Source organism: Bubalus bubalis, chromosome 3, assembly GCF_019923935.1.
Source record: "Bubalus bubalis isolate 160015118507 breed Murrah chromosome 3, NDDB_SH_1, whole genome shotgun sequence".
NCBI lineage: Eukaryota > Metazoa > Chordata > Mammalia > Artiodactyla > Bovidae > Bubalus > Bubalus bubalis.
Window position 1 is genome coordinate 110,773,884 of NC_059159.1, and position 72,089 is coordinate 110,845,972.

A 72,089-nucleotide genomic window follows, 5' to 3' on the forward strand; every position below is an offset into this window, starting at 1 on the left:
CGTGAATAGGTCAGGGCCAACTGAATAATATCCCTTTTGATTAACCAAAGTCAGCTGGTTAGTAATCTTAGTTATTGTTGTTCAGTTGCTAAGCCGCGTCTGACCCTTTGCAACTGCATGGACTTTATGGGGTTCTTGAGGTAAGAATACTGGAGTGATTTGCCATTCTCTTCTCTCTTCTGCCATTCTCTTCTCTTAGTTATGTTGATGAAATTCCTTTTTCTATGTAATGTAACATAATCATGGGTATAACAGTAGGGACAGAGATCCTGGGAGACATCTTAGAATTTTGCCTGCCATCTTAGGTAGAAAAAAACGTTGTTTTTATATGAAATTGTACAATCTTTATTCTTATGCAAACTTCTCTTTCATGAAAGCTGTGAAGATATTTCTCAGTAAATATAACCTAAATAGTATTCTTTTTAAAGGATTTATCATAATTAAATAATTTCTTTATTGGATGTTTAGATTGTTTCCAGCTTTTTTATTATAAATATTGTTGTCATATAAACACTAATGATGGGTCTTGACTGATTATCTCTTTAAAATAAATTACTAGTTGCAAACTGTTGATTAAAGAATATACAAATTTAAACTATTGATATACATTTCCAGTTTGCCTTCTGGAAAAGTTGCATCAGTTCATATTCCCATTAACATTAATGTTTTAAATTTATGGTTTCTCTACACATTTGCCAACACTGGATTCTCACAATTCTTTTATAATTGATAATCTAATGAAAAAGCATAGTTTATTCTCTTTATTTACTCTTCCTTGATTATTAGTGAAGTTGAACATCTTTATGTTTATTTTTCACATGTGTTGCTTTATTAGTAAATTGTCAATTCATTTCTTCTATCAACTAAGGCTCTTAGTTATAAGCACCAATAGTCACTTCTGGTTAATCTAGGTAGAAAGAGCTTTTGTTAGAAGGATATGGGTTAGCATATGGAATCAGTTAGATGGTTGGAGAAATAGGCTTGTTAAAGGAGGGCTGGACAGTGGGGAATGCAGTGTTCTAATATCATAAAACAGAACAGTTAATATGCTGTCACTGGCATCTTCTACACAACCCACAGTCATTATCTTGGGACTCTCAATATTACTGTGAGGAAATTCTCAATTGCCACTCTGTCTTTGCATCATTCTGAAGATTCAGAGTCCCAAGTGGGAGCACTTGATTGACTGGGCCTAGGTCACATGCCTGAACTATAGTAATCAGTGGGGTAAGAGCGGAGTTTGTTGAACCCTTTGGTTTCCACAGTAAAAAGTAGGGGCTTATTCTCCACCAGTAGTAACCCACATTAGATGGACTTTCAGTCCCTGGGTAGCTCCCCCAAAAAACAAAGGCTCTTTTTTAATTTATGCAATGGCAATTTTTCTTCTTCTTAGTGCATTTTTTACATTATAGTTATTAATACTTCACCACATGTATTACATGTATCTTTTATTTTTTTTCTTCTTCTGTCATTGTGGCAAAGTATCTTTTAGACAAAATGACCCTAACTAGTTCTTTCCAGCAGAATCAGATACAGTTGATGCTTATTGCTTCTTAATCAAACACCTTGCTGTCCTCAGTTCAGTTCAGTTCAGTCGCTCAGTCGTGTTCAACTCTTTGCGACGCCATGAATCACAGCACACCAGGCCTCCCTGTCCATCACCAACTCCCGGAGTTCACTCAAACTCACGTCCATCGAGTCAGTGATGCCATCCAGCTATCTCATCCTCTGTCGTCCCCTTCTCTTCCTGCCCCCAACCCCTCCCAGCATCAGAGTCTTTTCCAATGAGTCAACTCTTCGCATAAGGTGGCCAAAGTACTGGAGTTTCAGCTTTAGCATCATTCCTTCCAAAGAAATCCCAGGGCTGATCCCCTTCAGAATGGACTGGTTGGATCTTGCAGTCCAAGGGACTCTCAAGAGTCTTCTCCAACACCATAGTTCAAAAGCATCAATTCTTCAGCGTTCAGCCTTCTTCCCAGTCCAACTCTCACATCCATACATGACCACAGGAAAAACCATAGCCTTGACTAGATGGACCTTTGTTGGCAAAGTAATGTCTCTGCTTTTCAATATGTTATCTAGGTTGGTCATAACTTTTCTTCCAAGGAGTAAGCGTCTTTTAATTTCATGGCTGCAGTCACCATCTGCAGTGATTTTGGAGCCCAAAAAAATAAATTCTGAGACTGTTTCCACTGTTTCTCCATCTAATTCCCATAAAGTGATGGGACTGGATGCCATGATCTTCATTTTCTGAATGCTGAGCTTTAAGCCAACTTTTCCACTCTCCACTTTCACTTTCATCAAGAGGCTTTTGAGATCCTCTTCACTTTCTGCCATAAGGGTGGTGTCATCTGCATATCTGAGGTTTTTGATATTTCTCCTGGCAATCTTGATTCCAGCTTGTGCTTCTTCCAGTCCAGTGTTTCTCATGATGTACTCTGCATATAAGTTAAATAAGCATGGTGACAATATACAGCCTTGACGTACTCCTTTTCCTATTTGGAACCAGTCTGTTGTTCCATGTCCAGTTCTAACTGTTGCTTCCTGACCTGCATACAGATTTCTCAAGAAGCAGGTCTGGTGTTCCCATCTCTTTCAGAATTTTCCACAGTTTATTGTGATCCACACAGTTAAAGGCTTTGGCATAGTCAATGAAGCAGAAATAGATGTTTTTCTGGAACGCTCTTGCTTTTTCCGTGATCCAGCAGATGTTGGCAATTTGATCTCTGGTTCCTCTGCCTTTTCTAAATCCAGCTTGAACATCAGGAAGTTCACGGTTTTCGTATTGCTGAAACCTGGCTTGGAGAATTTTGAGCATTATTTTACTAGCGTGTGAGATGAGTGCAATTGTGCAGTAGTTTGAACATTCTGTGGCATTGTCTTTCTTTAGGATTGGAATGAAAACTGACCGTTTCCAGTCCTGTGGCCACTGCTGAGTTTTCCAAATTTGCTGAATATTGAGTGCAGCACTTTCACAGCATCATCTGTCAGGATTTGAAAGAGCTCCACTGGAATTCCATCACCTCCACTAGCTTTGTTCATAGTGATGCTTTCTAAGGCCCACTTGACTTCATATTCCAGGATATCCTAGCCATAGTCAATTTAACTAGGAGGTCTATTTATGGAGAAAGGTGATTTGCTATACTGAGACATCCTGCCCTATTCTCTATTTCAAATCAAGTGATAGAAAATTCACCCAAATTTCTTTTTGGGAAGTAAAAAATGTTAATTGAACAGAAGAAGGTGAGTCTTTCAAGTCTGGGGTATTGTCTTACCTGTTGAATTGCTCTTAAAGTCCTGAAGCCTGCAATCTCCCCATAATCAGAAGAGCTGGGAGCTAGGGTGGTCATGAGAGTGAATGAGAGATTTCTTGCTGCAGCCTACAATAAAGCTCTATAACACAGATGGTTTGTGAGTGTGGATTTTTATCTTTGTGTACTTTAGGACTGTCATCATTCATAAACCGCTTACTACTTAAATAATTCAAAACAGATCTGTGGATAATCCTTTTAAACATCTTCTATAATAGGTATTCCTTGATAGTCAGTTTCAGAATTTGTTAGACATTGTATCTGCCAAAAAAAAAAAAAAATTCCTTTTTGCTTAACTAGTTCCCTCTTGCTCCAAGGGAAATCCTCTATTTCTTGCTAAAGGGACCAACGGTGCTTCTAACTATCCAGCCTTTCCCATGTGGAGTTAAAGTTCTTCCTTCCCTGAAAGCCTAAGTATGGGTATTTGCAAAATTCTAGAGAGATGTAGTTGAATCTTACGTATGCATTAGATGAAGAAATAGGTACAATGCCAAAAGAAATTAACTTCCATGTGGAGTTAAGAGGATAGGCTGGGATCATAAAGAGAACCAGAATATGTTTTCCAAAAGACTCAGTGGGCAAATAAATCCATATTTCCAAATCAATACTTTCTCAAGTTCATGAAGAAAAATAAATAATGGTTTCAAGGTAACATGGTTTTCCAGATTTACTACTTACAATGAAAGTCTATAAGTAGTCCCCATTGGTGCTTCAAAAAATTCCTGAGTGTGTTGTCATCAGATTTATTCTAAACTCCTAGGCAAAGTAATATTTTCTTCTCTGTTTTTGTTAGAAGATACACATGAGTAGAAAATTCCCCTTCTGATTTTTTTTTTTTTTTTCTGAATTGGAAAGATAAACTTCTGCATGCTGGGTGAACAATTTGAATAAATCTTTTCCTCACCAGTGAGTTGATCTCTAAAATACTAAGCTACAATTCCGTGTTGGGCTGTATATTTATGAAATACACAGGGAAGGACCCTCAATGTGTATCCAACAAACAATTTGAAAAGTGTCCTTATCTAAGCTAAAATTGCCTTTTTAGTGGATTGTTGGTGAAACACTATGTTTAAGATCAAGGATCCCAGAGGTAGTGTGTATGAGTGTGTGTATGTGTACAGTTTTTCATGCTATGAATTCTGAAATGATTTCTCAGGTTTACTGTAGTCCCTTTCTCTTACACATGGAGAATAATTGGACTTTTTGTACAATTGACTGTTTCCCCAGAGAATATGAGGGGGACGGGGAGGTAGAGGAATAATTTCAGAAGGAATTCACAAAAGCAGTGAGTTTTAGTTGTGAAGACGAGCAGAGCTCATCTGCCCTCTATGTTAACAAGTTAGGAAAGGTTATTCCTGGCATAGTTACAAGTGTGTTTTCTGCTGGAGCAGCTGTGCCAAATGCTGTGTGTTAGCTGGAAGAAGTTGTATAAAAAAGACAGCAGAGGAGTGGCACATTTGCTTGGTCTTTGGCTGGTCGTTTAAAATTTTTTTATGACCAAACAAAGTCCCAATGATTCTCTATGGACCAAATATGGTATTATCCATGCTTTACTGTCTTGTCTTCCTGTCTTCCTTTCCCCTTTTCAATACATATTTTAACATACATTTCCCATAAAATTTTCCATTTAAATGATCCAAGTTTTGGCATTTCATTTCTGTGCTCACTTGTCCAAATTCCTTCTCTTCCTTTTAGCCCAATCACTCCTTTCTTCACTTATTGTCTTTATTAGCTCCCTTTTCCCCGGCCTCTTTTCTCACCTGATGGTTTTTTTTTCCCCTCCATTGTTTCTACTTTTCTACTCTTAAGTGTTAATATGTTTTTTAAATCAAAATGAAAAATTTGGAACTTATTTAATCCAAATATTATCTCTCTGGGATGATTATCAGCTTAATAGTTACCAGAGTGCTTAGATAAAAGGTTGAAGCACCAAAGTAGAATTTCAGGGGGAGCTGGGCTGGAATTTCTGGGGGACTTCCATGTGTCTTCCTGTCCTGCTTCTTTTGTCCTGCATATAATTTCTTGAACTAGTAGGAATATAGCTTTGAGAAGCACTTTAGTTCCCTTTTCAGGGCCTTGAAGTGCTCAGGAAGGAAGTATCTGAATGACAAATATTGGAACTGGGATTCTGGAAACAGCAAAACTGAACCATGCACACCCAGGGAACCAGGCTGGTTGCTAGAGCAGGGTTCTTATTTAGCTCTATGGTTATCTATGTACAGGGATGGTGGCCTCTTCATCTTAGGAATTCTTTTTGTCTACCATTCTAAAGGACATCATTCCTGTATTCATTCATTCAACAAGTATTTGCTGTGTATACACTCTGTGCCATGGATGCGCTCAGCACAGTGGTCACAGTTTAATGTGCATCTGTTCCCTCATCTTGAGAATGGCCTAGAGAGAAAGTCAGATGAAAAGGCCACAATAAGGCAGCGTCAGACCCCAGAACAAACTGAAATGGAAAAATGCGCCTTTGAATTCAAATCGTGTTTGAAGTTCTTCTCAGCTTTAAAGGGAGTCAACAAGGTTGTAGAGCTACAATAGAAGTGGATGGGAAACAAAGGAGGAGGGCAATGTTGACTCATTCTCTTGAGCTGGCAAAGTATACAATACACACCGGGCTATGGAGGGAAACCATCCGTCCGCCCATGGAAATCAGTGAAACAAAGAGGGGCTGTAGACACCCTCTCCTCCCGCCTGTGCCTATTCTGGATCTCAGCCTGTTTGTATTCACCAGGGCTCTGTATGTTGGGACCTTTCTGGTCAGCCCCTCCCACTCTTTCTGAGATAATAAAACCAGGGGAGAAATAATGGAACGGGTCCCAGCTTGTTTTGTTCCATGAAAGCTGTGGGAGTACAGGGGGCATTTGGAAATTTACAAAGTGGAGTACAAAGTGTGGAGAATTGGATTTGGAAAGGAGGTGGGGTGGGGCAGGCTACTGCTGCTTTTTCTTATAAGCCCTTCTGTATTATATGAATTTCTAAAATTATCTATGTGGAATATGTTTCTAAACTAATAAAAATGCTTTTTTTTTTTTTTCATAACAAGTATGAGTAGGATGGAGATAGTCTTGGGGCATGCAGGGCAGTAGGAGGGAATGTGTGAGTAATAATCACACTGTGGAGAAAGGTTGGTTTCATGCCTGGTTTGGCTCCTTTATGATGCTGCTGCTACTCTGGCAAGATGACATGGGCAGTGCATAAAAGGTATGATTGCTCACTATTCCCAGGTTTGGTTCTACACAGTCCAATCTCTGCTCTGTACTTCAGTCACTTCTTCAGTCTCTCAGCTCTATTAGCTACCAACTTTATTGCTCATTTACTGTTTTCATTATTTGTGTGCTTAACTTCTGTCCCCAGTTGCCTTTCCAGTAACATTCAATTTTTTCCCTAGGTCCTAAAATATATATGGTCTCCCTCTCAAGTAATAGCTTTTCTGACTTAGCTTTCAGGCTGTCCATTCCAGATGCTTTCCTATGAGGAGTTTCTCTTCTGGTTTGTCTCAAGCCTTCTGCAGTGCCTAACAGCCCAAAGGGAGGCCTGAGAACAGTTAATGACAGGGAGTAGAACAAAAGGGCTCAATCCCTACAGACCAACCTGCCTCCTTCTACTTCCTAGCTGTGTGACCTTGTGCAAGTTACATAAACTTTCTGAGTCTTCATTTCCTTATCTGCATATGGAAGATGAAGTGGTAACAATCGTTAACCACTTACTAAATGCTCAATATCAGCTTTGCAGCAGAAGGGTAAAATTATACCCATTTCTCTTAAATGTGCAACAACAACAACAAAGTATGGTTCCTTTCCCCTATAATTGGTTCATCTTCATGAAAGAGCCTCCTCACCCATCTTCCTTTGCCCCAGGTAGCTAAGTTTGTGGGATAGGGTCAGTTTCAGTCCCACCAGACAAATTTTGTTCAATTCGATGAAAAAAAATATTTTCCTTAGGTAAATTCTTATCTCTGTTAGATAAAGAACTCAGCTTTTCAGATTTCTGCTGTCTCTTGTTGCTTTCCAAGATGGGATCTGAATGTGAGATTTGAGTGATTGAACCGTGGTAGAGGAAGGTGGGGGTTCTTGGTGTCCTTTGGATCCTTGCTGGTCTCTGCTGTGTCATAACTTCTTCCTGGGCTGGTGACCACTGATGAGGGCTGCTGTCATCCTCGGGTGCTTTGCTGATGTCTGAGGCTGGTATAATTCACACACCATTCCCAACCTTGCTGACTTAGCTTTTGCTGTGGGCACTACAGAGTTCCAGTGTGTCCCCTAGGTTTCGGCCTGCTCCGTGAACCATAGGCAGTAGATACTTGGCAGTTATCTTTGGGCAGGAGAAGCGCTGCCCAAAGATACTGATTTGTAGTATTTGAAGACTTCTGTGGTGTTAAGAGTCCCACCCTGGCATTTCAAACTACCAATATACTGCCACCAAATGCAGAGTTGGGAAGAGATGCACCATACAGATCCAACAGATGTAAATAATCTCAAGAGCAAAGATAATAGTAAAATGTAATAAATAATGGAGTAATTATCTTTATTAAATGGATAGTTTTGAGCAACTATCTTTATTTTTAATAGAATTTATTGAATCTTAAGTTTAAGTAATTTAATTTTGAATAATTGCCATGCTAAACAACTAGCTTGCAAAATTTTTGACTATTTAGCAGTGAGTTCTCTGAGCTGGTAAGCCAGTTTTGGTCCACTCTTGGAAGGTTACCTCATCTGCTTTGTCAAGACAGCTTCTGATAAGCTCCTATTCAGATCTTCAACTAAGTTCAATGTTCGCTTTCAGGGGCAGGTCAAGAGAGCTAAATTTAGGCCCACTCTTTGCTATCCACAAGTTGATGCAAAGGCAACCAGTGATGCAATATCCTCCGAAATACTAAAAAGGAAGCAGGGCAGAAGCTTCTCTACCCCTGGCATTAACCTTGACCCACATAACTCACTTCCCCCTAGTAAAATTGGTCAAATAAGCAAAATGTCAAATTCTCTTAGACTTTCAAAGCAAATTCATTCAACAACCAATTCATGGAAACTCATTTCATCAAATGGGAAATTCATCAAATTTGTATCTATTTTGTTTTAGTTGACTAGCTTTCCTAATAGCATTTTAAGGGAAAATGTTAAATTTTGTCTCTTGCAAGAGCTAGAGGAAAGGGACCCAAAGAGAGGAAGTTGTATTAAATGTTTTTGGACGCCCACATCAAAATATCCTTCCTGCTGCTCATCTTCTAGAACTGCTTACTCTGATCTTGATGGTCCTGTCTTTCTTCAGCATCTCAGTCACTTCCTTCTCCATGTTGCAGCTGCCAAAGCCCAACTTACATCTTAAGACGTCTTAGTGGTCATAGAGGAGAAACTAGTTTTTCCATTGGTTAAACAAAACAAACTGAAACAGAGATTGACGGGCAAAAATAACAAACCCAAGAGTTCTGGAGATTTGAGTCAGCACAAAGTATTCTGCACAGCACTGTGGCTGTTTATATAGTGATCTCAAAGTTACTTCTTATGAGGCTCAAGGATTAGAGCTTGAGAAATGACTAGAGGCTTAAGTAGGGGAATGACAAAGTTTGATCTGCTTCAGAAACTCAACAATAGTAGCAATACGTGAGAAGGACCAAAAGGTGGAATTGGGAAGCAGGGAACTCGTTTAAGAGTTTCTTGGAACCTAGGTGAAAAATGACAGCCTAAAATCTAGTAATGGAAACGGTGGAAAAATAAGGGCCTTTTCCTGGCTACCTTAACTTAGTGGACCTCCCTTTTATTTTTTTATCACTGTGTCCTATTTGCTTCCTTCCTGGGATTTGTGGCAAATTTAAAATTTACACTTAATACTTATCATCTGCTCCTCCATTAGGCTGTAAGCTCCACTGGGGACAGGCCTGCTTCATTTCCCAGAGCATTCTCATCTTTCAGTACAATGCTGGGCACGTAACAGGTGCTCACAAATGTCTGTGGAAGAAAGAATGTAACTGAGAAGAAACAAAGGATGTTCCTCAGTGGGAGAAGTTTAGCTGTGTTTTAGGGTAAGGGAAAGGTGCCATGGAGAAGGAGGAATAGAAAGCACGGAGAAGAGACAATAAGAGATGGTGAGATTAGAGCACACAGGAGGAAAATTTCGACTAGAGGATCTAGGCTTTGCCTGTGGGAAGGGCTTTACTTCTGACACAGGAGGAAAGAAGAATGGATGAGGATTGAAGTTGATTGGATTTATAAGTTATAAGACTGATGGTCTCTGTTTCTTAGAGAAATCATAGGCATAGTTATCACAGAGAGGCACAAAGAAAGACAGACAGAGACAGAGAGAGAGAAAGAAATGAAGAAGAGGAAGGAGGAGAAAGTGGGGGAGAAGCGGAGGTGGAGGAAGGAAAATAAAGAAGGGGAATTGAGAGTTTAAGGACGTGGTGGAAATTTAACAAAATTATTCCAAGGAAAGGAATAAGTTGGTGGCCAAAAATACCAACACAGATTTCTGAGGGAGGGCCTGCTGCTGAGGAGTAATATGACCAAATTAGTCTAGTCCTAAATTTCATAGGTGAGTGACAGAGAAGCGGAATGAGAAGATTGGAGGTCAGTTGTGGTGGGGATTTTCGGGAAGCCATCTCTCCTCCTGGTTATTGTAATGTCTCAGTGCAATAAAGAGAACAGTTTTAGGACTCCTGGGATAGGTTCAGATGAATCACTCATCTTTCCAGCTGTTAAAAGCTGTGGATATATTGGATAGGACACAGACATCAAAAGTGGGCCCTCAGCAATCTGCTCTCTGGAGAAGGCCTCACGAAGGGGCTGGAGCCTGCCTTGTTTTGCTGTGTCTGAGACCTGTATGATAACTAGGAAGTAGGAAGGCAGCTTCTATCTTAGAAATCTTACTGATATCCAAATAACTTTTGTGCTTAGTGATTGCCTTCTATAAGAGAGAGTACATGATTTTAAACTTTGATAGACCTGGATTTGATTCCTAGCTCTGGTACATAGGAACTGTGTGATCTTGAATAAACTGCCTCCCTTTTCAAGCCTCCATTGTTCAAAGTAAAATGGGGAAAATCACCAAAAGGCAGAAACTTGAAATGGAATGGTGTATGTAAATCAGCCAGAAAAATGCACTGCACAAGGTAGACACTTGTGCAGTGTGTCTGCACAGTGTAGATATTTTGTTACCTCCTTCCTTCCTTTTCTTTTTCCCTTCCTCCTTTTTTTGCCTCCTTTCTTCCCTCCCTTCCTCACATTTTAGTTATCAGTTTTCTGTACTTGATTGTAAGACTCCTCAGAGCAGGAATGACATCTTGTCATTAAAAATTAACTCATTTTTATCTTTATTAAAGTAATACATGTACTTGCTAGCTAAAAACTTCAAATAATACAAGAGCAACCACCTCATCCTTCCCTACCCCCCAATCTTATTTGCCGAAGGAAAGCATATCTAGTTCATATCAGTTTGGTATTTTTATTATTCTGGTGTCATCTCAGTTTGCCTAAAAGTCTATTTATACCATTATTTCCTGATTTAGTTGAATCAGTTTTAAAGATTATTTATATATGTTCTTATTGAACAGAAAATGATTTAGCTTATTTATACTGCCGTCTCGCCTCTGCTTCCCAAATAATTGTCTCTTTGTCCTCTATTGGTGTACTTTAGATGTACCTTTCCATTATACATAGCATCTCTTGATTTTCTACACTGTAAACCTGGGACATTATCACACCAACTCTTCTCTTCAGTTCCCTTCACTCCTTTTACTTTCTATCTTCTTTACACTTTTATATGGTTAAGGTTGTTAACATTTGCTTTCTCTTCTGTAACTATTATTAAGTCTATGTGTTGATAGATAGGTTCTAAGGAGAGTAAATAGTGCTTGCATAATTATGGTTAATATTGTTCACAATCGAGTTAAGCATATTTACTTTCTTGTTTAGATTTTTGCCTTTCCTGGGGTTTGTAATTGCCTTTTTTTTTTTTTCTTTCATTCTGCCCTTATCATATCTTTAATCCTTCCAGCATCTCAGGGATCCCCAAAATGGATTTATCTCTTTTTTGGAATACTGTCTTCCTGGACTGCTCCTGTTTCAACACAGTCTAGTTATTATCTAGAATGGCTATAAATCTATTGTCCTGTGACTTTTATTAATTTTTCTTTTGCGTTGAATCTACACTCTCAAAGATCCATCTGTTTTCCTCCTTTTTGACTGATTAATTCATTTTACAGAAAAAAAGAATCCAAAAGTTAGTATCTGAGAAAGAGTACATGTGAGGTAAACTTTCTAAGTCCTTGCATGTCTAAAAGTATTTGTCCTTATATTGATTAGTAGTTTGATTTGGTTAAAAAAAATTCTAAAATCAAAAATTTCTACTTGACAATTTTTCTTCTAGTATTCAGTGAAGCTGAAGCAATCCAATTGTCTTTCCATTAGAAGTGACCTATTTTATTTATCTATCTCTTTATGAAAGCTTTTCAAACCTTACATTTTAAGTTCCAATATCTCAAAATTATGTGACTGAATGTAAGGTTTATTTCCCTCCATATGTTTTGTTACATACCCAATAGGCCTTTGCAGTTTGAAGTCTCATTAGTACTAGAAAATTCTCTTCTAATTTTAGTTTGGTAACTGTTTCCCCTCTATTATTCTCTTCCCTCCTTCTGAATATGTTTTGTAACACTGTACATTTTGTCAAGAACTTCTATGGCTCTTGTTACTATTTTTCTCTCATATTTTCTATCTTTGCAATTTTTTTCCTAATTTTTGAAATATTTTATTACCTTGCTCTTCCCATTTAAAACATGTTTTAATAGACTTTGAACTTAAAAATCATTTTAGATTTACAGAAAAATTGCAAAGATAGTATTGAGTATCCATGTGCTGTACACCTAGTTGCTCTTATTAACATCTTACATTAATGTGGTGTATTTATGGTCTATGTCACAATTAATGAACCAATATTGATACATTCTTGATAACCAAAGTCTGTATTTTTTCAGATTTTTTTAGTTTTTACCTAATGTCATTTTTTCTTTTTTTTTTTTTAGGATCCTATCTAGACATCATATTGAATTTAGTAATCATGTCTTTTTGGCTCCTCTTTAGCTATAATAGTTTCTCAGACTTTTCTTGTTTTTCTTAACCTTGACTTTTGAAGAACTCAAATCAGATATTTTCTATAATATCCCTCAGATTTTAAAAATGCCAGGGATTTTTCTGTTTTCTCATCATCTAGCTGAGGTAGTGTTTCTCAGGGTTTTGCAGTATAATATTACTATTCTCTTTCCATACTGTACTCTTTGGATAAGTGTCATTATGGTAGCTCATACTTAGTTGGGGAGTTATGCTCCACTTCCTAGAGGGCAGAATATCTACATGAATTATTTGGAATTCTCCTACATGGGAGATTTTTCTCTTTATCCTTCATTTATTTATTTATTCAGTTACTTAATTATGGCACTGTGGAATAACAAATGCTTATTTTTTTAAATTTTATTTTATTTTTAAACTTTACATAATTGTATTAATTTTGCCAAATATCAAAATGAATCCGCCACAGGTATACGTGTGTTCCCCATCCTGTACCCTCCTCCCTCCTCCCTACTCTGGATTACAATCAAATATTTACTTCATCTATTTTGTTTCTCAGATTCTTCCAACTTTGGCCATTGTGAGATATTGGTTGGCTCCTGTGTCCATACCACCAACGTTGTGAATTTACTTATTTATTTTTTAACATTTCCTAACTTTCTGTCACTGTAAGATGCTCCAGGCTTATCTTGAATATTTCTACCTAAACCCTAGAATAGACATTTCTCCAAGGAGATCTGATTCCTTCTATTGTGTGCTAGTTGCTAGGCCCTCCCAGTAGAAAGAACAAAAACTTGTGTATATACCAAGGCAAATTTGGCCTTGGAGTACAGAATGAAGTGGGGCAAAGGCTAACAGAGTTTTGCCAAGAGAACGCACTGGTCATAGGAAACACCCTCTTCCAACAACACAAGAGACGACCCTACACATGGACATCACCAGATGGTCAACACCGAAATCAGATTGATTATATTCTTTCCAGCCAAAAATGGAGAAGCTCTATACAGTCAGCAAAAAGAAGACTTGGAGCTGACTGTGGCTCAGATCATGAACTCCTTATTTCCAAATTCAGACTTCAATTGAAGAAAGTAGGGAAAACCACTGGATCATTCAGGTATGACCTAAATCAAATCCCTTACGATTATGCAGTGAGAGTGACAAATAGATTCAGGGGATTAGATCTGATAGACAGAATGCCTGAAAAACTATGGACAGAGGTTCATGACATTGTACAGGTGGCAGGGATCAATACAATCCTCAAGAAAAAGAAATGCAAAAAGGCCTCCCTGTCCATCACCAACTCCCAGAGTTTGCTCAAACTCATGTCCATTAAGTCGGTGATGCCATCCAACCATCTTATCCTCTGTTGTCCCCTTCTCCACCCACCTTCTATCTTTCCCAGTATCAGGGTCTTTTCAAATGAGTCAGCTCTTCACATCAGGTGGCCAAACTATTGGAGTTTCAGCTTCAGCATCAGTCATTCCAATGAATATTCAGGACTGATTTCCTTTAGCATGGACTGGTTGGATCTCCTTGCAGTCCAAGGGACTCTCAAGAGTCTTCTCCAACACCACAGTTCAAAAGCATCAAACTTTGACACTTGGCTTTCTTTATAGTCCAACTGTCACATCCATACATGACTACTGGAAAAACCATAGGTTTCCCAGCATCAGGGTCTTTTCAAATGAGACAGTTTTTCCCATCAGGTGGCCAAAATATTGGAGCTCCAGCTTCAGCATCAGTACTTTCAGTGAATATTCAGGACTGATTTTCTTTAGGATGGACTGGTTGGATCTCTTTTCAGTCCAAGGTACTCTCAAGAGTCTTCTCCAATAGGGTTAAATTGTTTTGTCACATTCTGCATTCATTCTGGGATCTGTTGACCTTTTAATTTTTTTGAAGATTTCCATAACAGTCCTTTTTCAAAACTTCTGTATATGTTTCCCTCCCTGCTATCAAATTTTATTTTCCAAGAGTTCTTTTTACTCTGAATTTTTCAAATACCATCTTATTCTTTTTTCATAGATGCTAGGAGAAGGCAATGACACCCAATTCTAGTACTCTTGCCTGGAAAATCCCATGGATGGAGGACCCTGGTGGGCTGCAGTCCATGGGGTTGCTAAAAGTCAGACACGACTGAGCGACTTCACTTTCACTTCCCACTTTAATGCATTGGAGAAGTAAATGGCAACCCACTCCAGTGTTCTTGCCTGTAGAATCCCAGGGACAGGGGAGCCTGGTGGGCTACCGTCAATGGGGTTGCACAGAGTCGGACACTACTGAAGCAACTTAGCAGTTAGCTGTTAGCAATCTGCATCTATGGAAATCCTCTTTCTGAAGATATTAATGAGAACTTTTTGAAGTTTTCTTCTGTTTAGCTTGTTTTCTCCAAGTGTTTTATTCAGTTTATTCTCATCTCTGTTTTGCATATGAGATGTTTTCCTTTGATCTCTGGTAACCTTTGCTTGACGGTTTATGATTCAGAGTGGGAGAATATGATCTCCTGAGTAGAATCTCTGTAATCTCGGAGGGCGTGGGAGGGTTTGTCAGTGCTGAGTTTCCCTGCGAGGTAATTTGGTTGAGCTAGTGTTGGAGGAGCCCTGATATTCATGTCTTTCCACTTGGGCTGATACCTTAAAGAAGTAACTTCTCATCTGTGACCTGAAGTGTAAGGCCTATCTGCTAGCAGTCTGATAGTCAAATAATTATCCATTTGATTCACACATTTTCAGATAAGTACTCATACCCTCGACTATACATGGCTTCCTCCAGAGTGGAGACTCTGTTTTAATCGTTCTGATCTTCTATTATTGAGGGGTAAGGGGTAAGGAACAGCCAGAAGAATGCAGAAATGAATTCAGTTGTTTTTCATTAAAGCTTCAAGTCAATCCTCCTTATTTTAGCTCCCCAACTCCCTTAATTCCCATTTTCAGACAGGTCTGGTGCTATCAGTTTCTGAGACTTGAAGAATTTCAAGTGAAGACAAGATCAGTTTTCAGCCTTCATCAGTGCTAGTTATATTTGGCCTTTTTAGGTCTAAAAGGCCCTTTGGTTAATATTCATCTGTCTGCTTTCCTGCCTTCCTAAATTTTGTGCTATTGTATTATCTCTATTTATTCTTGAATATATACCTTTAAAAACATTATCTATTCACCCATCCATCTCTTTACTGTGGTTTTATAGGGGTTTCTAGAGGGAGGAAAGTTAAATTCAAGTGTTTAACTCATTGTCCATCTTTCCCCAAAACCGGTTTATAATTTTTATTCACTTTATATAATACATTATGGACACTAACTGCTCAGTGAATATTAGTTATATTAAAACATATAGAACCTTCAGACTTCCCTGTTGATCCAGTGGCTAAGATTCCCTGCTGCCAATGCAGGGACTCAGATTTGACCGACCCCTGGTCAGAGCACTAAATCCCACATTCCACAACTAAGACCTGGTACAGCCGAATAAGGGAATATTAAAACAACAACAACAACAACAAACTAAACAAGTAAACACACACACACACAAAACAAAACAAAAACATACAGAACAGAAAATCTTCATTGCATTTTGCTTTAAAGTTGATTGGTACACTAATAGTATACCAAAGATACACTTTATGCCTCAAACGTAACTGTTTTTCTAGTGTTTTTCAACTAAATTCAGAACAAAGAGCCTCTTTATGACTAGTTCCTTTGTTTTCACATCTAAATAAGCCTCCAGGGTAGAGCATCCAAACAAATTTATTATGGCTTGTAAATCAGCAATATTAAAACCATATTAGCTGTTGTCACTTGAAGTGTTAGGAGTGCAGGGTTTGATGGGAGTCTCTGCTTTCCCAGTATGGTCCTCTGTTAAAATAAATGAATATAGTAATAATAAACTTTATCAATGGGCAGTCATTCATACAGCATTGCTCCTCCATTCCAAACACTTTTAGCTGAATATTGATTATGTGACTGAAATTCTTAGACAAATGCTTTTGCTTTGGTATATAATGAGTTAAATTGGATTAAAACTGCCTACTTGCCTCTTATAAAATGTAGCTTCCTTTGTTATTTAAATATAATTTGTTTATGTGGTAACGTAATTCTGGATCATCAGAGAACTGGGTCTTAGTCCTGGCTCTACTGCTTTCAAAGTATGACTCTTGCCTTATCTTCTCAGTCCCCACAATGCTCTGACTCCCCATTTACGAAACTGAGTTGCTGTCACTCATCCTGGCTGATTAATAATTGGGATAATACTCATGTTGAGGGGAGGATAAAATGAATTAATGATGAATAAATTCTGCTAGACCTCTTTAGTATTAAAAATATAAAGGAATATTATTTAAAAATTTTAAACACTATGCTAAAGAAAGACCTATTGGACTAAAAGATTTAGTGAGGCCAATGTATTTTTAACAAACTAGCAGAAGCAAGGACTCCTGAGTCCCTTGCTTCTTGAGTAGTTTGTAGATTAGAAGCAGCACACTGATTAGATCTTTTGTACACACCAGTTCTCTTTCTTAATTGTCTGGCTTTGCTTGTACTCTCAGCTGAAGAACAGAGAATGGCTATGATCTTGACCTAATGTAGGCTCTAATCTTTCAAAGCTCCCTGTATGTTACTTGACCTCTCTCCTGACCCTGAAGTTAGATGTAAATTCCAAGATCTCACTGCATATCTTTTAAAATTATTTTGTAAACAATAAGTAAGATCACATTTAGGAGGTTTGTCTACATTTATCTGTCTAAACTTTCAAAATGCTCAATGGTGCCAACATTTTTTATCTTATAGAATTCTCTGGCCAAAGGGTCTTGGTTGTCTTAGCCAAATGCCACTCACTGCTTTTCAGGAGAAAACCTGAGTTTACACTTTGGATGTCTCCTCTGGATTTGGATTCCTGACACTGAAAAGGTTTAACATGCACAATCAGTGACAATCGTGTGGAAGACAGACAGACACAAAACCATTCTCAAGGATTTCTTCCTTTAATTTCTAAAATACCTTTTGACCACTGGAAAAAGGGTTGATCCTTCCCTTTTGTTTCTTTTGGTATGCTCACAGTGATATAGAGAAGGAGAGAAAGCATTGCATTCAGAGTTTTCTTTTTTCTTTTTTTTCTTCTATATGAAAGACTTCATTGTTCCACCTCCACAGTTGACTGCAGGCCCTGGAGAAAGTAGCAAAAGATCAAGAAACAGAGAAGAATGATTAGTGAGACATATTTTCAGAGTGGCAGGCTCTGGCTAAATGGAAATACACTGATTTGAGAAAAGAGGACCCCTTTTATATTTTAATAGTCTAATGGGGCTTGCTTTATCATTAGTGCCTTCAGTACTGCTTGTACTTGATTTAATCAGAAAGAAACCTTTAGACTGACATTGCAAATTCACAACACAGTAGTCAGTTGTGAGCTTTGATTAGATTTAATTAGGGTAAGTAGAAAATGTATCAGTATTTTTTTATCTCTTTCCCTACCCAATCCCCTCCCTACCTTTTTATTTCTGGAACTTTTTTCTCAAGGAAATGTTTTTGCTTTTGCCCCTTTCCTTGTTTCTTAGTCCAGGGATTAAAAATGTAAATATACACACATGAAAGGAAGTGAGAATATGGACCTAGATACTGAATTGTTTGTTTTTCTTATTCTTAAAATACATGCAATCTGTGGTGCTGGCTGATTTTATATAGCTGTATATTGTCAAGGTTACCCAAATTAGGAATTTCCAATGCATAATTATGACCATAAGTCTTCAAAGAGCCTTGTGTTTCGTGCTTATTCTTAGTTGCTCAGTTGTGTCTGACTCTTTGTGACCTCACGGACTGTAGCCCACCAGGCTCCTCTGTTTATGGGATTCTCCAGGCAAGAATACTAGAGTGGGTAGCCATTCGCTTCTCCAGGGGATCTTCCTGACCCAGGGATCAGACTTCAGTCTTCTGCATTGCAGGTGGATTCTTTACTATCTGACCATCTGAACCATCAGGAAAGCCCTTCAGAGAGCCTTAATTGGAAAGAAAAACAGGCATGATAGAGCCAGTGGTGACGGTAGTTGTGGTTGTGTAGTGCCTAAGAAAAACTGTTAGTGGATTAATTCACTAGTGTACTTTGTGTTATACCATTGTGAAGTACAAAAATTTATTTATTTAAATAAGACTAGTGTCATCTTAAGACCCTATAATTACACATGTAATAAACATCCAAATTTAATGGCAGAAATCCAATTGAAATTATTGCTGAGGATTTGCTCTGAAGTTTCTGGATTGGGTAATTGGTTCCTCTAGGAGAGAGAAAGAACATATGAAAACAGTTTGGGAAAGAAAGGAAATCAGATGTTCAGTTTTTGATAAGATAAACTTGAAGTGTTCAAATAAGCTATTCGTGGAAGTTTGACATTACTCATTTGCTAGTGAGAGGACTGCATTCATGAATCTTCCTGACCCAGGAATCAAACGTTCAATTGATGTGCTTGTGAGCTCAGTCTTGTTCGACTCTTTGCAACCCTATGGAGTGTAGCCTGCCAGGCTCCTCTGTCCATGGTATTTTCCAGGCAAGAATATGAGTAAGTTCTCATTTCCTACTCCAGGGGATCTTCCCAATCCAGGGATCGAACCCTCATCTTTTGTGTCTCTTGCATTGGCAAGTGGTTTCTTTACCGCTGTGCCACCTGGGAAGCCTGTGAGGATCCACAGATTTGAAAGTCCTTAACATGTTATAGTCAAGACTCTGAGAGGGAAGGAAATTAATTGGGAGAGAAGATTACTAGGAAGAACAATTGGCTGTGTCTGGAACCCTGGGAAATTCCATATTTAATAATAAAATGAAGGAAAAATAAATATGAGGAAACAGAGAAAACCAGATATTTGAAAAGAACTAGTGGAGTGCAGCATCATGGAAGCTTTGAGTAACTATTTAAACTTTCACTTAGAACAGTTATCCAGGTGACTGCCAATCAGATCCTTGGGAGGAGCTGGGTGGGGGTGAGGATTTCTAGCAATCAGGGAGTAGTGATGCTCCCCAACAGGTGACTTTAACACCCCTCATTCATCTTTATGGGAAGTAATCAAGAAACTTAGAGATTTAAAGTAGCTCATTATTGTCAGAAAGCTGAGGCCTGAGTTGCAGGTGGAGTTAATAAGCATACACATTTATTTATGCCAATTTTTGTAGATATTTTTCCAGCAGAAAAAAATAAGAAGAAATAAATAGAATATGGAAAATGGTTTTAATTCCCCAGTTCCTTTTTAATAATTTTATTACATTGTACTTTAACCCATTTTTATAAATACACTTAAACACACATCACTTAAGCCTTATACTTTTTGCAATGCAAATATTACAATTTCTGATCTTTTTCTATGGTAGATATTTCTGATAGCATTACAGGAGAACTGAGTACTTACCAATGACCTTAGGCATCTTGACTGAGTGTCTGGAAAAGTTGGCTGCAAGGTTGATTTCGTATTTATTCAGTCTTTCTAGTATTTCAGTTGCTTTTTTCCCCCTCTGAGTTATTTTCTAATCCCTGACCAATGCCCAAATGTGAGTCTTTATGAATTCAATGGGTTATAAGAAAAAATTGGTTCTAAGTTTATGTAATTTTTTATTGAAATATCATTTTTTAAAAAAACACTAGCATATTTTTAATTGAAAACCTCAAGGTTAAACATCTCTAACTTTTTAGGTAATAAAGATATTAGTCTCAGGTGAGAGAATTACTTCTTTGTACTCTATTTTAAAAACAGAAGGACTAGAGAAAAGAGGAATTTCGGTCATTTTCAGTAACTTTATCAAGTAGTGACAAAATGGAGCACTCTGGTGTGGAAGGGACACTGAACAGAAATGTCAAATCTGTTTCTCTTCCTAATGATGAACCTATTTTGGGAAGATACCTAGCTCTTGATGTCTGGATTTTCTCATCTGCTAAATGATTGGATTATGGTAGTTATTTTTCTTATTTTTCCTTCCAGTTCCCATGTTTGCAGTTCTCAATAAGATTTCATCACTTGACATCAATAGTTTATATCATAGATGCTCAGTTATTCAATGTCCATTTAACTGACTCCCTAGAGTAATCATACTCTATTTCCTCAGTAAAACATGCTGGACAATGCCCATTGCAGAGGAGTACTGACAGCCAGAAGACTATTCCAGTACATTCACACATTTCTGCCCCCATCAGTTGAGTTTTATGTTTACCAAGAGTCAGCTGCATTTGTTCCCAAATCTGTTTATGTCAGTTGTGTTCATTATTGATATTATATAGTTTATTAAGTAGTATGAAAACCAAAGAAATATAAATGTGAAAAGGAAGAGGATTGTTTCCATGAGAACTAAAGGCTTTGGAGAGAATCTATTGGGGTGGAAAGACATTGTAAAATATTTTTAAAAATCATATATATCTGGAAAAGTCAAATCTTTTATTTCTTCACAGCTGAACTACAACAACTGGGAATGCTGTATCTCCCTTGGCTGCTGGCCCCACTCCCTTACCTCCTTAGGTCTTCACTTAAGTTTTACTTTACCAGTGAGACTGACCCTGACCACCGCTCTCATCTCCCCCACTGTCAAGCAGACATCAGTATTTGTGGCAGATGCTTCCAAGTGAAGTGGTCCCTCTGTGTAAAGCTTACTTTCCTTTTTGTTTTATAAAACTTACTTAATCATAATGTTTATTTTTGATTCTATTTTTCTGTTGGAGTGTAAGTTCTATGAGGGCAGAGATCTTTATAATTTTGTTTACTTATGTATCCCAAGTGCCTCGCATGGTGCTTGTCACACAGTCTGAGCTCTTAAATATTGGCTCAATGAATGAATGAACAAAGGTGTGGAAGAACCAGGACTGGCCTGAGTACAGTCCAGGTTTTCTCTGCCAAGGGCAAAACAAATGACAAAACTATGAGTCTCTGGGAATTTATTGAGGAAACCAAAGATCTTTTTAGGCTGAATGGCTCTCTGATTTTAGTTACAGTTTGCAAATCTCCCTTTCCTCTAACTCCTACTGCTTTCTCGATTTTATTGCCTTAAATACAGGTTTGCTCAGGCAAAGAAAGTCAGAGAACTGTGGCTAAGACCCAGATGATCCAGATAATAAACACGTCTTTGCTTCAGTTTTGTGACATATGGGCAAATAGCCATTAAAGCCTTTTCGCCTCTTTTCCTTCATTACTTGTCTCTAGTTTGGTTTAATGATTACCTAGTGATTCAGCAGTTATGACCTTTCTTGTTAACTATTGCAGTTTATGACCATCCCATACTGCATCCACTTTTTATATCGAGGATTTATAAATTGTTTCTTCCTTTTTTGCCTAATTGCAGTTTAAATTGTTTCCAGTTTCCAAAGCTCTTTTTCTGTATAAAATGATAATTTTATCACAATAATAATTATAAAATTACCTAATCTAGTACTATCTGCCAAGTTCTGATTTGGGAGCTTCAGATATATTTTCATCTTCACACCAATCTTGCAGGTGGAATTTTTGAATTTAGCAAATTTACTCTGTGCTTCTCTGCCTTTATGTTTTCTTCTGACTGGCCCAATTAGAATAATCGGAAACCCAAGTTCTCAGATTTCTGGATCCCACTCCAAAAGACCTACAATCAGGATTTTTCACCAACTTCCAGGGAGAAACTTCAGAATACTCAGATTTGAGCACCTAGAATTGGGTGCTTATTGAGGTAGAATGGATCTTGGAGTACACTGAGAAGTGGACGCTAAGTTGGCATTAGTACACTATAGTCATCACTGTGCAGTTTTTTACTTATTATAATGAAAGTTAACCCTCTTCCTGGCAAGTCATACTTTGCTTTTCCTGTTCCTATAGCATTTGACATATATATTATCACAAGAATGAAAACAAACGAGAACCATCTAGAAGTTTCTAGCCAGCAAATATTGTTTAAGAACATCTTTGTTCTTTTGTAGACTAGATTATGCCTTTTGACTCTGTAAATTAATTTTCTTGTGTAAGAAATAAGGGACCAACTCATTTGGTCAGTGCACCTGGGAACAAAAAGTAAATAGGATATCTGGAAAAGTAAAGACAATTATCTGATTATGCATCAATAAAATGACTGATTTCCTCTAATTTTCTTACTTATTCAGGTAAAAGAAAATAGACTCAAGAGACATATAGGTAAAATTCTGTAGACTCTAATCACTGTAGTCAGATCAGATAGGGGAAGAGAAGCAGATGTGGGGTTGGCAAGCTAGGGCCCACCAGCCAAATTCTTTCTGCTATTTATTTTCATGTATGAAATTTTGTTGGATCACAGCCAAGCACCTTCTTTTACATACTCTCTATGACTGCTTTCATGCTGCATTGACAGAACTCAATAAATTGCAGCAACAAGTTTGGGTAACAAAGCCAAAAATATTTGCTATCTAGTCCTTTACATGGAGAAGGAAATGGCAACCCATTCCAGTACTCTTGCCTGGAGAATCCCATGGATGGAGGAGCCTGGTAGGCTACAGTCCACGGGGTCGCTAAGAGTCAGACATGACTGAGCCACTTCACTTTCACTTTTCACTTTCATGCATTGGAGAAGGAAATGGCAACCCACTCCAGTATTCTTGCCTGGAGAATCCCAGGGACAGAGGAGCCTGGTGGGCTGCCATCTATGGGGTCGCACAGAGTTGGACATGACTGAAGTGACTTAGCAGCAGCAGCAGCAGCAGCAGTCCTTCACAGGAAGAGTTTCTGGTCTCCGGTATAAATTACTTAGCAAATTATTCACTTTGGTTCTAAATTACTCCAAGATTTTATATCTAATTTGAAACTGGTAAGATAATACAATCTCAATAAATATTTATGAAATGAATGATGATATTTTTCAGTCATACTTTCCACACAAAAAAACAAATTAAATCAAGAACCTCAAGTCACTGGAAGTGTTAGTAATTGTTTACCTGTAGCCTCACTCTTAGAGTTTCTCCATGGGCCATAAAGCACTCATTCATTTACTCTAAAGAAGAGAGGAGACAAGTTTTTATGGAGAGACATTCATTTCAAAGTGGAGGACACGCTTATCAGAGTGTGAACAAGACCATTTATTTGCACATGGAAAAATAATTATAATTTATAGCTTCACATTTATAGAGAAAATAAATTACACTTTACTGATAATTAATATACAGACTGGTGCTAGTCCTTACATAAATGTACTGTCAGAAAGGCATCTGAGTTTCTTAAGGGAAGAATAGCACTTATCCAATCCCAAAGGACTGGCAGTGGGGTTCTCTGTTGCTTGATTTCAGTGTATTGATACACAGTGAAGTGTGTGTGTATCTGGTTAGGTGGATTTAGGGATTTCATTATCTACTACACAAACAGCTTCCCTGGTGGCTCAGATGGTAAAGAATCTGTCTGCAGTGCAGGAGACCCAGGTTTGATCCTTGCATTGGTATATGTCCTGGAGAAGAGAAGGACAACCCACTCTAGTATTCTTGCCTAGAGAATTCCACGGACAGAGGAGCCTGGTGGGCTACAGTCCAGGGGGTTGCAAAGAGTCAGACCTGACTGAGCAACTTTCACTTCACTTCAATTCATTGCACAAAAATGGACAAATGGATAAAAATATTTCTGTAAAAATATCTGATATTAAAAATAATAATTCATGCACTGCTTAATAGTATACAAAATGGAAAAGTTGACATTTCTCTTAATCTTGTACAACCCCAATTCTCTGGCAGTCAAAGAAGTAAAATATAAATTTATAAATTCTGATGAATTTTGAAATGATTAAGAATATGAAATTTGGATTTACTTTCTCCATCATTATAGACCTCACTCTAGTTGAATACTGTGTCAAATTTAAATAAACATTTTGCATAGCTGGTGGATTGGATTTTTAAAAAATGCCATGATTTAATTGGCAAGATGATGGGGACATTTCTTTTCACATTTCACATTTATAGAGAAAAGAAATTACACTTTACTGATAATTAATATACAGACTGGTGCTAATCCTTGCACAAATGCACTGTCATGTACTTGTACTATATGATACAATGTACTTGTATCATTAGGAATAACTTTCAGTCATGACAGTCATAAAATGAAGTACAGAAATAATGAGTAAATGATGAAGTTGTACTGAATCATACACTTCAACACTTCAGTATTCTTGCCTTGATAACCCCATGAACAGTATGAAAAGGCAAAATGATAGGATACTGAAAGAGGAACTCCCCAGGTCTGTAGGTGCCCAATATGCTACTGGAGATCAGTGGAGAAATAACTCCAGAAAGGATGAAGGGATGGAGCCAAAGCAAAAACAATACCCAGTTGTTGATGTGACTGGTGATGGAAGCAAGGTCTGATGCTGTAAAGAGCAATATTGCATAGGAACCTGGAATCTTAGGTCCATGAATCAAGGCAAATTGGAAGTGGTCAAACAGGAGATGGCAAGAGTGAACATCAATATTCTAGGAATCAGCGAACTAAAATGGACTGGAATGGGTGAATTTAACTCAGATGACCATTATATCTACTACTGTGGGCAGGAATCCCTTAGAAGAAATGGAGTAGCCATCACGGTCAACAAAAGAGTCCGAAATGCAGTACTTGGATGCAATCTTACAAACGACAGAATGATCTCTATTCGTTTTCAAGGCAAACCATTCAGTATCACAGTAATCCAAGTCTATGCCCCAACCAGTAACACTGAAGAAGCTGAAGTTGAACGGTTCTATGAAGACCTACAAGACCTTTTAGAACTAACACCCAAAAAAGATGTCCTTTTCATTATAGGGGACTGGAATGCAAAAGTAGGAAGTCAAGAAACACTTGGAGTAACAGGCAAATTTGGCCTTGGAATATGGAATGAAGCAAGGCAAAGACTAATAGAGTTTTGCCAAGAGAATACACTGGTCATAGCAAACACCCTCTTCCAACAACACAAGAGAAGACTCTATACATGGACATCACCAGATGGTCAACACCGAAATCAGATTGATTATATTCTTTGCAGCCAAAGATGGAGAATCTCTATACAGTCAGCAAAAACAAGACCAGGAGCTGACTGTGGCTCAGATCATGAACTCCTTATTGCCAAATTCAGACTTAAATTGAAGAAAGTAGGGAAAAACCACTAAACCATTCAGGTATGACCTACATCAAATCCCTTATGATTATACCTTGGAAGTGAGAAATAGATTTAAGGGTCTAGATCTGATAGATGGAATGCCTGATGAACTATGGACAGAGGTTCATGACACTGTACAGGAGACAGGGATCAAGACCATCCCCATGGAAAAGAAATGCAAAAAAAGCAAAATGGCTGTCTGAGGAGGTCTTACAAATAGCTGTGAAAAGAAGAGAAGCGAAAAGCAAAGGAGAAAAGGAAAGATATAAACATCTAAATGCAGAGTTCCAAAGGATAGCAAGGAGATATAAGAAAGCCTTCCTCAGCGATTGATGCAAAGAAATAGAGGAAAACAACAGAATGGGAAAGACTAGAGATCTCTTGCAGAAAATTAGAGATACCAAGGGAACATTTCATGCAAAGATGGGCTCAATAAAGGACAGAAATGATATGGACCTAACAGAAGCAGAAGATATTAAGAAGGGATGGCAAGAATACACAGAAGAACTGCACAAAAAAGATCTTCACGACCCAGATAATCACCATGGTGTGATCACTCACCTAGAGCCAGACATCCTGGAATGGGAAGTCAAGTGGGACTTAGAAAGCATCACTACAAACAAAGCTAGTGCAGGTGATGGAATTCCAGTTGAGCTATTTCAAATCCTGCAAGATGATGCTGTGAAAGTGCTGGACTCAATATGCCAGCAAATTTGGAACTCAGCAGTGGCCACAGGACTGGAAAAGGTCAGTTTTCATTCCAATCCCAAAGGAAAGCAATGCCAAAGAATTCTCAAACTCCTGCACAATTTCACTCATCTCACATGCTAGTGAGGTAATGCTCAAAATTCTCCAAGCCAGGCTTCAGCACTATGTGAACTGTGAACTTCCAGATGTTCAAGCTGGCTTTAGAAAAGGCAGAGGAACCAGAGATCAAATTGCCAACATCTGCTGGATCATGGAAAAAGCAAGAGAGTTCAAGAAAACCATCTATTTCTGCTTTATTGACTATGCCAAAGCCTTTGACTGTGTGGATCACAATAAACTGTGGGAAATTCTGAAAGAGATGAGAATACCAGACCACCTGGCCTGCCTCTTGAGAAACCTATCTGCAGGTCAGGAAGCAACAGTTAGAACTGGACATGGAATAACAGACTGGTTCTAAATAGGAAAAGGAGTATGCCAAGGCTGTACATTGTCACCCTGCTTATTTAACTTATATGCATAGTGCATCATGAGAAGCGCTGGGCTGGAAGAAGCACAAGCTGGAATCAAAATTGCCGGGAGAAATATCAATAACCTCAGAGATGCAGATGACACCGCCCTTATGGCAGAAAGTGAAGAGGAACTAAAAAGCCTCTTGATGAAAGTGAAAGAGGAGAGTGAAAAAGTTGGCTTAAAGCTCAACATTCAGAAAACGAAAATCATGGCATCTGGTCCCATCACTTCATGGGAAATAGATGGTGAAACAGTGGAAACAGTGTCAGACTTTATTTTTGGGGGCAGATGGTGACTGCAGCCATGAAATTAAAAGACGCTTACTCCTTGGAAGAAAAGTTATGACCAACGTAGATGGCATATTCAAAAGCAGGGATATTACTTTGCCAACAAAGGTCTGTTTAGTCAAGGCTATGGTTTTTCCAGTGGTCATGTATGGATGTGAGAGTTGGACTGTGAAGAAAGCTGAGCACCGAAGAATTGATGCTTTTGAACTGTGGTGTTGGAGAAGACTCTTGAGAGTCCCTTGGACTGCAAGGGGATCCAACCAGTCCATTCTAAAGGAGATCAGTTCTGGGTGTTCTTTGGAAGGAATGATGCTGAAGCTGAAACTCCAGTACTTTGGCCACCTCATACGAAAAGTTGGCTCATTGGAAAAGACTCTGATGGTGGGAGGGATTGGGGGCAGGAGGAGAAGGGGACGACAGAGGATGAGATGGCTGGATGGCATCACCAACTCGGTGGACGTGAGTTTGAGTGAACTCCGGGAGATGGTGATGGACAGGGAAGCCTAGTGTGCTGCAATTCATGGGCTCGCAAAGAGTCGGATACGACCAAGTGACTGAACTGAACTGAACTGAATCATAAATATTAAGGCAAGATTTTAAAAAATAAGTTCAGTTCAATTCAGTCGCTCAGTCATATCCAACTCTTTGCGACCCCATGGACTGCAGCATGCCAGGCTTCCCTGTCCTTCACCAGCTCCTGGAGCTTACTCAAACTCATGTCCATTGAGTCGGTGATGCCATCCAATCATATCCTCTATTGTCCCCTTCTCCTTCCACCTTCAATCTTTCCCAGAATCAGGGTCTTTTCCAATGATACAGTTCTTCACGTCAGGTGGCCAAAGTATTGAAGTTTCAGCTTCAGCATCAGTCCTTTCAATGAATATTCAGAACTGATATCCTTTAGGATAGACTTGTTGGATTTTCTTGCAGTCCAAGGGACTCTGAAGAGTCTTTTCCAACACCATAGTTCAAAAGCATCAATTCTTTGGTGCTCACCTTTCTTTGCAGTCCAACTCTCACATCCATACATGACCACTGGGAAAACCAAAGCTTTGACTAGATAGACCTGTGTTGGAAAAGTAATGTCTCTACTTTTTAATATGATGTCTAGGTTGTTCATAGTTTTTCTTCCCAGGAGCAAACGTCTTTTAATTTCATGGTTGTGGTCACTATCTGCAGTGATTTTGGAGCCCCCCAAAATAAAGTCTCTCACTGTTTCCATTGTTTCCCCATCTATTTGCCATGAAGTGATGGGACTGGATGTGATGATCTTAATTTTTTGAATGTTGAGTTTTAAGCCAGTTTTTTCACTCTCCCCTTTCACTTTCATCTTGAGGCTCTTTAGTTCCTCTTCAGTTTCTGCCGTAAGTGTGGAGTCATCTGCATATCTGAGGTTATTGATGTTTCTCCTGGCAATCTTAATTCCAGCTTGTGCTTCACCCAGCCTGGCATTTCGCATGATGTACTCTGCATATAAGTTAAATAAGCAGGGTGACAATATGCAGCCTTGATGTACTCCTCTCCTGATTTGGAACCAGTGTGTTGTTCCATGTCCTGTTCTAACTGTTGCTTTTGAGAAATACAGATTTCTCAGAAAGCAGGTCAAGTATTTTACATTATTTAAACAATTTTTAGTAATACCAATGATTTTTAAAGTGTGAATATATTTTCTTATAAATTAATAAAATAAAATATTATTTATATTACCTTTATCTCATATTTTTTGAATTTCTGTTTTGTGTATAGTTTACTACGTGTATAATATGTTAGCATAATAGTATATGCATATAATTTTTCTATATTTGTATATTTAAGTATATTCCTTTGATATACACACATACACATCAAAGATATATACTTAAGTGTTTTATTCATAGGTGCATGGAATTAAAAAGTTCAGAAGCCACCGATTTAGACAATGATATATGAGTTCAGCCTTCTTACTGTGTATCTTGGGTTTTATCTCTGCCTGACCTCACCTCTCAACTTGCTGAAGGCTTGGTAAATTGAAACAAATTGCAATAACTCCTCTGTATGCACCTCTGTATAAATATTTATTCCATGTTGTTACATACTTGCTTGCAAATTTTGCATTTGTCTGCATTAGTGTTGTCTTGCATTAGTCTAGCTATTTAAAATACTAATGATAGTAATGATTAAATTTTCTTTTTGTAACACCTTCCATAGTCAGTAAGCTAACTGACACCCCTGAAACTATTTACTTTTGTTACCGGAGAAATTATTGCATGATTATAGATTTCACTGAATCTTATTGATTCTTATATAAATAATGGGTGTACTTTGTAGACGCTGGGCATGTTTGGAGATGGTACAGTTTTTCTGGGGTTAAGAGGATTTTGATGATATTGACCATGTTCATTTATGTCAAAACAATAAATCACTTTCCTTAGGAAAAATTTTGCCTCAATAATTTAAATTCATTTGGAATTTGTTGACATATAAAGAACCCACTTTCATACCGCAAATTGTTCTAAATGAGATACCTCCTCTATGTCTTTTCTGGCCAAAATAAATCTATAATTTCATATCTCAATGGTTATGTCCATTAAAAAAATTTTCCATCTGGGGATAACTGTGGTCTGTAAAACTATACCACTGACATTAAACCCTCTATTTTTTTTTAATTTACTTTTTAATTTTATATTGGAGTATAGTTAATTTACAATGTTATGTTCCTTTCAAGTGTACAACAAAGTGATTCAGTTATACATATGCATATTTCCATTCTTTCTCAGATTATTTTCCCATATAGGTTATTGCAGAATACTGAGAAGAGTTCCCTCTGCTATACACTAGGTCCTTGTTGTTTATTTTATACATAGTAGTGTGTATATGTTAATCCCAGACTCCAAATTTACCCCTCCCCAGTACATCTTCCCTTTTGTAACCATAAATTTGTTTTCAAAGCCTGTGAGTCTGTTTCTGTTTTGTAAATAAATTCATTTGTATCTTTGTTGAAAAGATTCCACATGTAAGTGATATCATATCATATTTGTTTTAGTCTGACTTACTTCACTTAGTATGATAATCTCTAGGTCCGTCCATGTTGCTGCTAATGGCTCTATTTCATTGTTTTCCTACGGTTGAGTAATACTCCATTGCTCCATTGTGTGTATGTACCTCGTCTTCTTTATCCGTTCATCTGTCAATGGACATTTAGGTTGCTTCCATGTCTTGGCTATTGTAAAGAGTGCTATAACGAACATTGGGGTCCATGTATCTTTTCGAATATGGCTTTCTCTGGATATATGCCCGAGAATGGGATTGCTAGATCATATAGTAGTTCTATTTTTAGTTTTTTAAGGAACTTCCATAAATGTTTTCTGTAGCGATGTTCCAGTTTACATTCCCACCAACAATGTAGGAGGGTTCCTTTTCTACACACCCTCTCCAGCATTTATTGTTTGTAGACTTTGATGATGGCTCTTTTGACTGGTGTGAGCTGATAACTCTTTGTAGTTTTGATTTGCATTTCTCTAATAATTAATGATGATGGCATCTTTTCATATGCTTTTTGGCCTTTTGTATGTCTTCTTTGGAGAAATGCCTATTTAGATCTTCTTCTCACTTTTGATTGGGTTGTTTGTTTTATTAATATAAAGCTGCATGAGCTGTTTGTATGTTTTGGAGATTAATCTCTGTCAGTTACTATGTTTGCAATAAAGCTTTTTAAATTTCTTCTTTATTAGAACACTGCTGCTGCTAAGTCACTTCAGTCGTGTCCGACTCTGTGCGACCCCATAGAGGGTAGCCCACCAGGCTCCCCCATCCCTGGGATTCTCCAGGCAAGAATACTGGAGTGGGTTGCCATTTCCTTCTCCAATGCATGAAAGTGAAAAGTGAAAGTGGAGTTGCTCAGTTGTGTCTGACTCTTTGCGACCCCATGGACTGCAGCCCACCAGGCTCCTCCATCCATGGGCTTTTCCAGGCAAGAGTACTGGAGTGGGGTGCCATTGCCTTCTCCGTTATTAGAACACAGTATTCTATTAATCAAGTTAGTATTTGATTCCACTAAGTCTCTTCTTCTTCTGTCAATTTTAGCCTAACTATAGAAGTTCTGCCTTTTGTATTTAATCCAAAGAGGAAGCCCCAGAACTTGATGTCTGCTACTGGATGGCCAGAAAGTCTGGTTTCTTATTAACTTCTTCCTGTGTTCTGGAAGTCAGTCTGAAATGCAAATCGCACATCTTTTGTGGGGTTTTTTTGCAGATGTAAAAATATTCCCTTCCATCCCAGCCTAAGACTTATTCCCAGCTCTGTGTTGCCAGTTATCATTGTATTCATGAAAACAAACTTTCACTTGAGACATGGATGGAAACAATTTGTGGGGGAGGCATAAAATAGCAGGGGCATATCTCTCATGTTTGTTGTCTACTTTCATATAATGATTCATTTTTGAGTGGAAGCAATTTCAATTCCATATATGCTCTGCTGCTGCTGCTGCTAAGTCGCTTCAGTCATGTCTGACTCCGTGCGACCCCATGGACTGCAGCCTACCAGGCTTCTCCGTCCATGGGATTCTCCAGGCAAGAACACTGGAGTGGGTTGCCATTTCCTTCTCCAATGCAGGAAAGTGAAAAGTGAGAGTGAAGTATCTCAGTCATGTCTGACTTTTAGCAACCCCATGGACTGCAGCCAACCAGGCTCCTCCATCCGTGGGATTTTCCAGGCAAGAGCACTGGAGTGGGTTGCCATTTCCTTCTCCACCATATATGCTCAGTTTAAATATTTTAGGGAGGATTTCACAATAACTACCTCTGATATGAACTGAGCTCTGGCCTCATAACAAAAGTTTATTTCTTCTCTAAGCAAATGGCTAATCATGGCAGGTCCAAATTGAAAATTAATAGCTTGGAGGAGTTTAGAATAAAAAATAGAAGAAGAGTAAATTTTTTGATATGTATTAGATTTGGAACAGTTTGAGAAATGAAAAATTATTAATTGGTATTTTAGCAAAGAGTTTTTGTATAGGGATACAGAAGATCTGAATCGAATCTAACACACGTGTAGCACTCATTATACTAGCCAGTAAATTTCAGGTGGAAAGGCCAAGTACCACAAATCACACATTTTAAATTTATATATCATGTCCTTAAACCAGCCATTTATTTATTCTTACAAGGTGCCAGGCATGTACTAAGCCCTTTCATAAATCAGTTTAGTGGTTAATATATATTTTACCCTTGCATACTTGTGGAGAATGCTACGTTCTCATTAGAAATAGCCCCAAAACTGTGGTGTAATGACCCATTCTCCTTGGTTTGGAGGGAGCAAGTTGGGGGAAACATGAGAATTTGTGGGAAAAAGTAAATTTAAGCCTAAACTTGACTATGAACTTGTGATCTAAGCCACTATGGTCTGATAGCTCCCATATTTTGGATCTTTCACTACCTGTTATGGCCTGAATGTTTCTGTCCTTCCAAAATTCATATGTTGAAATCTTAACCACCACCACTGCCCCCCCCCCACACCCACCTCAAGGTGATGCTATTAGGAGGTGGGGGGGTGCTTTGGGGAGGTGATTAGGTTATGAGGGTGAAGTCCTCAAGAATGGGATTAATGTTCTTATGAAAAAGACCCCAGAGAGCTCCTACCATGTGAGGACACATCCAGAAGTTAGCAGTCTGCAACCAGAAAGTGGACTCTCTATAGGGCCTTGATCTCCAACTTCCAGCCTCCAGAACCATGAGAGAGAAATGTTTGTTGCTTGAACCACTAAGTCTATGATACTTTTTAAAATAGCAGCTCACACTAAGATGCTACCAAAGTATTTACTAAGAATTTTCAGTGACCATGAGTTGAACTGAATTATGACTGATTCAGAGGTCATAATAAGAAAATGTTGAATGCACGGATTCCAAGAATGTGGTAGATCCACTAATATTTCCTACTGGTTGGTTCACTTCCTCTACATAACAATGTCTGATCCCCCAGTTCTGATTAAGAGGCCCAGCAGGGTGAACCTGACTGATAAATTCCATCCAGGTAGGCGATGTGGAGGTGGGGCATTCTATTGTTGTTGTTCAGTCTCCTAGTCATGTTTGACTCTTTGCAACACCATGGACTGCAGCATGCTGGGCCTCTCTGTCCCTCACCATCTCCCACAGTTTGCCCAAGTTCATGTCCATTGCATTGGTGATGCTATCCAGCCATCTCCTCCTCTGACACCCTCTTCTCCTTCTGCCCTCAGTCTTTCCCTGCATCAGGAACTTTTCCAATAAGTCAGCTATTTGCATCAGATGACCAAAATACTGGAGTTTCAGCTTCAGCCATCAGTCCTTCCAATGAGTATTCAGGGTTGATTTCTCTTAAAATTGACTGGTTTGATCTCCTTGCTGTCCAAGGGATTCTCAGGAGTCTTCTCCCACACCACAGTTTGAAGGCATCGATTCTTTGGCACACTGCATTCTTTATGGTCCAGCTCTCACAACCATACGTGACCACTGGGAAGACCATAGGCTTGACTATATGGCCACTAGGTCAGCCAGGTATGACTTAAATCAAATCCCCTATGAATATGCAGTAGATGTAATGAATAGATTCAAGGGATTAGAACTTGTAAACAGTGTGCCTGAAGAACTATGGATAGAGGTCTGAAAAATTGTACAGGAGGCAGTGAACAAAACCATCCCAAAGAAAAGAAAAACAAGAAGGCAGAGCGGTTATCTGAGGAGGCCTTACAAATAACTAAAGAAAGAAGAAAAGCAAAAAGCAAGAGAGAAAGGGAAAGGTATATCCAACTAAATGCAGATTTCTAAAGAACAGCACGGAGAGACAAGAGGACCTTCTTTAATGAACAATGTATAAAACTAGAAGAAAACAACCGAAGGGGAAAGACTTAAAATCTCTCCAGGAAAGTTGGAGATATCAAGGGAACATTTTGCCTAAAAGTGGGCACAAAAGAGACATTCCAGTTCCAGCTAAATCTCTTATCTTAAAGAGCCACTTGAAGTAAATTGGGTCAAATGGAGGCTGGAAAACTAGAAAAGGTGAGAGAGAGATGCTTGTCTGATTAAGTGAAACAGAATTTCACAGACATGCTCCTGGTGGGAACTTGCGTTCATTTATGGTGTTTCTCTTAAAGGACTGGCAATGGAAGAAAGAGCAAACACCTTCCCAAGCAGCAAGACTCAAATCAAATACAAACACCCCTGGCCAAGTTAGAACCTTGCTGTGCTGTCTTCCCACATCTCCCTGTTAATGCCTTATAGAATTTGCCTCATTTTATCATAGTAGGTACCTGCTGTAGGGCAGCTCCAGTAACTCCTGAGAGCACAGGGAGTCTTTGCATTTATCTTTGTTCCCCCTTAGTGGATGCTGATTGAAGACATAATTGATGATATAAATTGCAACATATATGTAAAACTCCATCCAAGTCTGAACATTATGGTTTATATAAACTGGTATAAAATGCTTCATGACCCGTGATGGGCAGCATGCCTCATTACCTTTTCAGATTAACATGGAACTGGCTCTAGGCCCCACCTGCCAGAATTAAGGGAGATCCAGTATCATACTTCCAGAGAAGGCAATGGCACCCTACTCCAGTACTCTTGCCTGGAAAATCCCATGGATGGAGGAGCCTGGTGGGCTATAGTCCATGGGGTTGCTAAGAGTTGGACACAACTGTGCGACTTCACTTTCAATTTTCACTTTCATGCATTGGAGAAAGAAATGGCAACCCACTCCAGTGTTCTTGCCTGGAGAATCCCAGGAATGGGGGAGCCTGGTGGGTTGCCCTCTATGGGGTCACACAGAGTTGGACACGACTGAAGTGACTTAGCAGCAGCAGCAGTAGCATACTTCTGCCTTCCTGTTATAGAGTGAAATGTTTGTGTACCCAACCTAATTTATATGTTGAAACCTAATCTCCCATGTGATAGTAATAGGAGTTGGGGCCTTTAGGCAGTGCTTAAGTCATGAGGGTGACAATATACAGCCTTGACGTTCTCCTTTTCCTCTTTGGAACCAGTCTGTTGTGCCGTGTCCAATTCTAATTGTTGCTTCCTGACCTGCATATAAGTTTCTCAAGAGGCAGATCAGGTGGTATGGTATTCCCATCTCTTTCAGAATTTTCAACAGTTTATTGTGATCCACAGTTTATTGTGATCCACAGTCAAAGGCAATAAAGCAGAAATAGATGTTTTTCTGGAAGTCTCTTGCTTTTTGGCAATTTGATCTCTGGTTCCTCTGCCTTTTCTAAAACCAGCTTGAACATCTGGAAGTTCACGGTTCACATATTGCTGAAGCCTGGCTTGGAGAATTTTGAGCATTACTTTACTAGCGTGTGAGATGAGTGCAATTGTGCAGTAGTTTGAGCATTCTTTGGCATTGCTTTTCTTTGGGATTGGAATGAAAACTGACCTTTTCCAGTCCTGTGGCCACTGCTGAGTTTTCCAAATTTGCTGGCATATTGAGTGCAGCACTTTCATAGCATCATCTTTCAGGATTTGAAATAGCTCAACTGGAATTGCATCACCTCCACTAGCTTTGTTTGTAGTGATGCTTTCTAAGTCCCACTTGACTTCCCATTCCAGGATGTCTGGCTCGAGGTGAGTGATCACACCATCATGACTATCTACATCGTGAAGATCTGTTTTGCACAGTTCTTCTGTGTATTCTTGCCACCTCTTCTTAATATCTTCTGCTTCTGTTAGGTCTGTACCATTTCTGTCCTTTATTGGGCCCATCTTTGCATGAAATGTTCCTTTGGTATCTCTAATTTTCTTGAAGAGATCCCTAGTCTTTCCCATTCTGTTGTTTTCCTCTATTTCTTTGCATCGATCGCTGAGGAAGGCTTTCTTATCTCTCCTTGCTATTCTTTGGAACTCTGCATTCAGATGCTTATATCTTTCCTTTTCTCCTTTGCTTTTCGCTTCTCTTCTTTTCACAGCTATTTGTAAGGCCTCTTCAGACAGCCATTTTTCTTTTTTGCATTTCTTTTCCATGGGGATGGTCTTGATCCCTGTCTCCTGTACAATGTCACAAACCTCCATCCATAGTTCATCAGGCACTCTGTCTATTAGATCTAGTCCCTTAAATCTATTTCTCACTTAAATCTATTTCAGCATTTCATGAGAAATGCTGGGCTGGAGGAAGCACAAGCTGGAATCAAGATTGCCAGGAGAAATATCAATAACCTCAGATATGCAGACGACACCATCCTTATGGCAGAAAGTGAAGAGGAATTAAAAAGGCTCTTGATGAAAGTGAAAGAGGAGAGTGAAAAAGTTGGCTTAAAGCTCAACATTCAGAAAATGAAGATGATGGCATCTAGTCCCATCACTTCATGGGAAATAGATGGGGAAACAGTGGAAACAGTGTCAGACTTTATTTTTTGGGGGCTCTAAAATCACTGCAGATGGTGATTGCAACCATGAAATTAAAAGACGCTTACTCCTTGGAAGGAAAGTTATGACCAACCTAGATAGCATATTCAAAAGCACAGATATTACTTTGCCAACAAAGGTCCATCTAGTCAAGGCTATGGTTTTTCCAGTTGTCATGTATGGATATGAGAATTGGACTGTGAAGAAAGCTGAGTGCTGAAGAATTGATGCTTTTGAACTGTGGTGTTGGAGAAGACTCTTGAGAGTCCCTTGGACTGCAAGGAGGTCCAACCAGTCCATCCTAAAGGAGATCAGTCCTGGGTGTTCATTGAAAGGACTGAAGCTAAAGCTGAAACTCCAATACTTTGGCCTCCTCATGCGAAGAGTTGACTCATTGGAAAAGACCCTGATGCTGGGAGGAATTGGGGCAAGGAGGAGAAGGGGACGACAGAGGATGAGATGGCTGGATGGCGTCACCGACTCGATGGACATGAGTTTGAATGAACTCCGGGAGTTTGGTGATGGACAGGCAGGCCTGGCGTGCTGGGATTCATGGGGCTGCAAAGAGTCGGGCACGACTGAGCGACTGAACTGAACTGAACTAGGTCATGAGGGTGGAGCTCTCATGAATGGAATTAGTGGCTTTGTAAACAGAGAGCTCCTTTACCCCTTCCAACATATGAAAACACAGTGAAAAGATGGCTGTCTATGAATCAGGAAGTGAGTCCTCACCAGACACTGAGTATGCTGGTGCCTTTCTCTTGGACTTTCCAGCTTCCAGAACGGTGAGAAATAAATTTCTGCTGTTTATCGGCCACCCAGTTTATGGTATTTCTGTTACAGCAGGCTGAACAGACAAAGACATTTCCGTCCTCTTTTTCTTGGATCATCTAACATCGCAAGGAGCTTAAACAACACATCATAGTCTGCCAGAATTCCACTCTCCAGTCACCAGGGACCCAGGTGAGTCTCTGTTTACTGTGTCTTTCCTGTCTAGGATTTGCTGGAGCCATCAGTTTTCCACTGTACCTCTAGCCCAGCTGTTTAGATATTAGCAGTGCACAACTTATATGGTTTCCTGCTGAGCAGCATGGGACTTTGAAAAAAAGATGGCCCCAAAAGTTTACACAGTTTGCTGTCATCTATTATAACCTGTTGCTTAGGTCCCTAGGCTACTAACTAATGCTCACCTTTTCAGTAGCCTTCACATCCATGCTCTCACAAGGTCTTTCACCCAACCAAAGAATGTCTAAGCATCTCATTGTTTCTCAGATGACAACCACTCTACCTTTCTTGAATTCTAGGGTCTTTTTAGGGTGTGGGCATCTTTTCTTCTTCATATTCCTAAAATAAATGGTACCTTCTTCCTCCCATAGTGAAGTTTAAAAGACCATTAAGAAGGACTTGGACTTCAGAAACATAAGAATCTTTCCATTTCTCCTCTTGGGAATGGAGATAGAATGCCTTTTTTTCCTTCTTGATAAATTGTCCACTCCATGAATAGGAGACTTTTTAATAGAGAATAAAAATTCTAATACAAGTTAAATTATCACCTGCAGGTCACTCTTATATCAAAGATGCACAGAACAAGAATGCATGCTTTTTTAAAATTCATCTCTTGCATATTGTAAGGATTTCTTCTTTAGTAATGACCTAAATGTAAAAATCTATGCCATATTGTTTTAACCTTTGTAATTTATTTTTTAGTTATTACAAAAAAAGTGTTTCAGTAGACAGTCCAGAAAGGAAACATTGCCAGGCCTGCTGCCAGAGAGAGAACTGGAGAAGCCAATCTCACAGGACTCTGTTGAAAACAAGCCACCTTTAACAGTCCCCTGATATCCTCACTTCATTGGTTTGGCAGTAACTTCCCAGGACCAGTGTGCAAGGAAGGAAGATAGAGAAGTAGCCCTGTGGTATGGTACTTGGCTGTGATCACTCCATATCACTTTATGCCTGGTAACTCAATGAAATTGCTTACCATTATATTAAGAGGCATAACTGCTCATAAAAGCATATCCATAGTACTGGAGGACTTAGGCCAGGAGAGGTTGTGTATCTCAGTTATACTCTGTGTCAAGAACTCCCCTGTGAATTAATTATTCAGATTATGCTGCTGAGACCAGACCACTGGCCCACTGTCACCAATGGTCTGGTCGCAACAATATTACCTGAATAATTCAGGTAATTTCCTAATAATTAAGGTTAGTTCCTCCTTTGGGAGAACATCCTTGGTGGGTGTTCCTATTCATTGATCTCAGAATTGTTAAATAATGGTGAATGAAATTCAACAGAGTTTAGGTTAAATATTTTCTTTTCCTGGAGACTCTCTGGCTTCTAGCCAAAGGCATTTATTCCCTATTTAGTTTTCTTTGAGTTGAGGTACAAAGGTGATATGGATGTAGGGTAACTTGTCAAGCCACAACCATAACCTGCTCTGTAATAATACACTCCCACACTGTTATCTTGTGTTGACATGGTATGATTCAACTTCTAATCCTGTTTCCTAATTCTAAAACGAAGTGGTTTCACTCTATTAAAGATCATCCTCAATTGAAAGTCACTAAAACATCTATATGTCACAAGGGCTAGCTCAACACAAAACTCTTAATCTGAAGTTGACCTTTTTAGAAAACCTGTCACTCGGAATTTGACCTTATCACCTCAGGAAATTAATTTAAAAATCCGTCTCTACAGTGTTACATGTGCTTTTTTTTTTTTAAATCAAGATTTTATGAATTTGATTTGGATTATCAGAGAAATTATTTGCTCACTGAAACACCTTTTTTAAAAAAAAATTCCTTTTCTTTCTTCCTTAAGATATAGAAGAAAACCTGTTTTGGAAGGAACTCAATATGAAAGATAGCATGGATGTGGGCCTCCATGTATCAAAGCCTCAAGAAATTCACTTTCAGCATGTTTATGTTTCAACTGAGGCTTCTGAATACCACCCAGTACAGGTTGTAGTGTATGCAGAGTAAATGTGATTGGCACTGAAGAGTAAAAGCCTCAGGCTTGAGTTAGGGAGGGAGGAAGAGAATATTAACAACCCAGAAACCTGTTTGGATCATGACAGGTGGCTGTTGATTAGGGCAGGCGTATAACTCACCTGGGGGCCTTAGTGGAAATGTCATGCCTTATTTTAGAAAGAAATTAGATTCAGTGATGGGAGATACACTTTAGGGACTAAATAGCACACTAATCGGAGAAGGCAATGACACCCCACTCCAGTAAACTTTTTTTTAAAAATATAAATTTATTTATTTTAATTGGAGGCTAATTACTTGACAATATTGTATTGGTTTTGCCATACATCAACATGAATCTGCCACAGGTATACACCTGTTCCCCATCCTGAACCCCCCTCCCACCTCCCTCCCTGTACCATCCCCCTGGGTCATCCCAGTGCACCAGCCCCAAGAATCCTGTATCATGCATCGAACCTGGACTGGCAATTCATTTCATATATGATATTGTACATGTTTCAATGCCATTCTCCCAAATCATCCCACCCTTGCCCTCTCCCACAGAGTCCAAAAGACTGTTCTATACATCTGTGTCTCTTTTGCTGTCTCACATACAGGGTTATCGTTACCATCTTTCCAAATTCTGTATATATGCGTTAGTATACTGTATTGGTGTTTTTCTTTCTGGCTTACTTTACTCTGTGTAATAGGCTCCAGTTTCATCCACCTCATTAGAACTGATTCAAATGTATTCTTTTTAATGGCTGAGTAATACTCCATTGTGTATATGTACCACAGCTTTCTTATCCATTCATCTGCTGATGGACATCTAGGTTGCTTCCATGTCCTGGCTATTATAAACAGTGCTGCGATGAACATTGGGGTACACGTGTCTCTTTCGATTCTGGTTTCCTCGGTGTGTATGCCCAGCAGTGGGATTGCTGGGTCATAAGGCAGTTCTATTTCCATTTTTTTAAGGAATCTCCACACTGTTCTCCATAGTGGCTGTACTAGTTTGCATTCCCACCAACAGTGTAAGAGGGTTCCCTTTTCTCCACACTCTCTCCAGCATTTATTACTTGTAGACTTTTGGATAGCAGCCATTCTGACTGGCGTGAAATGGTACCTCATTGTGGTTTTGATTTGCATTTCTCTGATAATGTCCACTCCAGTACGCTTGCCTGGCAAATCCCATGGACAGAGGAGCCCAGTGGGCTGTAGTCCATGGAGTCACTAAGAGTCAGACATGATTGAGTGACTTCACTTTCACTTTTCACTTTCATGCTTGGAGAAGAAATGGAACCCACTCGTTTTCTTGCCTGAAGAATCCCAGGGACAGGGGAGGCTGGTGGGCTGCCGTCTATGGGGTTGCACAGAGTTGGACACAACTGAAGTGACTTAGCAGCAGCAGTAGCACACTAATAACATATTTTAAGTGTGTCACTTACCAGCAAGATTGATTTTCAAGTTTGCTTTTAACAAAGATTAAAATAAAAATAAAACCTGTTAGCAAAATGGTGAATCAATGAAATGAAATGTGTGAAAGCATAATGGGGGATTATGTGAGATATTACTCCTGCCACCAAATTCTATGAAATGCTAGTTTTTAAAAAATATTACTTGAAAATAACTTAAAATTTAGTCAGCAGCAGGCAAATCTATTGGAATATGAAATATATCAGTGGTTGTAGAGGGCTGGAGATGGGATCTGGGATTAACAATAATCTGGCATAATGGACCTCTTGGGGGTGACAAAAATGTTCTAAAACTGAATTGGGAACATAGTTGCCTACCTGTATAAATTTAATGAAGATCATTGAAGTGACAAATAGATTCAAAGGATTAGATCTGATAGACAGAGTGCCTGAAGAACTATGAACAGAGGTTCATGACATTGTGTAGGAAGCAGTGATCAAGACAATCCCCAAGAAAAAGAAATGCAAAAAGGCAAAATGGTTATCTGAGGAGGCCTTACATATAGCTGAGAAAAGAAGAGACGCTAAAGCCAAAGAGAAAAGGAAAGATATACTCATTTGAAGGCAGAGTTCCAAAGAATAGCAAGGAGAGATAAGAAAGCATTTCTCAGTGATCAATGCAAAGAAATAGAGGAAAACAATAGAATGGGAAAGACTAGAGATCTCTTCAAGAAAATTAGAGATACCAAGGGAATATTTCAAGCAAAGATGGGCTAAATAAAGGACAGAAATGGTATGGATCTAACAGAAGCAGAAGATATTAAGAAGAGGTGGCAAGAATACACAGAACTGTACAAAAAAGATCTTCATGACCCAGAAAACCATGATGGTGTGATCACTGACCTATAGCCAGGCATACAGGAATGTGAAGTCAAGTGGGCCTTAGGAAGCATCACTACAAACAAAGACTAGTGGAGGTGATGGAATTCCAGGTGAGCTATTTCAAATCCTAATATGATGCAGTGAAAGTGCTACACTCAATATGCTAGCAAATTTGGAAAACTCAGCCAAAGGACTGGAAAAGGTCAGTTTTCATTCCAATCCCAAAGAAAGGCAATGCCAAACAATGTTCCAACTATCACACAATTGTACTCATCTCACACTCTAGCAAAGTGATGCTCAAAATTCTCCAAGCCAGGCTTCAATAGTATGTGAACTGAGGACTTTGAGATGTTCAAGCGGGATTTAGAAAAGGCAGAGGAACCAGAGATCAAATTGCCAACATCCATTGGATCATTGAAAAAGCAAGAGAGTTCCAGAAAAACATCTACTTCTGCTTTATTGACTATGCCAAAGCCTTTGACTGTGTGGATCATAACAAACTGTGGAAATGCTTAAAGAGATGAGAATACCAGACCACCTGACCTCCCTCCTGAGAAATCTGTATGCACGTCAGGAAGCAGCAGTTAGAACTGGACATGGAACAACAGACTGGTTCCAAAGAGGGAAAGGAGTACGTCAAGGCTGTATATTGTCATCCTGCTTGTTTAACTTATTTGCAGAGTACATCATGTGCAATGCCAGACTGGATGAAGCACAAGCTGGAATCAAGATTCCCGGGAGAAATACCAATAACCTCAGATATGCAGATGACACCACCCTTATGGCAGAAAGTGAAGAACTAAAGAGCCTCTTGCTGAAAGTGAAAGAGGAGAGTGAAAATGCTGGCTTAAAACTCAACATTCAGAGAACTAAGATCATGGCATCCGGTCCCATCAGTTTATGGCAAATAGATGGGGTAATAATGGAAACAGTGAGAGACTATTATTTTGGGTTCCAAAATCACTGCAGATGGTGACTGCAGCCATGAAATTAAAAGATGCTTGCTCCTGGGAAGAAAAGCTATGACCAACCTAGAGAGCATTTTATAAAAGCAGAGACATTACTTTGCCAACAAAGTCTGTCTAGTCAAAGCTATGGTTTTTCCAGTAGTCATGTATGGATGTGAGAGTTGGACTATAAAGAAAGCTGAGCACCAAAGAATTGATGCTTTTGAACTGTGGTGTTGGAGAAGACTCTTGAGAGTCCCTTGGACTGCAAGGAGATCCAACCATTCAATCCTAAAGGAAATCAGTCCTGAATATTCATTGGAGGGACTGATGCTGCAGCTGAAACTACAATACTTTGGCCACCTGATGTGAAGAACTGACTCATTGGAAAAGACTCTTATGTTGGGAAAGACAGAAGGCAGGAGGAGAAGGGGGTGACAGAGAATGAGATGATTGGATGGCATCACCAACTGATGGACGTGTGTTTGAGCAAGCTGCTGGAGTTGGTGATGGACAGGGAAGCCTGGCATGCTGCAGTCCATGTGGTCACAAAGAGTTAGACATGACTGAGTGGCAAACTGAACTGAATTGGCCTGTACACTTATGATGGGCAGATTTTATATTGTACAAGTTATGCTTCATAAACTTTTTAAGAAAATTAACAAGGTGCAACTTCACAACATCTGACTTGGAAATGATTTCTTGGAATTGACCCTAAATAAGCAACAAAAGGAAAAATAAACTGGACTACATTAGAATTAAATACTTTTGTGTATCAAAGAACAAAATCAAGGGAATGAAAAAGGTAGCCTGCAGAATGGGAGAAAATATTTTAAAATAATGTATCTCATAATTGGTTAATATCCAGAATATATAAAGAACTCTTGAAGCTCAACAACAACAAAACTAACAACTCAATTGAAAACTGAGCAAAGGTTTTGAATATGCATTTCTCCATAGAAGATATGCATGCCAATAAACACAAGTAAAGATGCTCAACATCACCAAGCATCAGGGAAATACAAATCAGAACCGCACAAGATACCTCCTTACATGCATTAGAATGGCCACTATAAAAAAAAAAAAAACAAAAACAAAAACAGGAAATAACAAGTGTTGGCAAGAATGCGAAGAGATCAGAACCCTTGTTCACTGTTGATGGGAATGTAAAATGGTGCAGCTGCTTTGGAAAACAGTATGGAAGTTCCTTAAAAATAGAATTGCCATTGATCCAGTAATTCCACTTCTGAGTATATACCCAAATGAATCAAAAGCAGGGTCTTGAAGAGGTATTTGTACAAGCATATTCATAGCAGCACTATTCATAGCAGCACTATTCATAGTGGGCAAAAGATGGAAGCAATCAAGTGTCCATCAGCAGATGAATGGGTAAGTGAAATGTTGTCTATACCTACAAAGGAGTATTTTTCAGCCTCAAAAAGGAAGGAAATTCTGAAATATGCTATAATACATGTGAACTTCAAGGACATTGTTATTGTGTAGTTGCTAAGTCATGTCTTACTCTTTGTGACCCCATGGACTGTCCTTCACCATCTCCAGGAGTTTGCTCAAATTCAAGTCCATTGAGTCGATGATGCCATCCAACTGTCTCATTTCCTGTCGTCTCCTTCTCCTGCCTTCAGTCTTTCCCAGCATCAGGGTATTTTCCAATGAGTTGGCTCTTTGCATCAGGTTTGAATCAAGCATAATCAAGGATATTATGCTAAATGAAATATACCAGTCACAAAAAGACAAATATTATGTGATTTCATTTGCATGAGGTTCCTTGCTGTTGCTAAGTCGCTTCAGTAGTGTTCGACTCCATGCGACCCCATAGACGGCAGCCCACCAAGCTCCCCTGTCCCTGGGATTCTCCAGGCAAGAACACTGGAGTGGGTTGCTGTTTCCTTCTCCAATGCATGAAAGTGAAAAGTGAAAGTGAAGTCGCTCAGTCGTGTCCAACTCTTAGCGACCCCATGGACTGCAGCCTACCAGGCTCCTCCGTCCATGGGATTTCCCAGGCAAGAGTACTGGAGTGGGGTGCCATTGAGGTTCCTTGAATAGTCACAATTCAGAGAAACAGAAAATAGAATGATGATTCTTAGAGGTTGAAGGAGTGAGAGGGGAAATGGAAGTCATTGTTTAATGGGTACAAAGTTTCAATTTTGCAAAATGAAGAATTCTAGAGATGAATGTTGGTGATGTTGCATAACAATTTAATAGTACTTAACTGTACACTTAAAATGGTTAAGATGGTAAATTTTACATTATGTGTATTTTACCACAGTTAAAAACTTAAAAGGGCTTCCCTGGTGAATCAGATGGTAAAGAATCCACTTGCAATGCAGGAGACCTGGGTTCAATCCCTGGGCTGGGAAGATCTGCTGGAGGAGGGCATGGCAACACACTCCTGTATTCATGCCTGGAGAATCCCCATGGACAAAGGAGCCTGACGGGCTACATCCATGGGGTCGCATAGAGTTGGACACAATTGAGGGACTAAGCACAAAAACTTAAAAAGGGTTAAACATTTCTTTTAACCAAATATGCTTCTCTATTCTAAAACCCCCTAAACTGGTTTTATCTACTCTAGTCCTGGAATACTATGAGTCATTAATAAATTGTTGTGGGTATAAATGCACTCAAGATTGTGTCAATCAATTCTGAAATTGCCTGTGCTATTTCTTTGGTTAGTACATCTGTTGTCACAGAGTAAAGTCTTACTTTTTTGTGGATAATCTTACTTAGACCAACTTCACAAATTCTGTTCCTGCAGTTCTAACTTGATGGTATTGAAATAGAAGAGAAGGGGCCAGGACAGATCCTTTAAAAGAATGACACATCCCGAGGACATGACATAAACTAATTAGAACCAAATAAGTCCAAGATGGCGGAATAGCTGACTTCCTCTAGACCTTGAGCCTCAGTATACACTCATTGTAATACATCAGCAAGCTAAATGACACACCCACGGGTGCCATGACAGTTCCAAGACTGACCATAAAGGTCAAAACATTGTTGTTGTTGTTCAGTCACTGAGTCATGTCTGACACTTTGTAACCCCATGAACTGCAGCATGCCAGGCTCCTCTGTCCTCTACTATCTCCTGGAGTTTGCTAAAATTTGTGTCCATTGAGTCAGTGATGCAATCTACCCATATCATCCTCTGTCACCCTCTTCTCCTTTTGCCTTCAATCTTTCCTAGCATCAAGGTCTTTTCCCATGAGTTGGCTCTTTGCATCAGGTGGCCAAAGTAGTTGGAGCTTTACCTTCAGCAATAATCCCCTTGATGGATCACAGCCTTGTAGTGGCAAAGGGGCTTGCATAACTTAATTAGACTATGAGCCCTGCCGTGCAGGGCCACCCAATATAGACAGGTCATAGTGAAGAGTTCTGACAAAATGTGGTCCACTGGAAGAAGAAATGGCAACATACTCTAATATTCTTGCCTGGAGAACTCCATGCCCAGTATGAAAAGGCAAAAAGTGGGCAGAAGCCCAATTCTTGGAAATCCTCACCTCTCCCTACGAGTTAATGGGATACTTCTTCCACTCAGCCTATGGAATTATCCACCCCTATAAAAACTGACAACCCCATACCCTTGGGCCACTTTTGCCTTCTGAGATGGCCTACACTCTTCTATGGAGTGTGTTTCTCTCTGAATAAATCCACTTCTTGCCTATCACTTTATCTCTCACTGAATTCTTTCTGTGATGAAATGTTAAGAACATGATTCATTAACTCCTGAGACTGGGCGTGACCTTGGTGAAAAGACTGTAGGTTCAAGTCCCAATCTAAATTGCATGGTTTACGCATTTTCACTGGAACACCACCAAATTATCCCAGAGTCACCATGGGTAAACAAAAATTCATATTCTTTGTAAATAATATCTGCCTCTTGAAATCCCCGGTTCTTCCTTTGGTCTCAGTCATCCTATTTATCATGGCTTACATCTGTGGAGTTTTTTTGGATCCTACCTATTTCTCAGTAACAATCATTGGTTTTTCTGCCTTCACCCTTTTCTATTTCTAAACATATCGTACAATATTGGCAGGGAAATTTAAATCTTAAAACATTAAGATAATTCACAGTTAATCCTAACCCACATACCAAAGTAATCTCTATTATCAAGCTTAATTCTCTTCTTCTACATTAAGTATGTTCTACTTTTCTTCCCTGATGGCTCAGACAGTAAATAATCTGCCTGCAATGTGGGAGACCTGGGTTTGATCCCTGGGTTGGGAAGATCCCCTGGAGGAGGGCATGGCAACCCACTCCAATATTCTGGCCTGGAGAATCCCCATGGACAGAGGAGCCTGGCAGACTACAGGTCCATGGCGTCACAAAGAGTTGGACATGAATGAGCAACTAAGCACAGCACTTATTGTACATACTCTAATTTTCATGTGTTTTATTCCCTTTCTAAATACAGTGGTCTTCTCCCTCTTTCCCACTTAATAATCTCTTTCCATCAATGTTTGATTGCTACAGCCTGTAGTCATCTCAATCTTCTCTGAATGACTCTCTTGCCACTCACTATCTCCTCTGGACCACATAGTGAAGTGTGAGCTGTCAGAACCAGACAAGCGTAACAGAAGCAAACCCAGGATGGGTCTGGGATCAGATGATAAGAAAGTGTTGACGAGAGGCCGTTAGTTGAGATGGGATTGTGGTCAAGATCAGACAGTGAATTAGCACAATAGAAGAAACACATATGAATAAAAGGAGACATGAGAGTCAAAGTCTTTGGAAAAGACTGAAGAACAATAAGGAATATAAACTGGAGTAAATCTTAAGTATCCCAACTTCCAATTAAGAACTCTAGTCACTATGCCTTGCAATCTTAGGCAGGAGAGCAGTTCATGGGAAGGGTATGAAGCAGTTCATGTGGCTCCTGACAGACATGGATTCTAATCCCAGTACTACCACATACTGTCTCTGTGATTTTAGGTAAACTACTCAGACTTCTTGATCCTTGTATTCATCTCTAAAATAGGGTTAATGACACCAATATTATAGAACTATTCTGATAATTAGATAAAATTGAATAATGTAGGCAAAGATCCTGTAGATGCTCAGTAATCTATTGAACATTTACCTATTAATCCTTTATTCTGGCTAAGGTCAATTGCTCTGTAGGTACTGAGTGAAAACTACTTTCATTTTGAGTTATAAAGGTAATATTATCACTTTATCACGGTGTGAATGGGACTTCCCAGGTGGCACTAGTGGGAAAGAACCAGCCTGCCAATGCAGGAGTTGTAAGGATACAGGTTTGATCCCTGGGTTGGGAAGATCTCCTGGTGGAGAGCATGGTGACTCACTCCAGTATTCTTGCCTAGAGAATTCCATGGGCAGAGGAGCCTGGTGGGCTATAGTCCAAAGGATCCCAAAGAATCGGACACGACTGAAATGACTTAGCATGCATGTATGGAGAGGCATTCACTGTGAGGTACACTGGGTAGAATAAAGTGCAGTGTCAATGAATGTCAGCCTACATCTTACGTATGCAACAGATAAAATAATACCTTAATTCCTTATTTTTTCCTACCATCTTTTCTTTTGTCCGTTTTCCTTTCTTTCTATTTAATTTGACTCCAGTGTGGACTGGATAGGAAATTCAATCTCAGCGGTTCTTGGGTTCTCCACCTCCTTTCAATTTTCAGCAAAGAGTTCATTCAGAGTCTTGCACAAAGCCTTTAGGAAAGCCTTGATACTCATTGGTCTCTGTCTACCCTGAACAATGCTGAGAATCCTCTTTGCCCAATACTCCTTCAGATATTTTGCCATACTTGGACTCTAAGGTCAATCTAAGAACGCTTGATCAAATTCCAATATCATAGGAAGCCACATGGAAAGAAGGAAGGAAAAGAAAGGAAGGATGAAAGGAAGGAAGAAGTCATTAGCTCTGGGATCTCTGGTTTTGCTTGTTAGACAATAAATCATCAAAAGAAAGTCCTATATTCTAGGCAGAAATGAAAATCTCTGGAGAAAAAAGAGCATTGGAGAAGGGCAGAAGAACTAAAGCCATGGAAAAGCCTAAAGTTCAGAGTATTATAGAGTTTTTTATTTGCAACTTGAACTTTCTCTTCCTCTGATTGCAGAGACATACATTGTTCAAAGGGTATTTCCAGTTGACACAGACAAAGAGACCTTATGGGTTGTCTGAAGCAGGAGAAGCCCAATACTTCTTGTTTTGACTCTTTCCTAACTTGATTACTTAACTTCATCTTTGGGGGCCCATTTATTTTTTTTAATCTGTAAAATGGAGGTGTTCTAACCACAAACTGTTAAAATATATTGAATTCGAACATTCTCTGGAACCATTTACTAGAAAAAAAATTATTTTAGAGGGTGGGCTTTGCTATAGGTTTCAGAATCACAACTATAAAAGGAAACAATTCAGAGGCAAAATTATCTCCTCCCTCACCCAACTGTCATTGCTCTTTAGCCCTGCCCCTGTTACAGCATGGATGAATTTCTGTTCTGATTTATAGTCATTTGCTGGCAGGTCTTATCTCCTTGTTTACTACTAAGGTTTAAATCCTTTATGGAGCTGATTCAGCTATCTAGAAATCTCTCCTTTCCTTCTTTTCTCACTCCCAGCTTACAGTCTCCTTGGAACATAGTTAGCACTAGTGAGAATTATTTATGTGATGGAAATAACCATAAGTGAATGGAAAAGGAACTCAAGAATTTCCTCTGAGGATTGTTTTTATTGACTGATCTTGGAAAGTTGTTTCTGTCACCCACAGTCTAACAAACTGAAACTGCCTTTGTCTTAAAATATTTATTTTAAATGTTTTGCTGTTGTATTTAACTCATTGTGTTTTCTTTTAAAATCTCACAACAAGGCTGAAAAGTAGATACTGGAAAACAAAGGCTCAGAGGGGTTAAGGGGCTTGCCCAAGAGCATTTAGTTTGCTAAGAGGCAGAATAAGAACATGACTCCAAATATTTCAGATTTCAAAGCCCACTTCTCTGAAGTAGAAATATTTCCCGAATCCTTTAGAAAGAGTTAGTGGTGATTGCCTCACAGTTGAAGAGCCAAACTGTTTTACTGAATATATATGAAAGAAGAAGAGCAACAATGGTGAATTTGGAGACAAAATTTCCTTCTAGTTCAGTCTAAGCAGGATCTCTGATTTTAAGCAGCTATTTCGTGATACAGAGCATTAAAGTCTAGCCTTGAGCTTGTAATCATGGTGCTTACACAGGTTTTCCTGGAGTTTGCAAATGCTTGTAAGCAACAGAAATTTTCAGTGAGAGAAAAAGGAAAACATTTTCAATATAAAGATCAAAGAGAGAGACTGATTGGCCCAGTCCCATTAGAATGATTTAGACTGAAAATAATATCCTTTTGCTTTCAGCTTATTCTGAGTAAGCAACTATTTTCAACAGGCATCCCATAATGAGTCCCAATTCTTGGAACACTGAAAACCCTTTCAACAAATTCTACAGGAAAATGAAGTCTACTGTTTGTGAGGGGAAGGAAAAGATAACCAGCATTGCATACTGACTGTTAAGGCTGTAATAAACACTCTATGGAATATCTCTTACATGTATATTGTGCATTCAATCCACAATGAATATATATTTGAACACTAAATTTGTCTCCCCCCACCACCAAAAAACAGATATTTATGTCAAACTAAAAATCAGGACTGAACTTATATGTCTGTCTTTGGAAGTCACTTTGCTTATCTTTATCTTCTGGTTCAGTAAGGACTTTATTGATTATTGAAAATTTGGCTTGAAGTTTTACTATGATATATAATATGGAAGTTTTAATGTGATATGTAATCAGAAGTCAGCTCATCTACTCCTCCCTTGTTTATACTTGAAAATAAATCATAGTGTAATAATATGCTTCAGAAACTTGTCATCATGGATACACCCTAGGAACTGTCTGCTGTGACTAACTGCTTACCTCATATAGGTGAGGACACTGACTGCTTTCAGTGTTATTTCAGGCTTTTTGACTCAAACTTTGATCCTAGTAATTATGGAGAATAAACAAAATTTTGGATGAGAAGCATTAATTCTTTACTTTTTGGTAAATAGGTATAATTTTTGGTTGTATGTAAATAGTTTTATTTATTTATATACATAAATAAACTATAAGTAAAATTATTTTGGTCTTTATAGAGAATTTTCTAACTGGAGTTCACAGTTTAGTAAATAAATGAAAACCTAATTTAAAAATCTATGTCTTATAGAAAACAGACTTATGGTTACCAGAGGAAGAGGGGAGGAATAAATCAGCTGTGTGGAATTAACAGATACACACTACCATATTTAAAGATAAACAACAAGGTATTATTTATAGTACAGGGAATTATGGACCTTCCCAGGTGGTGCAGTGGTAAAGAGTCCACCTGCCAATGCAGGAGATACAAGAGACATGATTTCGATCCCAGGGTTGGGAAAAACCCACTGGAGAAGGAAATGGGAACCCACTCCAGTATTCTTGCTTGGGAAAACCTCATGGACAGAGGAACCTGGAGGGCTACAGTTCATAGGGTCACAGAGTTGGATATGATTGAGTGATTGAGCACAACAAAAACAGGGAACTGTAATCAAGAACTTGTAATAACCTACAATGGAAAAGAATTGGAAAAAATAAAGAATATATAGTATATAACCAAATCACTTTGCTGAAGTGATTACACCTGCAGCTGAATACACCTGAAGCTAACACAATACTGTAAATCAACTATACTTCAATTAAAAAATTTTAAAATTCTATGTCTTTGTTGTACTTATGTTCAGTGTTTTTCTATAAATTATAATAGTATCTTTTGCTAGCAAATAGTCTACAAAATTGTAAATTGATAAATGAATGAAAGTTAGAACTGTTAAACAATTTCAAGCTGTTTCCAAGGATGATTGAAATTTGACAGGTTCAGCTCTCAGGATCTATCACTCTTTAAGGGTGGGTGAGTATGCACACACATGTGCCTATGCCTGTCTGTGTGTGCAGGGGATGACACTATAAACCACAGATCATAAACTAGTGATTATTGTCACAGATGTTTTTTGATTTCCTAGCACAATGTTTTACAAAATCCAGTTCATTGTAAATATTTATAAATCAGCAGATATCAATAAAATCAGATTTCTGAAATCTCTTAAAAATGAGGAAAAATAGCAGTTTCGAGCCTACAAATTCTCATGGCAAAAACTGGATGGAGTTAGGGAGAGTGCAGAAATAACTGCAGCCCATATTTTCTAACTGTCCCCTCTTCCCTCACTGCTGTAGTTTACGTTCCTGTTTCCTGTGGGTGTTCGAGTTTGAGGCCTTTGCTTTGAAGAAAATTCTCTAAGACTTTCTTTTAACATGGTACATTAGTCATTGACTTTGTGGATAGTGACACAGAGTTGAGAAGTGTTAGAGGAGTCTCAGGACAGCTCTACAGCCAGGTGAGTTGTTGAGGAACAACTGTTCCAATACCTGTTTAGGAACTCCAATAGCCCAGCTCCTTGGGACTCACAGGATGAAGAGACATACTGGAAGAGGAAGAACACCTTCTCAAATCCTTTCATAGATGGGAAGAAGGGAATTTGTCAAACTTCAATCACCCTTGGAAGTGGCTTGAAATTGTATAGTAGTCCTAACTTTTACTCATTTATCAGTTTTTTATTTTGTTGATATTTGCCAGTAAAAAGGTTTTATTACTATATACAGAAGCCCTCTGAATATAGGTATGATAAAGACATAGATTTTTAAATAGTTTTCATTTATTTATATAAAGCCAACAGTCTGGATTGGAAATACAGCTCTTGTTTTCTTTTTAGCCTTTGCTCTGGGAGGAAAGTATCTGACTATAAATTTATTCTCAACACATTTGTTTATTAATATAAGGATATATGTATATATAGTGCATATAAACCAGTGGGATTGGCTTATATGGAATAAAACAAAACAAAGGAAAGTTTGGCAATTATCCTAATAATTATTTTGATAAAAACAGCATATCTAGTTCTGTTACATGATAGATATTTTGGTTTTAAATTAGTTCTATTACTACTAGGTCTGAATTAATAAACCAGGTAATTTGGCCAAGTGGCAAAAGTCTCCTTCAAGATGAAATAGGTATTCCATGTTTAAGCTTTTAGGTGGATTAATTTTAGAAAGTTAAGGTCACAAAATTCCTTAGGGCCATAATGGATGTCACCCTTCAAAGAATTCTAATTTCGTGTTTGAGCCATTCCTCTCACCCCCAGGAGAGTGTATGTGTGTGACAGAAGGGAAGCCAGCACAGTACAAATATGAGTTGTTGTGAAGTTGAGCTCAACCTGCAGTACATGGTACACAGAAGGGCTGTGTCTCTTTAGTAAAACACCTCAGCTTCCCTACTGTCCTCTGCCTAAGCTTGGATTCTAAGTTTCTTGTCGGCGGGCGATGATGGCTTTTAGGAGGTGCCAATCCCACTTGCAGATACTGTTGCTCTAATTCTGCCTAAATTGCAGCTGCTGGTTTTGGGTCATGACCCCATACAGGAAGTGCTTTCAGTTCCTCCAAACATGGTATGTGGATGAGGGGGCGGAGTTTAGCACACAAATACTCAGCTGCCAACTTTTCATGTTTACAAGGGATCAAAAATAGGTCACTTAAGGTCAATAATACATCCTTTCTTCCCCCTTCCAAGGAGCCAATAGTGTTGTCTTACAGTCTAGGTGAAATATAGTCTTCAACTCCAGAGCTATATTTGGAGTTTATCTTTAATGCTAACTAAACACATTCTATAACTCTTATGCACGTCAACAAATTGCATGAATAAAGTGACTTAAATTTAACTTGTTTACATGTCTGATCAACTTTCTGGGGCAAAGTTTAAAGCCACAACATTTAGAAATGGGGAGAGGGAGTGAAAACATTTTGTTTGTTTTTGAGGTGTGACTGATATTTGACTATAAATTAATGTTCGAGTAGAATGGTAGAAAAACAAAAAACAGTGTTGACAGGTGTCTCAGAGGTCATGTCCAACCCTCTTCCTGAGGATGCATGAATCACCAGCCCACTCTGATTCCTTCTCTCTGAGCTGCTGCATTTTTTTTTTTCAGGTTTTGCTACTTCAGGAAACCACAGTTGTTGGCTGATAGAAAAATTGCAGCAGCTCCATAATATGAGAGAGCTATTTCTGCCAGTGAGGTATTAACAGTATCTAGTATATAATGGACCTTACATATAAGAAAAGACTGTTGTTTGCTATCAAGAAATTAAAAAAAGAAAACACAAAAAACTGTTTTTTTGGAACTTTTAGCTCTGAGGTTTCCCATATATCTAGGAATACTAATATTATTCCTCTGGTGAATAGACTTGGAAACACAGTAAAATGTTTTCTTTACAACATTATCATTTCCATTAATTGGAGCAAGTGTTGATCAGTATAAATTATTTATGTGAGCACTGGGAACCACCTCCCTAGGTGCAAGGCAATCTGTAAAAGATTTGCTATCATGCTAGTGAATGAGGGGGAAGGGGAAAAAATCCATTTTATGAGTCATAAAGCTTTAGGAACATTAGTTTTTATGTTTGCATTTGAAAATGAACTCTTGGTGAAATGCACTGTAAAAGAAACATGGAAACCCAAATTCGCTAAGAGCATGCATCAAAATAATGGTGGAAAAGACTTAAAATCTGCTGACATGCCAAATATGATGATCAAATGATAGATTAGAAAAGGTCCTTAAGACATAGAAGGACTTAAAAGTGTAGCAGGATTGACTGGCTCATGCCTTAATTTGATTTCTAACAAAATGTGTCTATCGGCCACAGCTTGTCTGAGGGGCAAGGGAAAGTGAGAAAAGAGAATGGACAGAGAACCAGCCCTAATGAACTTCTCATCACACTTATTGGTGTCACTGTAAGAATCTTGTTGTAGTTGTCTATAGACAAGGTCTAGCTTCCAGGGATAGCTAGGTAATTCCCCTACTGCAAATAACTGATAAGTACACCATTATTCTGATGCTCCATATACGTTAATGCATTTAATGTTTGCATCAAGCCTGTGAGGTAGGTATTATCATTAATCCTATTCCACAGCTGGAGAAATTGAGGCACAATGAGGTTAAGTGTCATGTGCAAGGTCACACAGAAAGTTTTAATAGAAGAGCCAAGAAGTGAACCCAGGTGGTTGACTTCTAGACACTGTGCTCTTAAATCATTGTACTAAATGACCTCTTAAAGATTTAGTTTTGTGTTTTACCAGGTCTGGTCTAAAATTAACCTGCATTAGACTTCCTGGAGTGATTCTTAAAAGTTTCCTAGGCTAGTATATCAGTATCTCTGGGAGTTGGGCTTAAGAATTCCCATTTTGCAGCTTAGTTTTGTGCACTAAGATTTGAGAATCTACTATTCTGAGGAGTGGGAGCGGGAGCTAGAGAGAAGCTGCAGTGTAGGTGCAAAAGCAGGAATTCCAACAAGGCAGAAACTATATTGCATTCCCTGATCTAGCCTTGGAAATCATGAAGCATTACTTTATTGCATTCTGCACATTCTAAACCATATTCAAAGGAGAAGAATTAGACTCCATGTTTTTGTGGGAAAAGTGTCAAAGAATACAGATCTAGTTTAAAACTATCACAGGTGGGACTTCCCTGGTGGTCCAGTGGTTGACTGTACTTCTGCAGAGGGCACAGGTTTGATCCGTGGGAACTGAGATCCCACAAGCCGTGCAGTGTGGCCAAGACAAAACAAACAAACAAAAACCCATTACAGGTGCTATGGGAAAAATAAAATAATAATATTTAACATTGCTGCTGCCGCTGCTAAGTCGCTTCAGTCGTGTCCGACTCTGTGCAACCCCATAGACAGCAGCCCACCAGGCTCCCCCATCCCTGGGATTCTCAAGGCAAGAACACTGGAGTGGGTTGCCATTTCCTTCTCCAATGCATGAAAGTGAAGAGTGAAAGTGAAGTCGCTCAGTCGTGTCCGACTCTTAGCGACTCCATGGACTGCAGCCTACCAGGCTCCTCCGTCCATGGGATTTTCCAGGCAAAAGTACTGGAGTGGGGTGCCGTTGCCTTCTCCATATTTAACATTATTGAGCACTTAATGTGTCAGATCCTCTTTTAAATATTCTATGTAAATTACTATGTAAATTACTCCAGTCCTCCCACAACCCTATAAGACAGACTATATAATCTCTATTGTAAGGAATGTGAGCTTGTATAACTTTCCTAAAGCATAACTTGCCAGAAAGTAATGGTCATTGGATTAAAAGCCAGGCAGCCTGGCTCCAGGAATATTCTCTTATTCACTACTGTGCACTACATAACTGAGAGACATAGGATCCAGTCCAAAGCACTAATTTGAGGAGGACTCTGTTATGCTCCAAGTGTTTTCCATACCCAAAACCCCATTCTGAGGAGAGATGACTACTCAGCTTTGTTTCTGCAGTCCATCCTGATTGACCAGGGAAGGACATCTCCCTGTGGCCATCATCTATAATAACCCTAAGGTCTGGTGACAGAACTACTGGAGAGTTACTAGGTGAACCCATCAGATCCTCCCTCCCAGAACTTGAATGTAAGTCTATTCAAGGATAGTTATATGTCAGTGGAAAGAAGTCAGGAGACACACAGAAAAGAAGTCAGAAAGGCGACACAGGAAGCAGAGGCCCTGGGAAGCAGGAATTAAGAAGCAGACAGGATAATAGAGAGATATGTGTTTATATGAACAAAAGCAGTAAAAGCAAGAGCAGAGAAGAGAGTAGTTAATGCCCACAATAGCAAAGGACTAGAGCAGGCAGACAGGTGCTACTGTCTAAGGCATGTTTGCCATTGCGAAACTAGCAGACTAGAGCTGCTGTTAGGTATCTGCAATATTTAGTGCTCAATGAAGCTTGCAGGTGCTACCACTAAAGTTCCCTGCCCTGTGGATCCTTGAAACAAATCCTCATTTTCTGTGGTGAGCCTCTCTCTTTCTGTTCTCTACACTTGAAGTGCCCTCACCAACTGACTGGGTTGCTAATAAATCACATGGCGCTGGATAGGTCACTTCCCTGTTTGCTTCAGTTTTCTCATTGATAAGATGCGAGGCAGACCATTTCCAATTCCAAAATTTATTATTCTGGACTTCCGCATGAAGAGGTCGGTCACAGTTTGGTTGTAAAGTCAAGGCAGTTCCCCCACCCACTTTATTCTCAACTTCCTTTCCAACCACAGAGTGATTTAAACTTGAGACTTCTGTCTCCTAAGGACTCCAGCTGCAGTACCAGCATGCGAATTAGCTGGTCCTGGAAGACCCCACGCAGGCTTCCCTGGTTCTGTGTGGTGTTTTCTGTCGAACCAGCAGGCGAGTGTGTGTGTGTGTTGACCCTGTCTTCTCTCATTTCACAAGAGGCCTTGTTTGCTGGAGAGAGATGAAAATAAACTATGGAAAGTTGCAAACTAGCTGATGGGAACTGAGGTAAAACATGGAAAGGCTGCTGGGTTTAGTGTGGTCAGAGGTGACAGGAACTACTGGCCAGGAAGGAAATTGGGAAGGGATGGTTTTATAGATTCTACTTAAAATTCTGTTTCATCTCAAGTAGGATTTACAGTGGAACAGATTAGCATTTGCATTTCAGAGAAATGAAAAGAAAAGGGGAAAAAAAAAAGAATTTTGGTCCTGAAAGGGCCCAGAAGGAGTCTTGTGTTAACCTTTGCCCCATCATACACTTCCATCCTCCCCTTCCCTACATGGGTTTGGATTTGGAGGAAACCATAGGCATAGCTCCAGATAGAACATTTGGAGACCTGGAAACAGTCTTGGCTCAGAGGTCAGTTTATTGTGTGACTGTGGACAAAAACTTCTTGTAGTTCTCAGTTTTTCCACTTGTATACTAAAGATGATAGTCTGTTTTTTTGCTTATGTCGCTAGAATTTTGTGCCAGTTAATGACATATTGGTCTCTATTCTCCTCATTTTCTCAGTCAATCCCTTGCACTAAGCCAAATGTTTAGAGAGGGATACAGGTTAACTCTTTCCAACCTTCAAGGAATTGTTTTATGAATCACTGGTGTATTGAACTAAATAGCATCCTTGTATGGTCTACTTAGAGAGTAGAGCACCAGAAATGCACTGAGTAGTCTGGATGGTACCCTAGAAAGCTGAAAGAGTTAATGGGCTTGCCTCTGGTAGTGCTGATTGGATCCCAAGACATGACATAAGACACAGGAGAAGGAGAAGGAGAAGGCTAAAATATCTTTACATGAGGGAAAATTTAGCAGTCCATTAGTAACAACTGGATTGCAATTCACCTTCACTGCCTCTTTCTCTGCCCAGTCACACACACACACACACACACACACACACTCACACACACACTCACACACTCACACACACACACACATATACATGTCTTGGTATTATACTACTGACGGCAATGGGAAAGTCAAATTGAGCTTAGTGAAGAGGTGCTTTGAATTCTTGGTGAAAGAAATAGATACAACCTCATCCTGGACTGCCCCTTTGTATTTTAAAATTTCATTGGATGGTGGGATTTTTCTCCTTTTCTTCCCCTATTCACAGAAACCAAATAACTCACTGAGTTAGGGTCAGGGTTGATTTATTTCTAAATACTTGGGATCCAATGAAGAATGAGGTTTCAGTAAGTATTCTATGAAACCTAGAATAAAAGGTAATAAACACCACTGATTGCCCATTGCGCTCAATTGCCAAGTTTTTGCAGCCCCATGGACTATCCAAGGAATTTTCCAGGCAAGAATACTGAAATGAATTGCCATTTCCACCTCCAGGGTATCTTTCCGATGACCCAGGGATTAGCAGGAGAATAATGTCAAAATTCCTGAAATTGAAATTCAATGAAGAAGTTTCCAACCTAAGTATGCTGCCAGTAGAAAGTAAGCTTCCTGGGAGTGAAAGCTTTTTCCAGATAGTTTTTATGTCTGTTATTCTGAACCTGAGGATGTTGTGAAACAAGGGTTGTCTGATGTCCTGGTGTATTTGAGAACTTATCTGTTAATATGACAGAACAGCTACAGGCTCTTTTTCCATGTTCTTCTGGGTTTTTTTTTTTTTCCTGTGTCGTCCTGTGTGCTTACTCTTCTATCACCCCTAATTCCTTTAATTGGTTGAATGAACATTGCTAAGAAAAATATTTTGATAAAAATATTCAACATTGTTATAATTAAATTATAACAATTAATTATGATTAATTGATCATAATTAATTGATTAAAATGATCATAGTAAAGTCCTCAGGGTTAAAACACAAAAGTAACTTTTGTGGTTGTTGTTCACTGGTATATCCCAACAGGTAGTATGGTGTATAATTAGAATTCAGTAAATATTGGAAGAATGAGTAGGTGAACGTTATTTTCCACATTTCTCACTATTTTCCTTCCTTATTTTTTAGCCATAGATAGTGACCCAGAAGATACAATAAATGAATGGAGTCAGAGCTGTGAGTACAGACTCATGCCCTGGGTTTGGGGTAGGAACTATAAGTCGGAGAACACATGTTGCAGTGAGAGTGGGCAGCTCCTGCCTGTTGTTGCAGTACAGGAATATCTAACTGGTTCTGCCAGACATTTTTATTTTCAAGAGGAGCTGAAAATCCTTATTTGTTCATGAAATCTTCAGATTTTAAAATAATGACTCAAAAGTTTACAACTATGCTGTGCCCCCCTTGGACTTCCCTTGTGGCTCATCTGGTAAAGAATCTGCCTGCAATACGGGAGACCTGGGTTCGATTCCTGGGTTGGGAAGATCCCCTGGAGAAGGGAAAGGCTACCCACTCCAGTATTCTGGCCTGGAGAATTCCATGGACCATACAGTCCATGGGGTTGCAAAGAGTCAGGCACGACTGAGAGACTTTCACATTCATGTTCAAATATGAAAGTAAAACAATAATAATGAAGGAAGAGAACATAGAAGAATATCTTCATGATCTTGGGGAAGCAAGGGTTTCTTTAAAAGGATGCAACAAATACTAACAATGAATTAAAAATTAAAATTTCGGTTTGCCAAAAGACACCAATAAGAGAATAAGAAGGGTTGCTGTGTAAAGTACATATTTCACAAATGACTGATAGGCAGAATATAGAATATCTATATAGCAATAAGAAAGAGATACAACCCAATAGAAAAATAGCTTAAAGTCTTGAACTTTACAAAAGAAGATGTCCAAATGGTGAGTATACATCTGAAAAAATTTGTCATCTCAATAATCATTAGGGGAATGCACATTAAAGCTACAGTGAAGATACTGTTGGTGGGAGTATAAACAGGAACAGCTGCCTTGGAAAGTTGCTTGATAGTGTCCATTACAGCTGAGCATATACCTACTATGATCCAGCAACTCTATTTCCATCAGAAATGTACTCATGTCAACCAAAAGTTATGTACCAAAATGTTCAAAGAAACTTCATTTATAATACCCCCAACACAACTGTCCTCAACAATAGAGTATATAAATAAAATAGAGTGTATTTATAAATGAAATACTGTGCAGCAGTGAACAGGAATGTATGATTGCTATATGGAATAACATGGGTGAATCTCATTAACACAAAGTTAGACACAAAATCATACGTACTATATGGTTCCATCTATATGAGGTTCAGAACCAGACAAAACCAATCCATGCTGATAGTGATTACTTTCCAGGGATAGTGTCTGGAAAAAGGGCATGAGAGAGATTTACAGGTGCTAGTAGGTGTTCTGTTCCTTGATCTGTAAGAAGTTACATGTGTGTGTTCAAAATTTGTGAATTCAGCGAGCTGCACATATATAATTTGTGCATTTTTCTATTAGTATGTTATATTAAAAAATAGATTACTTTAAAAGTGCTATGCAAGCCAAACAAACATAGTTGTAAATCTGGTAGAGTTCATGCACCTACAGCTTGTGCCATTTATCCTGGGTCAAATTTCTGAATATATCAAACTGGTATATTTGCTGTTCATCAGTTCAGTCGCTCAGTCGTGTCCGACTCTTTGCGACCCCATGAATCGCAGCATGCCAGGCCTCCCTGTATATCACCAACTCCCGGAGTTCACTCAGACTCACGTCCATTGAGTCGGTTATGCCATCCAGCCATCTCATCCTCTGTCGTTCCCTTCTCCTCTTGCCCCCAATCCCTCCCAGCATCAGAGTCTTTTCCAATGAGTCAACTCTTTGCATGAGGTGACCAAAGTACTGGAGTTTCAGCTTTAGCATCATTCCTTCCAAGGAAATCCCAGGGCTGATCTCCTTCAGAATGGACTGGTTGGATCTCCTTGCAGTCCAAGGGACTCTCAAGAGTCTTCTCCAACATCATACCCCCTCTGTTATTTCTTCCTTGGGCTTTTGCCTGTATCCTCTGCCTGTCTGGAATTCTCTCCCCACACTGTTTTACCATTCAATCTTTCAACCCAGTGTGGGCTTCACTTCTTCAGTGATTTTACCACTCACCTGAACCACAAATTGGCTCATATTTTAATTACACTTCCTAAGTATAGGTCTTGTCTTTTTGAAGTTGTTCCACGGCTCCCAAATGCCAGTCTTTATACACCCATATAAAATGACCAAAATAAGGACAATGTAGCTTTTGTCCTAAAGCTACATACATTGTATTTAACAGACCTTTATTTTGTGTTTAGATGACTTGTTTACTCTTTTAGTGTTAAGATAAAGCTCTTCCATGAATTGATGAAATTAACCGATGTGAGATAGTATAGTGGTTAAAGGTTTTGCAGGCCAGACTGGTTGTATTCAAAGCCTGATGACACTGAAGTCATTGACTTTTGTGACCTCAGTTTCCTGAAAAGTGGGGATATTAACAGTACACTCACACACATGATACTACATATAATTATATATAGGGCTTCCCTGGTGGCTCAGATGGTAAAGAAGCTGCCTGCAATGTAGGAGACTCAGGTTCAATCTCTGGGTCAGGATGATCCCCAGGAGAAGGGAATGGCTAGCCATTCCAATATTCTTTCCTGGAGAATTCCTTGGACAGAGGAGCCTTGTGGGCTGCAGTCCATGGGGTTGCAAAGAGTTGGGCATGACTGAGTGATGAACACTTGCACACACAAAGTTATATGTATCAATAATAAAATATATATAATTAATGTTTTATATATTTATAAAATGTCAGAACAGTTGCTGTAAAGTATAAGTGAAATAAAGCCCTCAGATCCACATCTGGCACATAGCATGCACTCTGTAAATGTTAGTCATTTTTATTGTTTAGTTGGGCAGAAGGAAAAATTGATGTCACTATATTTTCTGTTCCTCCCATTTTTTTCTTCTTCAGAAAAGTTATTGGCCTATGAAATTCAAAAGATTCATACCCATTCAACTAGATTGTATGATCTCTGAGAGCATGGCCCATGCCTTATATTTCTTTTAAGTATATAATATATGAGGAGCTGCTCAAATGAGTTAATGAAGTACAGGTTTCTCTTTATAGTCCAGTTTGTTCTAAACCTGTTGGTATGCATCTCTGGTGAAATATAATAAGCATATTTCTGTATAGATATCTGCTTAATACCATTAATAATGTTAATTAAAAATCAGCCTTCTCAAAAAAAAAAAATCAGCCTTCTCAAAATTTAACACTTCTATTGTCAATTCTGTCTTCTTTTCAAGATACTTTTTTCAACAAATGTCAAGAATAATCCTCTAAGAATAATAGCAAAAAGGCAAACTGGGGAAAAATCCCTCCTGAGGTTCAGACAATCTGCTGTCTTTTGGTATAATTAACTTTGGGATAAGAGGATCTTGGGAAAATGCACAATGGACAGACACCAAATAGTGAATACTCTGGTTGAGTTTAATTAGTAGTGATCTTTATGACACTAAAGTGGTTGTTTTTTAAACACAGCTGTCAGTGACAATTGACTGAGGCAGGGAGGCAGCAGTAACTGTCTAAAAGATAAGCAGCACTACAGCTTTAAGGCAACACGGCAGAAACGAAGAAAAGTGTTTCATCAATCCTGAAACTGTTCTAGATAAAACGTGGAGATGTAGGAGTGGGAAGAAGGGACCTGGGAGAGGAAATTGGGATTGTAAGTCTAGGAGAGTACCTTTGGAGAGAAGGAGGGCATTTTCTCTCCCTTTTCCACCCTTATAGTTCTAAATTAAAAAAAAAAAAAAAGTGCCTGCTTTGTGTCCACAACTTATATCTAAGACTCCCCGGAAGTATATTTTTTTCAAGGCTAAAATAAAAAGAGTAAACCTAATTTCTTTGACAGATTTCAACTTAAACCATATGTTAATCACAGGATGACTTAATGGGCAGAGTAGAAGTTTTTAAAGGGGTGCTGCAAATGGCAGGATCTTGAGTGGAATCCTTATTTGAATCACAGAGCTTTTCTTTTTAATTTCCTTTATAAGAAATTTAAATTTCCTGAGTAAGATGGGAACAGTATTTTGGGGGAGATGGGGACAATATTTTGGAAGTTTTATTAGGGTGGCATAGAGACACAGGTGCACAGCATAATTATTCTGTCTACACTCAATTTCACTGCCAAGTGTGGCCATTTGGTGCTTCTAAGGATTCCACTTGACTGACAGATCACAGAAACTTGAGCACTGAGGCATGAGGCATGATACAACGACTGCTCATGTTTCCAAAATTTGAAGAAAGTCCTAAATTTCAAGAGATGGGGCAGCTCACTTAACATTATTTGCAAAGTCCACCATTCCCTAAAACATTTTTTGTCAGTGCTCTTCAATTGACCTTCAAATTCAGATCTCTGATGTGACCTATATTATTCTGTCAGTAGTCATTAACCACATTTTGTCTTAAGAATAGAGCCATAGAAAAAGCTAGTTATGTCTACTTCAGCAATAGTTCATTGTTAAAAGCTGCTTTTCAAGAAGAGGCAAAAACACTGCTGCTTCTCAGAATTATTCCTGTTTATATGATTCATATGTATGGTGAATGACATGTGCATTTTAGCCGAATGCCTTGTTGTTTATGTTCCTTACTTTCCCTTTATTCTTTGTGTGGGATAATCTTCATCTGACCCTAGGTAATATCTAGGCTACTCCCAGGTCTTTGGGATGTACTATGGTTGTCCTATCTTAAGTCATAAGCATAGTTTTAATTCAGGCTCTACAATGTCCAGGGCCATGTAAAGTCAAAACTACAAACATAATTTAACATCAAATCTCTCTTGCCTGAAATCTGAACTCCTAAAATATACCTGTTTCAGCTTAAAATCAACAATAGGAGAACAAGCAAGTTTGTCTCTTCTTCCTCTTTCATGCTCCCTGCTCCCCTCCTTCCAAGAGTCTCATGTAGCATGGGAGAGGGGAGAGATAAAAGGATAAGACTGTCTCTTGGCTAGGTGACTTTGGCTCTTTGACTTGGCAGATGGTTAATGCTAGCCTCTCTTGAAAATCCTGGAAGGCAGTGATTTGGGACAAAAATGGACTTGCTCCTGGGTGCCAGTCTCATGGACTCTTTCTTTGCTGGGCTTCTCTCTCCTTTAGGCATTTTACCATGTTCACTAGCAACTACTTGCTCAGTCCTTGGATATCACTGAGTGTGGATCCAGACTTTCTACTAAGGTAACCTCATATGTCTATGAGGACAGCTCTATAGGGCACAAAAATAACAGAGGTCACTCTGTCCTGAATAGCTCACTTTTGTCGACAGGAGATATCCTGTATCTCTTGCTTAGGTAAACTCATCATAGATAATGCAATCCCAATATGGCAGGTCCCTCTTGGATCCCCCACCAAAACAGTTAAGCCAGTTAACTTCTCTCTTACCATCTAGATTTCCCCAGGATCATCCACACTCTGCCTTAGATGCCTCAGTGTGATCCAGGCAAGAATCTTCTGTTACTCTGAACTACAGGAAATGTATTTTGAACCATGCCCAGATTCTTCATGGTGTCCATCTACTTGAGGAATCCAATTGGCATGCAACAGGTTCTTCAGGGCCATTTCTTTGTAAAACTCTATTTGGAGTGGGGTGTGTCTGATTCTTACTTTTGTGACCACAATCTATTATGTTACAGTCCTAAGAAACAAAGGCAGGAAGAATCCAATTCTATCATCTTGCTGCCTGTGTTTCACTACTTGCAAAGTGTACAATTTTATTATATCAGCTGTTTCTTACTGTAGCAAGAAACAAGCCCCTAAGAAACAGACATGTCAACCCATTTTTGCTAGTGAAAAACAGAGTTTGGAAGGGTTCGGTGACATGCCCAGTTTTGCACGGCTTCCACTAAAGCTGAATCTTCCCTGGACTGTACTCTTTAAAGGGTCTTGTATTCATGTGTGTATCCTTAGTACTTAGTGCATAGTAGGCAATAAATAAGTATTTATTTATGGAATCAATATATCCAGGACTTCTAATGCCTAGTGAGGGGGTTCAGAATATACCATCCCCAAACATGCCAATTTTGTATTTAAATATTTTGAGTTAAAGGCACTTGAGAAACAGCATATGCAGGAAGGGCTCTTTAACTTCCCCCTTTGTACCTAAAAGCAGATCATAAAATGTCCTATGAAAAAGATGCCCTCCCTGTACTGAGAAGAACATTCTTAACACCAGATCCTGGGATTCAACACTGATAGAGATCTGTACAAATAAACCTACTAGAATAACTCTTATCTCCCATTAGTTTCCCCATATTTCCCTGTCACTGTTCCACAATTTACTATCTGTGGCCTAAGACCCTTTGTCTTGTCACACCTACAATTTATTGCTCTTTGTTTAGAAATATACGTAAGCTTTCGGGCTTATAGCTTCTTTGAGTCATTTACCTTTTGATGACTCCCATGTATACATAAAAATATTAAACTAAATTTGCATGTTTTTCTCTTGTTAATCTGTCTTATGTCAGTTTAATTCTTAGACCAACCACAGAACCTAGGAGAACAGAGGGATGTTTTCCCTCCTCTGCACTGCTGCTGCTGCTGCTGCAGCTACTCAAGTCCTTTTCCCTCCGTATACCATCTTGCTCCCATGCAGGGTATCTGATTTCTGATCTCCATGTCAGCACAATCCATTAGCCCCTAATCCAGGTTTATTTCAATTTAAGGCCATTCCAGGATCCAAAGGTTTGGATTTGAGTAAACCAAGATGTTCAAGACTCTTTGAGGGTTATTCTGGCCCTTTCTACACTTAGCTTGTAATAAGCAACATTTTCTGAGTGCCTTTTATGTGACAGGTACTGTGTGGATTATGAGAGAGCCAAATATAAATAAGGAAAGGTTCCATGTCTTGCAGCTCATCCTGGAACAGACTGGAATCTCAGGAAAGCTATGAAAATTATAGAAAATCTTTTGTAAATGCAAGAACTTCTTTATAGTTCTGCTTGGAACTTTTAGAAGATATATTAATCCCAGAGTGGTAAAAACTCATGCCTATGGGTAGGATTGGGCAGGTAGCACAATAGGGAGAGATGAGCAGTGTGGTAAACTAGAAAACACCTGCCATATATAAAGATAGAAAGAACTACTCAACTCTAGCTGAAGTGAGCATAGCAGTTAAGAGATTCTCGATCTTCTAATTTTTCCAAAATGCTAGAAACCTGGCTTTATCTTATTTATTTTTTGTTTAGGTATATTTAATTTATTTTTAAAATTCATTTTTATTGTAGTATAGTTGCTTTACAATGTTGTGTTAGTTTCTGCTGTACAAAAAGTGAATCAGCTATACATACACATGTATCCATGTTTTTAAAAAAATCTTCCCATATTTGGTCACCACAGAGCACTGAGTAGAGTTCCCTTTGTTATACAGCAGGTTCTCATTAGTTATCTTTTTTATACATAGTGAACTGAAATGAATGTATATATGTCCTTTCCAGTTTCCCAGTTCATCCTGCCCCTCTTTCCTCCCTTGGTAACCATAAATTTGTTTGCTATATCTGTGAGTCTGTTTCTGCGTTGCAAATAAGGTTATTTGTACCATTTTCTAGATTCCACATACAAGTGACATTTTACAATATTTGTCTTATTTTGAATATGTTTTCTCCATTTAAAAACACAGTGTGGCCAGACAACACAGCTGTGGGTTTCTAGAATCAGTCTGCCCTAGGGTTGGTTCTTTTCTTTCTCCTCATTCCAGCCCTACCTTGTCTTTCCTTGGTACACGACTTGGAACTGAAACAGACTCGAGACTGGGAGTTGAGGTAAAGACTGCTGCTCAGCCTTATTTCTTTCCTTGGGTCTTTATCAAAAGAAGAACAGTGCCTCATTTCATAACTTTCAGAGAATAGGAGAACATGGGTTTAAAACTACAGTTAGCTTTTACTCAATTGAAGGATGAAATCCCTCCTTTAAGCAAGACTGTAAGGGGCTTCTCACCACAGTCTTAACATCTATCTCACATACATATCCATATGTTATTATTGTTCATGTGAATTTGAAAGGTACACACTTTCTGAGTAATTGCTAGCTGGTTGTCATGTTTATGGCCGTTACATGATGGCTTGTTCCAAGCTATGATGATAAGCAGTTTATAACAGATATTTCTCTAAGAGTCATTCTCCCTCTGCTTTAGATTCCTATTTCCACACTCATCTTGCAGATATCAGGGGCTTTGGATATGTATTTGTCTGCTTCAGACTGCATGATTCTCCCATTCACCCAGTTGCTTGCTTTAAGAGTTATCTTGGGTTTGAATGCAAATATACAGTGCATTTAAGTATTATTATCCATGTTTAATTGTTTAGCCTGCTTTGTGGAAGGTTTAGATATTCTGGAGCACTGAATGATAAATTGTTTCTTTGTCTTTTAATTATTTAGGTTACAGCTTTGAGCTTTGGAACTTTTGATGTCAGATATTAGCAATAAATAAATTGCAAGCCTGGTTTTTTTGTGGCATTGTGGTTATTACATGCTTAGATTAATTTGATAAATATATCAGTGTACAGCACTTACATGGCATGAATATACGCTTGCATATACATATATTTTTATCATAAATAAAAGACATGGCACTTTAAAAGATCAACATTAACTGGCTAATATAGTCCATAGATTGTAAAGAAATGAAGCTTTCATTAACTGTTTACATTTACGATTCAATTGGTGCAGAGAGGTTTTCATTTCTGACCTAGATACTTCAAGTGGCTTGCTTCTGGGAAAAATAATAGATAGTTAGACACCAACAGCAAAAACCCATGTCCTACTTAGAATCCCTAAAATGTTTTATTTTCATATGCATTGTTTTGAAATTGTATCAGTAGGTTAAGAGTATAGTTTTCTAGGTTAAATCAGAATTTAATTGCTAGTTTAGAAATGTCTGGTATACATGTAATGCATTTCACCTCAAAATATTTTAGGTTCTATTGCAATTCTAATAAATTGGGGACCCCAAGGTTTCAGTCTCTGAAGAGTATGGAGTTTCAGATAAACTGTTCACTAAGCAATCTTGTCTCTTCCCTCAAATTAAAAAAGAAATCTGTTCTTTACTAGTATCTCTCAAAGACATTACAGGAATCCAAATCAGAATCATCATATCCTTTGTTTCCCTTCTTCTCAATTCTTTTAGCATTTTCTTATTCACAACTAACTATCCCTCCCCCATTTCCATCGATGCCCTCCCCCCGCCCCCCCCGCACCGCCAACCTAAATGCTCTCCCCAGTCTAGTCTATATGATTTTTATTCTCTATCTTCCCTCCTCTCTCTCTCTCATAACTCTTTATCTGTGAGTCATTTCACCTATGTCTCTAATTTGTTTCCTCCTTTTACGTCAGTCTGAGAGATGGAGGGGAATAGGGACTAGTGAATTGGTCTTGTAAATTGCCAACTGGTGACCTTGGGGGGATTATGTAACTATTCCCCCTTTAATGATTTTTACTTATTGCATATGGCATTAAAGAATTTTAAATCTGGCTTTCTTCAATAATATGGATTAAAATACAGAGACATTGGTATATTTGATTCATAACCAAATGTTTTGGAGAGGATGAGCTTGGGCTTTTCATTACTAAACTGGTGTTATTCTCTGAAGTAGTGTCACTACTATTGAACTACTCCTTCTGTGCCTATTAGCGCATACAGCTATCTAGGCTTTGTGTCTTCATTTTTTTTCAGCCTTTAATAATGGCAACAGAAGAATTTATCAGTATTAGAGTACTGCTCAACCTTCAAACCGCTCCACAATCTGGCACTGGTTCTGGTTTCCTGCCCTGTCCTACCCATGTTCCCCATGCCGAGAACATTATTTATATCTCTATTAATAGAGCAAATTGCCTTGAGTTATGATATTCATGTACACACGATCTACCTTAATGGGTGATAAGCTCTGTCGCATCTTACACATAACACAGGCAGATTAAATGACTGTTGGACTGACTTGAACTATTTACTATGCTATAGACTCTCAAACTTCAGGGTAAATCCATGATGTGATTTTATTTGTTCAGTGAGTAGCAGGGTAGCTGCACATGGCACACATTTTTGAATGAGAGAAAAAGCAGCAGTAGAGCTAGTATCATCAGAATTTGGAGAGTCTTCTCTCTACAAAATTCAGCAAATATTTCTTGAACAAAGATGATGTAATAGACACTGAATGAAGTACCATGGGAGACACAAACTTAAGAATAGAACAGTGTTCATCCTTTGGGAGTCTCATCATCTTTGTGCATACAATTTCATTTATATGAAATAAAAGATAAAATGGAGAAAGCTCATTATTTCCTGGTCTGTTAAAATATCTGTATGGTATGAATGAATATGTGTATTTGGAGTGTTTTCCATGTGGATTCACCACTTAGTCCTTAACTGGCAATATTTCTCAATTCTGTTCTAGGTATTACCATACAATTGGTAAACACAATGGTATACTTAATGCTTGAGAGAGGAATGAGGGGTAAACATTCCTTAGACTCTTACTATTGAGGAAACCAGGCCAGCCATTCAAGTGATGAAGACTGTGTCATCCAACTAATAACTCCTGGTGAGTCTTTAGTGTCAGAATGTTTGGGCTCCCTGAGCTGGATAACTTTCCTGTTGGTAACCACTAACAAATTAAAACTCCTCCTGGGAGAGCATATTGGTTTTGCCAATCTTCCTGGCCTAACTTCTTTATAGTTTGGCATTTCCTTGACCAAAATTCCTATGTCTTGAAATATTCTTTAATCATTATCTAAACCGTGTTCCCGGAGAAGGCAATGGCACCCCACTCCAGTACTCTTGCCTGGAAAATCCCATGGACGCAGGAGCCTGGTAGGCTGCAGTCCATGGGGTCGCTAGGAGTCGGACACGACTGAGCGACTTCCCTTTCACTTTTCACTTTCATGCACTGGAGAAGGAAACGGCAACCCACTCCAGTCCTCTTGCCTTGAGAATCCCAGGGACAGGGGAGCCTGGTAGGCTGCCATCTCTGGGGTTGCACAGAGTCGGACACGACTGAAGTGATTTAGCAGCAAACTGTGTTCCATGAACTCTGGCTGAACTTGTTTGCAATCTTGGTAGAAACCTTCAGCTTCATGGTATCTTCTGTGTGCAATCTATTTTATAGAAATACGGAAAAATGAAACTAGAAAAGACTTTCTGGAAGTGTTGGTAATCGGAAAAGAGCAAGGAGCAGGAGGAGTGCAATGGTAGTTATAGTGGGATTGTAGTGCCAGTAAAGCGTAGAGGTAACTGTAGTGTTATGGGCTGAATGGTGTCCCTCCCTCCCCTCCAAAATTTATATGTTGAGCTCCTAACCTCCAATACCTCAGAAAGTGATTGTATTTGGGGATAAGATGTCTAAAGAAGTAATTAAGTTAAAATGAGGCTGCTATAGTAAGTCCCAGTCCAATCTGACTGGTTTAATAAAAAGAAGTTTGGATACTCAAAGAGGTACTAGGATGTATACACAGCAGAATGACCATGTGTGATGGTTACTTTTATGTTTTGACCTGGTTACATCACACAGTAACCAGATATTTGGCCAAAGTTATTCTGAATCTTTCTTTGAGGGTGTTTTTGGGTGATATTTACATTTAAGTCCTTGAATAAAGGATATTGCTCTCCATAATGTGGATGGACCTCATCTAATCAGTTGAAGACCTGAGTAGAATAAAAGGCTGATGTCCCTCAAAGCTAGAGAGAATTCTGGCAGCAGAATGCCTCTGGATTTTATCTGTAACACCAGCTCTTCCTGGTTTGTCAGCAGACTGTTTTTAGATTCAACTGTAACTCTTTTCCTGAGTCTCCAGCCTTCAGGCCTTCCCCATCAGATTTTTAACTTACCAAATTTCCCTAATCTCATAACTCAGTTCCATTAAATAAATTTGGACTCCATGTCTCTGAGTCCAAATTTTCCCTTTATATAAGGATGCAAGTCATATTGAATTAGCCTTCCCTCCCCTACTCCGCTAATGAACTCATTTTAATTTGATTATCTCTATAAAAACGTTGTCTCCAAATAAGACCACTTCTAAAATACTGGGGCTTGAGACTTCAGTGTATAAATTGTGGGAAGACATAATTCAACCCATAACAGGTGGTGATTAAATATACTTGTTTAATCCCTAATTTACTGCATCGAAATAGAATCATGTTGAAACTAGAGGAGAAATGGAAGCCTAGCAAGAGATCCTCCACTTGGAAACATGTACAGGAGGTAATGAGAATTTAAATTATCTTTATTTGGAGAAGTGGTGAGTGTGTATTCATCAAAGGAGTTACATTATGTTCATTGGGGATGTTTTAGGAGATCCCTGCATGGAAAGGATAGTATGGGGGCAGCAAAAGGAGATGGAACATGGAAGTTACACAAGATGGTTGTGGTCACTCAGGAGCATTCAACCCAGTTCCAAGAGATGTCCTTACTCCTATTAGGACTCCACCTCAAGTCATGTGGTTGATGCTGCATAATTTTCCCAATCCCAGAGTTAAGTGTGAACATATGGCTGTAACTAAGCCAAGTGAATTCTCTTTTTCAGGACCCTGAACACTGAATGAAGTAACTTGAGTACCAAATAATAGTAATGTTTGGCATGCATTTATTAATTTCAGCAGCAGTAGTAGCCTGAAAAGAAGGTCAAGCAATTACAGTAGTTATAGTTCCCACCCTGACCTGGTTCTGAGTTTTCCTCCAGCCTTCCTATAGATTTGTGTTCTATCTCACAAAACAACTTCTTTTTTCTGAGCTTGGGTTGATTTCTGATACTTTTGATTGAAAAATTCTATTTCTTTTATAATTGATGTACATTGATGAATTATAATTGATGTACAACATTATATTAGTTTCAGGTGGACACAATATTTGTATATATTGTGAAATTATTACTACAATAAATCTAGTTAACATCTGTCATCATACATTGAAATATCCTAATTGATAAAATGTTTCCTTAGGGATAATATTTAATCTTTCAGGATTTATATAAATTGCACTTATATCTGTACATGTTTATTGATTTTAAGATATCCTAAGATGAGAGGATGCAATAATAAGTAGATTCACTAAGTAGGCCCTTTTTATATTTCTTTTGAAAAAGAGAAAATATATATACATTCATGTACATATGAGTACATATATACATATGAATATATACATGCATGCATGCATGTATGCTCAGTATTGTCTGACTCTTTGTGACCCCATGGACTGTAGCCTGCCAGGTTCCTCTGTCCTTGAGATTTTCCTGGCATGAACAGTAGACTACGTTACCATTCTCCCT